Raw genomic sequence first — 71,389 nt, forward strand, 5'->3', positions numbered from 1 at the left:
AAAGAGTTCCCCTTTCCCCACATCCTTGACAACGTCTGTTGTTGCCTGAGTTGTTAATGTTAGCCATTCTGACAGGTTTAAGGTGGTATCTCATTGTGGTTTTGATTTGTGTTTGTATTGATTTGATTTGTATTTCTGTGATGTTGAGCATTTTTTCATGCTCAACTTTGATAAGTTCTTTATAGATTTTGGATACTAACCTTTCATCTGATATGTCATTTGAAAATGTCTTCTCCCATTCCATTAGTTATCTTTTAGTTTTGCTGATTGTTTCCAAGTTTTTATCTTGATGAGGTCCCAATAGTTCATTTTTGGTTTGGTTTCCCTTGCTTCTGGAGACATATTGACTAAGAAATTGCTGTGGTTGAAGTCAAAGAGGTTTTTGCCTCGTTTTCTCCTCAAGGATTTTGATGGCTTCCGGTCTTACATGGAGGTCTTTCATCCATTTTGAGTTCATTTTTGTGTACGGTGTAAGAAAGTGGTCCAGGTTCATTTTACTGCATGTCGCTGCCCAGTTTTCCCAGCACCACTTGCTGAAGAGACTGTCTTTATTCCATTGGATATTCTTTCCTGCTTTGTCAAAGATTAGTTGGCCATACGTTTGTGGGTCCATTTCTGGGGTTTCTCTTATGTTCCATTGATCTGAGTGTCTGTTCTTGTGCCAGTACCATACTGTCGTGATGATTACAGCTTTGTAATATATCCTGAAGTCTGGGATTGTGATGCCTCCAGCTTTGGTTTTCTTTTTCAGGGTTGCTTTGGCTATTTGGGGTCTTTTCTGGTTCCATGCAAAGTTTAGGATTGTTTGTTCTAGCTCTGTGAAGAATGCTGGTGTTATTTTGATAGGGATTGCATTGAATATGTAGATTGCTTTGGGTAGTATCAACATTTTAACAATATTTGTTCTGTCCATGAGCATGGAATATTTTTCCATTTTTTGTGTCTTCTTCAATTTCTTTCATAAGTTTCTAAAGTTTTCAGTGTATAGATTTTTCACCTCTTTGATTAGATTTATTCCTAGGTATTTTATGTGTTTTGGTGCAATTTTAAATTGAGATCAATTCCTTGATTTCTCTTTCTGTTACTTCATCATTGGTGTATAGAAATGCAACTGATTTCTGTGCATTGACTTTATATCCTGCGCCTTTGCCGAATTCATGGATCAGTTCTAGCACTTTTTTGGTGGAATCTTTTGGGTTTTCCATATAGAGAATCATATCATCTGCAAAGAGTGAAAGTATGTCTTCCTCCTGGCCGATTTGGATGACTTTTGTTCCTTTGTGTCGTCTGATTGCTGAGGCTAGGACTTCCAATGCTATATTGAATAACAGTGGTGAGAGTGGACATCCCTGTCGTGTTCCTGACCTTAGGGGGAAAGCTCTCAGTTTTTCCCCATTGAGGATGATATTAGCAGTGGGTCTCTCCTGTATGGCTTTTATGGTCTTGAGGTATGATCCTTCTATCCCTGCTTTCTTGAGGGTTTTTATCAGGAAAGGATGCTGTATTTTGTCAATGCTTTCTCTGCATTTGTTGAGAGGATCATGTAGTTCTTGTCCTTTCTTTTATTAATGTGATGTACCGCATTGATTTGTGGATATTGAACCAGCCCTGCATTCCAGGTATAAATCTCACTTGATCATGGTGAATAATTCTTTTAATGTATTGTTGGATCCATTTGGCTAGTATCTTGTTGAGAATTTTTGCATCCATGTTCATCAGTGAAATTAGTCTGTAGCTCTCCTTTTTAGGGGGTCTTTGTCTGGTTCTGGAATGAAGGTAATGCTGGCCTCATAGAATGAGTTTGGAAGTTTTCCTTCCATTTCTGTTTTTTGGAACAGCTTCAACAGAATAGGTGTTAACTCTTTAAATGTTTAGTAGAGTTCCCCTGAAAAGCCATCTGGCCCAGGACTCTGTTTTTTTGGGAGATTTTTTTTTTTTTTTTTAGTGTTTGTTTATTTTTGAGAGAGACAGAGAGAGAGAGAGAGAGAGAGAGAGAGAGAGAGAGATGAGTGGGGGAGGGGCAGAGAAAGAGAGGGAGACACAGAATCTGAAACAGGTTCCAGGTTCTTAGCTGTCAGCACAGAGCCCAACACAGGGTTTGAACTCGGGAATGGTGAGATCATGACCTAGGCCGAAGTCAGATGCTTAACCAACTGAGCCACCCAGGTGCTCCTAGAGATTTTTGATTATTAATTCAATTTCTTTACTGGTTTTGGGTCTGTTCAAATTTTCTATTTCTTCCTGTTTCAGTTTTGGTAGTTACATGTTTCTAGGAATTTGTCCATTTCTCCCAGATTGCCCATTTTATTGGCATCTAATTGCTCATAATATTCATTTATTACTGTTTGTATTTCTGCAGTGTTGGTTGTGATCTCTCTTTCATTTGTGTTTTTATTTATTTGGGTCTTTCCTTTTTCTTTATGATCAATCTGGCTAGGGGTTTATCAATTTTGTTAATTCTTTCAAAGGACCAGCTCCTGGTTGCCTTGATCTGTTCTACTGTTTGTTTGCTTGCCTGTTTTATTTTAATAGCATTGATTTCCACTATAATATTTATTATGTCGCATCTTCTGCTGGTTTTGAACTTTATTTGCTGTTCTTTTTCCAGCTCTTTAAAGTGTAAGCTTAGGTTGTGTATCTAAGACCTTTATTCCTTCTTTTTTTTATTTTTTATTTTTTTTTTTTAATTTTTTTTCAACGTTTATTTATTTTTGGGACAGAGAGAGACAGAGCATGAATGGGGGAGGGTCAGAGAGAGAGGGAGACACAGAATCGGAAACAGGCTCCAGGCTCTGAGCCATCAGCCCAGAGCCGGACGCGGGGCTCGAACTCACGGACCGCGAGATCGCGACCTGGCTGAAGTCGTACACTTAACCGACTGCGCCACCCAGGCGCCCCAGACCTTTATTCCTTCTTTAGGGATGCCTGAATTGCTATATACTTCCCTTTTATGATCGCCTTTGCTGCATCCCAGAGGTTTGGGGCTGTGGTATTATCATTTCCATTGACTTCCATGTACTTTTTAATTTCCTCTTTAACTTCATGGTTAGCCTATTCATTCTTTAGTAGTATGTTCTTTAGTTTCCAAGTATTTGTTGTCTTTCCATTTTTTTCTTGTAGTTGATTTCAAGTTTCATAGCTCTATGGTCTGAAAATATGCATGGTATGATCTCAATCTTTTTGTACATTTTGAGGGCTGATTTGTGTTCCAGTATGTGATCTGTTCTGGAGAATGTTCCATGTGCACTTGAGAAGAATGTGTATTCTGCTGCTTTAGGATGAAAAGTTCTGAATGTATCTGTTAAGTCCATCTGGTCCAGTGTGTCATTCAAAGCCATTGTTTCCTTGTTGAGTTTCTGCTTAGATGCTCTGTCCATTGTTGTAAATGGGGTGTTAAAGTCCCCTACTATTATGGTATTATCGTCAATGCGTTTCTTTATGTTTGTGGTAAATTGATTTATATATCTGGGTGCATCACGTTAGGGGCATAAATGTTCACAATTGTTAGATCTTGGTGGATGGACCCCCTAATTATGATATAATGCCCTTCTTAATCTCTTGTTACACTTTAATTTTAAAATCTAGATTGTCTGGGGCACCTGCGTGGCTCAGTAGGTTGGGCGTCCAACTTCAGCTCAGGTCATGATCTCACACTTCGTGGGTTCAAGCCCCGTGTCAGGCTCTGTGCTGGCAGCTTGGAGCCTGGAGTCTGCTTCCGATTCTGGCGCTCTCTCTCGCTACCCCTCCCCAACTTGTGCTCTGTCTCTCAAAAGTGAATAAATGTTAATAAATAAATAAATAAAATCCAGATTGTCTGATACAATTGTGGCTACTCCAGCTTTCTTTTGGCAACCTTTAGCATGATAGATGGTTCTCCACCCCCTTACTTTCAATCTGAAGGTGTCTTTAGGTCTAAAATGGGTCTCTTGTAAGCAGCATATAGATGGATCTTGTTTTCTTATCCATTCTGTTTCGCTATGTCTTTTGATTGGAACTTTTAGTCCATTGACATTTAGAGTGAGTACTGAAAGATAGGTATGTATTGCCATTGTATTGCCTGTAGAGTTGGAGTTTCTGATGGTGTTCTCTGGGCCTTTCTAGTCTTTGTTGCTTTTGGTGTTTTTGTTTTGTTTTGTCTTTTCTCCCCTCAGAGAGTCCCTGTTAAAATTTCCTGCAGGGCTGGTTTAGTGGTCAGGAGCTCTTTTAGTTTTTGTTTCTCTGGGAAACTCTTTATGTCTCCTCTATTTTGAATAACAGCCTTGCTGGAGAAAGAATTCTTGACTGCATATTTTTCTGATTCAGCACATTGAATATATCCTGCCACTTCTTTCTGGCCTGCCAGGTTTCTGTGGCTAGGTGTGTTGCGAACCTGATCTGTCTTTCCTTATAGGTTAAGGACTTTTTTCCCTTGCTGCTTTCATAATTCTTTCCCTGTCTGCATATTTTGTTAATTTGACTATGATATGCCTTGTTGATGGTCAGTTTTTGTTGAATCTAATGGGAATTCTCTGTGCTTCCTGGATTTTGATGTCTATCTTCCCCCAGGTTAGGAAAGTTTTCCACTATGATTTGCTCACACAAAACTTTGACCCCTTTTTCTTTCTCTTCTTCTTCTGGGATCTCTATGATTTGGATGTTACTCCTTTTTAATGAGTCACTGAGTTCTCTAATTCTTATATCATGCTCTTTTGCCTTAGTTTCCCTCTTGTTTTTTGCTTCATTCTCCATGTTTGTCTTCTATATTGCTGATTTGCTGCTCTGCTTCATCCGTCCTTGCTGCTTTGGGAACCATTGAGATTGCATCTCAATTATAGCATTTTTAATTTTGTCCTGACTATATTTTACTTCTTTTATCTCTGCAGAAAGGTATTCTATTTTTTTTTCACCCCAAGCTAGTATTATTATCGTGGCTCTAAATTCTAGTTCAGACATCTTACTTATATCTGTGTTAAGTCCTTGGCTGTCATTTCTTCCTGTTCTTTCTTTTGGAGTGAATTCCTTGATTTTGTCATTTTAGAGGAAGAAAAATAATTAATAAAAAATTAAATTAAAAATTAAAAAAAAAACACAAAAAAGTCAAATAAAGGAAGCTAGGTTCTAAGTGTGTTTTGATCTGGTTGTTGAAAGAAGCTTGATAGAATATAGAAAAAAAAGGAAAGAAAAAAAGAAAACTTTAAAAATTTTAAAAGGATGTATACAGTAAAATAAAATAAAATTAAGAAAGTAAAACAGACTAAAAATTTACAAAAAAATTAAAAATAGAAAAATCTTTCTTCATAAAAATGGAAAGTAAAAATAATTTTTTTTCTCTTTCTGTTCAAGAATAAGAAAAGAAAAAAATGAATAGATGGACCAGCAATCAGAATGAAATCCGAATGAAATTACATTGGTTTCCCTAGAAGTCAAACTATGAAGCATTTTATAGTCTGTACACTAAGCAGGCAGAGAGACTTGTGGTGATCCTGTAGGGCTTGGTTGGTGTAGTTGGACCGGGCTTGGTGTAATGGCTCTGTACTCCACTAGGTGGTGCTGCTTAGCTTACTGGGGGTGGATTGGTGTGTCACATGTATGAGTGTATGTGCATGCTCAGAAGAGGTGAAAATGGTGTCACCCAGCTTCCCAGTCTCTAGGATCAGAACTCTGCTCTCGCCGACTAGCAACCAAGCATCCCTCCTTTGTCTCCAGCTTCCATCCACTCACCGCTTCTACACTGTCCGCAACCAAGCCTTCAGCCTGCCAAGCAGCACCTCCCTCCCGAATTTTATCTCAGATGGGGCTGTGTTTCCAAATCCCTCACTTCTGAGGGCCCTGAGGCTTGAACCCGCTCTGAGCCTCTGGGGAGGGTGTCTTTGAGTAATGGCCGGGTGCCAGCCTACCCCCAGGAATGTTCACATGACTGTGCTGCTGCAGATGCTCAGAGACTGTGGCTGGTGCCAGTCCGCCCCAGAAAACTTTAGCATTATCATGTAGCAGCAGTGGTTCGGGGACTATGGTAAATCAAAACATACATCTGACGCCACGTTTCACTGCTCCCTCATGCCCCCTAACGTCCTTGTTCCAATACCAGCAAACATGGCTGAAATATGGGGTCTGCTGAGATCTTTGCCTGTGAGGAAGCTGCATGACCTCTACCATATATCCTCCTGGCAGGGGACCTGCCTTTCCCCATATGGTCCAAGGACCCCCAGGACCTGAGAACAAAGGAGAGGATGCTCTTTTATAGGCAAAGGAGGAGTAGGGAGAGGGGAGGAGCTCTTATACAGAAAAAGTCCATTTGAGCAAACTGCGGTTTCAAGATGGTGGCTTCTCATTGACTGAGCTGTCACCATCTCTCATTGGCGGAGCTGTGACTGTCTCATTGGGGTGTGACAGCCTCTCATTGGCTAGACTGTTGCTGGGCAGGGGAAAGTTTTCTCAATGGGGTAAGGGCAGTAAAGTCTTTTCCTGTTGAGTCTGCAGGTGGCCAGGGGTTGAACAAGGAGCATCTCCGGCTGGCCTCCTGCCTTTATTTTATTTCCCTTTTGTGTTCTCACAAAACTTACACCTTTTGACGTTTTACTTTCTGCTGTGATTTTCTTTAACTCCTTTACAACTACCACTTTTTATTTATAAAAATGACGTTGTCACTCCTAATCTTGAAAACCTCAATATTGCTTATGAAATAAATGGTCTTTGACAAAGAACACCAGGAGTCTTGGCCTTGCAGGTTAAGATTGTGGGATGGGGAGTCAGACACACATCTTCCCTACTTGTCTGTCAACAATTAGAACAGTGTCGTTGGTGAGGTGAGTCTTAGTTGTGGTGGGTATGAGTTCTTACACGGAGCTCCAGGCATAACTGCGTTGAGGACACTATTAATTTCTGGAAACGCTGTTCCCAATGTGTGTTTTCCAAATAGCTCTTTGATGTTTACATGAAAATCAATATCAGAATGGAAACATGTCCTTATTTCCTTACTTGTTCTTACTAGGAATAGTGCTATATGTGTTCAACAGGAGGTTTCTTCCTGTGATGGGTGGGTAATTGGTTGGTAATGTTTCACCCATCGATGTATCCTTGTATTAATTCCAGTGGAGGAAAAATGGGCCATGCCTTTCTCTTTTCCTTCAAACCATTGATACTTCTGTTGATCTGCCTCCAACTGACATAAATCAGTTTCTATTGCTGTGTCACATGGCCTCCAGGGATGCTTCTCTGGCCCCCGGCATGGTCGTAGTCCAGTTGTATTTCAGGTTGGGTTTCATGTCTGAGATGGTGTGTAAGGGGAGCTGCAGTCCCACTGGGATGTGGGGAAGGAAACAGTAAAGGAAATGTACAGGAATGTGGTTGCATAAATGGAAAATAGAGATACCTGTACACTGTGCAGTCTGCAGAGAGGAATGCTTATGTCTTGTCATTCCAACCAGGGTCAGAATGGGCTTTCCTGTCTACTGTCCTCAGTTCACCAAAATGACCTTGTCATGGGATGACAACACACTGACCTAACAACATGGAAAGTGTGGATCACAACAACATTGCAATTTCTGCACTGGTGGGAAAGAGTCCGTATGTGACATTTGATGTGGGATTCTTGCTTGTTCATAGAAAAACCATGAAATCCCTGATTTTAAACATTGTCTAAAAAGAGTTCACAATTGCAAATACTCAGAGGATGTTTTCTTTGTGAATTTATGTTCCTTTTCTTTGCAGTGCCCTTCTGATTCTGAGTCTGCAGTTTTGCAGGACAACCACTGAGTACATGTTTAGAGGCCTTGAAGGTGCACCTGTTCTGTGGCCATTAAAGGTTGGCCAGTCTTGGCAATGACAGGAGGGGGCACAGGAAGGCCCAGGACAACAGACAACCTTATCCTCAGGTCTGAGACGGGCAGTCAGTGCGTAGAGATGGGGTGACTGTGGGAGGCACCAAGGGAACGAGCCTAAATGGGCAGCTGGGAAGCAGTGAGCGTGAGGACATGTGGGCAAGTGTCTGCAGTGCCTGGGTCGACATGGAATATAATTGTGTGCTTTGAGCAAACATTGCTTTGCTTTGAGCCGGCCGTGTGGCACATAAGAGGGGGCTCAACTTTTAGCATCTGATAACCAAGTATAGAGCCTGGGAAAGAAAGGATAAATTTGAATCATAATCCTGAGTTGTTTGTTTTGTTGTTGTTGTTCCTATGCTTGGTGCCCTCTAAAAATTCACCTAGGTTTATAGGCCTCAGTTAACTCATACAAGGAGAGGGGAAAAAAAGTATAGCATTTGAGCAACTAGATTTATATGCGCTGACAGGGTTCCCTTAAGGAGGACATTTAACACACTGCCGGATATGAGTAAGCAGCAGGTCAAGTGTTCACAGTCAGCGACAATGGCAGTCACAGCCTCAGACACGGAAGCCGGCCCGGCGCTCGGTACTGGGCTGTGACATTCACCGAGCAGAAGCCATTTCACCCGCCTGTCCTCGGACGACGCACTCCCTTGTCTGTGATGCGTCAAGGCACATGAAGACCACGATACGGTCATGTGTGTAAAGAGGCTAAAAAATTGAGTCCAGTCCGTACAGCTCCCCACATATTCCCTGCTTCTAGCTGATGTGCCTGCTGCCTCTTTTCTTTTTTTAATTTTTTTTTAAATGTTTATTTTATTTTTGAGAGAGAGAGACAGAGCATGAGCAGGGGAGGGGCAGAGAGACGGGTAGACACAGAATCCGAAGCAGGCTCCAGGCTCTGAGCTGTCAGCACAGATCCCGACACGGGGCTCGAACTCATGAACCAGGAGATCATGACCTGAGCCAAAGTAGGATGCTTAACTGACTGAACCACCCAGGCACCCCACGCTGCCTCTTTATTCATAGTTTGAGCTGCACTGCATCCCGCCTGCTTTCTAGACAAGAAGTGTGAAGATCTCCAATCACAAACTTACCTGTACCTCCTGACGGCATCCAGTCCAGAATAAGGAAGCCCTTCCCACACGCCCCCATCATCTGTCACACGTCTGCATGCGTCATGTCAGAACACGTCCTCACGCGGTACATGTCACAGTGTGTCCCTCACACCGACACCTCCGCCCACCTTCATGAGTTGTGGTCATCCAATGTCCCGATGCAGTGTGATCCTCTCTGCCGACAGGTGTGGTCCTGGTGGTCTTTGAGTGGAGGGCATTGATGAAGTCATCGCCTTAGTCTTAGTAATGTGTTACAATCACGGTAATGACAAAGATCGTAAGTATATAAGAATTTAAAATATCGACCCAAAAGAAAAAAATCCCTAAAATCCTGTGCAGCTGGTACCATGACTAAGAATGCATGAAAATATTAACCAAGAATTGTCCTAAATGAGAAATAGCAAGGCTGACTTGACACTACATAAGTGCAAAGGGATATTTTGATAAAGTCTCTCAGCCAATGAAAAGTTAAAGAGAATTACATTCGTTAGTATACAGGTGGTTTTTAAAAATGATTGACAAGTTTTCTTCCAGGCAACAGGCATACAAACTTGTGTTTGACTAAACAAATGCACGCAGTTTTTAATCACAATATAAAACGTGAACACTTGCTGAATTCTTGGCTTCAACTCCCAAGTAAGAGAAATCTCCCACATCCCACCTGAGATATGCAGAAGGTGCTCGTTTCTCACACGGAAGGATAGAACAGTGCAGACACTCAACAGGGCAGTAGAGGGTCAGAGTCCCATGTGGTTTTTAGCTGCACCATTATATCTGTTGTCCTGGAATCAAGATGCCTGGTCTTCCACAATTACTGAGAGAATGGGTGCTTGCTATACAAATGATAAGTTACACAAATACGGTAAAAAAAAAAGGGGAGTCAAAGCATCAGAGAAATCCAAGAAACATGACTTTAAATCTGTGGCTCGGGGGACACAGTGGGGCTGGGTGGAAAACCCAAAGCTGTGGCTTTCTGACCATGGAATCTGATCCGTATTTGGGGGATCATAGAGACATGAGTGGAAGGCAAGACTGCTAAGAAAATAGGAGGGGAAAAGGTTGGTGTTTGGTTTGGTACATGCTTGATTGACAGGCTGCTAGTTAGAAATTTGGGCTGCAGGCTGTTGGCAAATAAGCCCCTATGCATTTGTCCATCTGTATGGTGACCCCAACACTAGACTAGGGCATCTTCACCTCTACTTTCAATACTCAGGCCATCGGTGAGTTGTCACCTAGAACCACGAATATGGGGATTCTGGGAAAAGTGGCTGTTAGCCTTACCCACAATGAAATAATTCAGCAGAACCATAATTATCTACGTAATTTTATTGACCTTTCACAGTCACATGGAAAAATGGAGTACAGTGAAGGGACAAAAAGAAAAGGTATATGGAGATTATATATTTCTTAAATATACATACAGTCTGAAACATATATGTATATTTTAGAGGGATAGCTCTATATGTGGTTGGAAGGACTAGGAAAACAAAACAGTAAAGTAATGATTTCACCTAACACTGGAAGTTGATACCTAAATTCATGACAAGGTATATGCAGTACAAACACACACATACTCTGGGTTCAGTATTCTACCCCCACATTTCCTGTCTACGTGGAACCTCAAAATACAGCCTTATCTAGAAAGAAGGTGTTTGCACATTTAAGGAAGATGAGCCACACTGGATTAGGGTAGGTCTTGACCCAGTGATGGGTGTCCTTATAAAACTGGGAAATTGGGACACAGAGGCCTGCGCTGAAGACAGGGCTTGACCATGTGAGACAGAAGCAGGGATTGGCATGGTGTGTCTACCCGCCGAGGAATGCAAGTGTTCTTTGGCAACCCCTGGAAGCTGGGAGGGAGGCCTGGGACACATTCTCCTTCAGAACTTTCAGAAGGAACCAATTTTCTGTCCACAAATATCTGTCCTCTCAGCCGCCCAGTGTGTAGCACTGTGTTGCAGCAGCCCCAGGAGAAGAATGCATTCCGAAGGAGGGAAGGGACCTTGGACATCCAAGGGACAGCTGGAAGCCGCTGTGTCTACAGCAGAGTGAGAGGGGAAGAGGCACAGGAGATGTGAGAGGAGAGGATGGGGTGGGTCACATGTGCCACTCAGCCAAGAAGACTGACTTTGGTGGTGGGTGGTGTGGACCCTCAAGATGAACTGATAGGGCAGCCTCACTGGACCCATTACCATGACAACAGACAGCAAGATGGTGATGTCGTCCAAGGTGGTGGATCACACTGCGTGGATCATAGCAGTGGCAATGATGTGGAGGTTGGAGTGCAGACAGAATTAGAGTTGCAGCCATGAGAATTTCGCGGTTTGCAGGTGGGCTGAGAGGGATTCCAGGAAATGTTCCCACGATGTCAATACTTCGCAAATAGTTGGATGGTTTTAGTAGAATTTCATCAATACTATAACCAAGTTTTTCTTGGAACTTCACAAATCCCACTTCAGAATTTTATACATAAGAACAATTGTTCAATCATGGACATGCTTTTCTATATAATGAGGTAGAGGGAATTACCCAAAAACGAGCAATCATCAAGAACTTGTATGTTGGAAGTATAATGCTGAAGGTATGGATGTATAGAAGTATTTTCACATAGGAATCAAAGATCATCACTTAAAACAGAAACACCTTCATGGCCTTGCACATTGGACAAGTGTCCAGGGACATGTGTGTTATCAGAGCACCTCAGTTCCAGGCCTTGGGAACAGCTGTGCTGAGAATCCCCAGCCCTGAAGGGCCTGTCCTGGATAATTCGAGAGTGAAAGAAACTCAGGGAGAAATCTTCATGAACTCGCATTCGGTAAGGTTTCTTAACTGACAGGATAATCCCAGGGAACACAAGAAAAAGCAGGTTAAATAAGGCTTCAGCAAGATGAAAACCTTTTGTGCATCAAAGGTCAATATCAAGAGACTGAAAGGACATAAAATGGGAGGACAACCTTGATCACATCCATGATAAGATTTTATCATTCAGAATACACAAAGAGGTCTTTTTTTTTTTTTTTTTTTTTTCAACGTTTATTTATTTTTGGGACAGAGAGAGACAGAGCATGAACGGGGGAGGGGCAGAGAGAGAGGGAGACACAGAATCGGAAACAGGCTCCAGGCTCTGAGCCATCAGCCCAGAGCCCGACGCGGGGCTCGAACTCACAGACCGCGAGATCGTGACCTGGCTGAAGTCGGACGCTTAACCGACTGCGCCACCCAGGCGCCCCAAAGAGGTCTTAAGTGAATAACAACAACGTGGCCCAGTCAGTGAGCAAAACCTTGAAGAGACGTTTCTCTTAAGATGACGCACAAATGTCTAATAGACACATGAAACGATCCTCCCATCGGGTCGATGCGAATCAGAACCACGATGAGATGCCACTTCCCACTCAGGAGGACGGCTAGGAGCCAGAATCCAGAAAAGAAGCGGCGGCCAGGATGTGGAGAAAGCGGAACCCTGTGCTTGGCTGGTGGGAGTGTCAGGGCAGCTGATGTGGGAAAAAGTTTGGTGGTTCCTCAAAAAGTGAAACGCAGAATGGCAGTGTGACCCAAGTGTTCCAGTCCTACGTAAACGGAAACAGACACTCAGATGTGTGCACACGAGTGCCATGTGCAAAACTGCGTTCCTCGCAAAAGAGGGAAACGTCCCAGGTGTCCCCCAGTGTGTGGATGGATGAACAGAGTGCAGCGTATCCACAGGACGGACGGTGATTCAGCCCAGAGAGGAATGAAGGACAGACACATCATGCACGTGAACGTAGGGTGACAATGTTATACCACGTGGAAGACCCCAGCCACACCAGGCCACATGGTGTGAGTCACTGACATTAAATAGGCAGAGTGGGCAATCCGTAGAGACACGAAGTATTTCAACAGTGCCCAGGAGGCATGATTTCCTGGCTACTGTGGCCTTTAAATTTGCTTAGGAAAATGGAGATATAAGTCGCATACCATGGGACTCACACTTGTAAGAGTAAAACTCAGCGTTCTTTTTATTTTGTGTGTTCCCAGAGCTGTCCCACATCAACCCACCACCTGAAGAAGGATGTGGAGCTTTTACATTCCACATTCACAGGGACGGATTATAAAATGGATCCACGTGACTTTCCTTGCAGAATGTAACGCACACCTGATCACTGCAATGTGTCACGTCTGGGGCTGTGTCTGGCTGGGGCCACGGGGTCCCACATCCCTTGGTGGCTGAGGCCTCGGGGCACTTTTGATTGACCTGAGGCCTGAGACGTGGAGGTTGGTTCAGAGGTCGGGGCCTCACGCTTTCAAAGGGCCAGGTTAAAACTCAAAGAGACCAATCATCCCTTAGGTGAGGCCACAGACCAGTGACCTTTCTTCTCTCTTATTTTTTATTTTTTTAAATGTTCTTTCATTTTTGAGAGACAGAGGCAGAGCACAATGGGGGGGGGGGGGAGGGGCAGAGAGAGAGGGAGTCACCGAATCTGAAGCAAGCTGCAGGCTCTGAGCCACCCAGGCACCCCGTCAGTGAGCTGTTCTTAAACACAGGGGACAAGTGCATCGTCAGCCCGTGTCGACCACGAACACAGGGTCACCAGGCCATTCTGTTCTTTCGCGTACCAATTCGACCCTGGACTAGGGAGTCTCCGCAGAGAAAGTGAGTCGGATTCCCTGAACAGAATAGGAGGAGGCAGGCTGCTCAGCTCCCCCCGAGCTCTTTCAGCTGAGAGCCCACCTCCTGGCGGGCGGATCGGACACGTGTGTACCGCCAGCCTGTCACTCAGGGGGGAACAAGGCGGGACCTGGGGGTATCCCCCCAATTTTCGGCCACCCAGGACTACCCTCCAAACAGAACGGGAAGGGCCGAAGGCTGTCCTATCTACGGTGCGGAAGCGAGGTGGCTTGGTAACGTCTAATTGGGTTCTGGGGGATTATCTTCGGAACCCATCCAATCAGGTCGCAGGGACTGAAGGATCGCCCAATCAGGGCCCGGGACCTGTACACCACCCAATCAGGCCCGAGCGAGAGCCCGGTGGGTGTGGCTCTCCGCCGGGGCGGCTGGCGCAGTCGGATCCTGCGCTGCCAAGGTTGCGCGGCATAGGAGGACGCCCCGAGGGCGCGGAGCGGGGCGCCGAGATGGTGAGTGCGCGGGCCGGGAGGGCGGATGGGACCAGCCGGACCTAGGTGGAAGCGGCCGCGGCGGGGTGTCCCCGTCCCCAGGGGTCCGCACCTGGGTCCTGGGCGGATGGAACTGAGAAGGGAGGCTGGGGGAGGCTGGGGGAGGGCAGGGGGGAGGCCTGGGATTCGGGGAGCGTGTGCGACGACCTGACTAAGCAGGAGTTTGCTCCTCGGTGGGGGACAGGTAGAGACCATCCGGGTGAGTTGTCTCATAAAAGAAACTGTTTGCAGCCGTAAAGAGGCCGCAGGGAATAGCTTCCGAAGCCGCGACTCCCCAGCGGGGAGGAGGGTTTTTCTTTTATGGAGGGTGACGATGAATATTCAGAAAGGGGAGCTCTGTCGGGGGCAGTGTAGGCGGGCGTGAGGTTGCTCGGACCGAGCTGGAAGACGTGCCCAGAAAGCACGCGTGCAGTGTGACGGTCACGGAGCCAGAGCTGCTCCCGGGGGCTGAGACTTGGACGTTAGAATCGAGCGGAGGTAAGTGTGGGACGTGGGGCCGGGGCTGAGCGCGCGCGGAGGGAGCAGGTGCACGCGCATGGGGTCCTGGGCTGCGATCTCGGGTAAGAAACGCAGGGTTTTCTCACTTTGGAAACTGCGCGGAGAGTTTCACGGGTTTGGCTGTTTGCTGGCCTGGTGCAGACTGTCAGTCTTTGCTTCCACGCTGTTCCCTTCAAGTCGTAAATGCCTGAGATTGCTTTTCTGTTTTTCCATTTCTTTGTGATTCTGACCCGGACCAGGAAGTTCTGCAAGGGGTATACTGGGCAATTAGAGCCGGAGAGGCGTAGATCACGGAATGGAGCTGGGGTCCTAAAATGATTGCTTTTCTGGGCACCCCTTAAGCCCGCTGAGCTTACAGGGGGACCCACGGTGGACCTATCACCCAACCAACCTGAGTCCTGTGCTCTGATGTGGGAAACGAAGGCTCGCTGTGGGCACAGTACAAGCTGACAACCCACCCCTCCTCCCCGCAGGTGGAGTATGTGTGACATTCCTCAGGCACCTTTAGCCGCCCAAGAATGAAGGAAAGAGAAAAACAAATGGTTAATGATGAGGTTTTGGGGTGATGGTGGGGTGGTGGGGTCCAGAGCCTACGCACGCAAAGAATTCTCGAAGACATCTTTGGTGCAGAAAGGTGAATCTATTAAAGCTCAAGGACAGGACCCGAGGGCAGGAAGAGCTGCTCCAGGACGTGAGGAGAGTCCGCTTATATACTATGGGGTTGTGGGAGGTCTAGTCCTGGGGAAGTTTCCAATGTGATTTTCATATGCTAAAGAAGACACGGAGGATGGAGAGGGGGTCAGGCTAGCCATTGTCTAGCTAAGGTTGTTTTTCCATCTAGCAAAGCATTAAGACTAAGGGAGTTCCTGTGGAGGGGCTTTTACTCTGCCAACCTCAAATACTTGTCAATGGTCTCCAGATTGTAAGGAAATTGAATTTTATCTGCCATTTCCTTCTGCCTTTGTTTCCCACAGCAATTAAGTGATGGAGAGCACAGTGAAGCAAGACTTGAGTTGCCACCAGCTTACAAAGGTCTTAGGAAATTGCACGGAAAAAGAGAAGTCTCCAGGAACCTAGAGACTCAGTTTCCTGGACCCCAATGTCACCCTCCCCTCCATAGGGTAGAAAGTCTCACGGAATCAGTCACCCCTCAAACCCAGTGCGGCTCTTTCTGCCCACGGGTCCTGGCCCTGTGCTGTAGGAAACCATCTTTTTGCATCTCGAGAATTTTTTCTTGGCGGTCAGTGTCCGAACCCCTCCCCCACTCCAAAACCACACCAGCTCCTTGGTGAGCCAGAAACCGCAGCATATCGACGGTCACAGGAAGAAAACTTTATTAGCAGCAGATACAGAGATCAGTAGATCACAGGAAATAACTTCCACAGCCCTGACTCCCCGGAGGGAGGGTGGATGGGCTCTTCTGGTTTAGGGCTGGGATGGGTATTTCCATGGGGAAGTCTCGTCACCCTGAGTGGGGCAGGCAGGAGGAGTGCTGGGGGTGGGCCTTAGGGCAGCAGGCCTGTCCCCAGTGTGTGTGTCATGTACCGGAGGCTTTGCTCCTTCTTGGGTAGAGACTTTAGTGTGATAATGAGGTAAAGGTAATTGCCGATCATTCCAGATGTCCCCCAGGTCCATCGGCACAGGCGGGAATCAGAGGCTCCTCAAACTGGTCGGGGAGGTTGGGGCCCTGGAGGTCTGGTGAGGGCAGTGGGTCTGCTCCAGGGGCGGGTTCCTGTCCTTTGCCTGAGTTAAAAGGACAGCTGGAAAGGACAGCTTAGGGAAACGTGGGGCAAAGTTCTATGAGTACAAGCTCATCAGCTTGAGGTCTAGCTGGTGACAGACTTGGGAGATGACCTCAAATCTGCGCCTGGCTGAGGACAGTTTATTACAATCGGTTCCAACAGGGACCAGCTCCCATCTCAGGGACCCTCCGGTGAAACAGAACCGGCTTGGCTGCTCTGCGAGAGGGGGGTGGGCAGGAAGGCCCAGTGTCAGGATCCCGCCCCTGCGGTGCAGGAAGGCCTCAGTGGCTCAGGTCCCCAGGGCCTCGTTCCTCAGCTCAGTGGATGCTCGGCGTGTGGGCCTCCCACACTTCAAGGGAGGACAGTGGCCTGGGTAAAGTTTGGGTGGGAAAGGGGCAGTGGTGGACAGTTGGTCAAACCAGTGTCAAATGAAGATTCCCAATTGAGTAAGGAGAGTCCTTATTGAGGAGAATGATTGCAAAGAGGTGGGGGGGGGGGGAGGGGACTGTTGCACTAGGGGCAGGGGCCTTGCAGGGGGGCAGGGGCTACATCAACAGGGAGGACACTGTGAGCAAAAGGCATCTGAGTGTCTCGAGTCGTGTAGAAGGGAGGAGAGGAGGAAAGAGACCAGGCAAGTGCAGGTGTGGTGCTGACGTTGGGGTTCCCTGAGGCCAGCCTGTCCCCCTGTCCCCAGGAGGGGCTGTGTGTGGCTCAGGCTGAGAGCAAGCCCACGTTCAGGGGTCTGGAGGAAGGAGAGAAGCCAAAGCAAAGCGGGACCAGCCAGCATTTTGTGCCCCTTGGTCACGGGGACAAGCCACTGAGCTGATCACAGATGAGGCACAAAGGGTGGGTGTGGGGGGTCTGCGCGTGGCCCTGTCGTGGGTGAGCCAGGGGGACTTCCTGTGAGCCTTCTCCTGGTCTGACGGGGGAGGGGCCCTCGTGCAGCCTGCTGTTTTCCAGACCCCAACAGGGTGGGGGAGGGAGTGCCTTTCCCTTCCACTGAGGTTTTCCTGGGAGCACAGGGCTCAGGTAGGCGTCTCCATGTCACCTGTCACCTGTGAGCAGGACCTGTCACCCTGTCCAGCTCAGCACGGATGGCTCTGTCCTCCGCCAGCCTCGCGTTGAGCAGGTGTAAAATGCCCGAGTTCTTTCTGCCTCCTTTCTTCCCCTTCAGGGCAGAGGGTGGTAAGTGTGTCAGGTCGTTCCTGTCCCTGCTGACTCGGGTTACTCTGGCCTTTATCCAGAGAGCGTCCCCTGGGGAAAAGTGTCTCAGGACAGAACTGTCCTTCTCCATCAGGGATGGGGGGGGGGGTCTGCAGGGGGCTCCACACCTTCATGCCAGGTGGGTGGAGTCATGCATCAGAGGATTCATCCAAATGCTGGTGACGGTTCCACGCAGGGTCCAGAGCTGGAAAACTGTCTTCCTGATCTGTCCCCTGGGAATTGCCGGTGTCAGAGATGCACACAAATTCTGTGAACTGAGCCGGGTTCAATTCTAACGGTACCAGGTCCCTGTTCTCTGAAAGGGATAAACAGCTTCCATTCATGGGAAACCACACAGGGGCCCTGGAGCCGCCCCTCCCACTGTGGCCTTGACCTCAGGGTGGAAGCCGTGATGCTGCACCTGGTTGTCCACACAGCAGCTTGGGGTCCCCGTGTCATTTGGATGACTTGGGTTGCTGGAAGCTGGGGCCTCCTCTGGGCTGGGGACCGGCCACCCCCAAAGCTGGGCCTGGTGGGAGGCGAGGGAAGGTGCGGTGGGGTCTCCCTCGCCTGCAGGTGGCCTCCAGCCCCCGGGATCAGTGGGGACCAGTGGGGAAGGGGCTGGGGCCGCCCTGGGGTGTCTCCCGAGGACCGGTGTTGGCATCGTCCAAGGGGTTGTGGGGTTAAGTGGGATCTGTGGAAACAGGAAGCCTGTGCAGGTCAGACTGGGGGAAGGCTCCTCGGGGTCAAGTGCCGTTGGAAGGGTCATGAACACAGAGCGTGTAGGGTTCAGATCCTAAACTGGGAGGGTTTCCCCTCTGGTGAGAATTGTGGCCCCAGAGGTGGAGGTGCAGGGCGTGTGGAGCTCAGAGTCCAGTCCCCAGGGGTCTCTGGTCCCCTCCTTCCATCCCAGAGGACCGGTGTCAGCAGGGAGAGCTTGGCGCTCATGGGGGGACTGGGTGTCACCCTCTGCACTGGGGTGTCATGCGTGGTGTGGGCGCCGTGGGTGACCAATCCGAGCGGCTCCTGCTCTGGTGCTCGGCCCGTTGTTCCTGGAGAGGCTCTCGCTGCCCTGGGAATCCAGTGTGGGTGACACTTAGGACTTTTGTCCCTTGGCCATACCTCTTTGTGCTGGCAGCTTTCCGTGTCGTCACCCCCAAGCAGGCGTCACTGGACCCGATCTCTGTTGCGGTGCGAGAGGGGAATGTCAGCAGTGCCACCGGTGATGTGTGGCTGCCCAGGGCTCGTCTGTGTCTCTCGGGCGGGTGCTTGCGGCTCAGTGTGTCCGGTGAAGCCCTCCGTCCCGGGATGATGGGGCGTGGGGTCTCCGGTTCCTGTTTTCCTTTTGTGGGCTTTGCTGCTGCCGGCAGTGTGGTCTTGTCTCGTAAGTCCTTTGCGCTGGGGGGACATTGCATGTTGTAGCTGGTAAGTTACACGTTAGCAGGAAACGGGGTGCGGAGTGTGAACCACATGTCGGTTTTGGGGCCCGTCACTTGCGACTTCATGGCGTCCAGCTCGAGTGTGTGACACGGGGTCTCCTGGACGTCACACGTTGGTTTATCTGATTGCTCCAGGGCTGAGCATTTCTCACGTGTGGGTTTCCTCTTCCGTGGAAGCGTTTCCAGCGTGTTGTCTCCTGTATCTCACGTGTCTGCTTCCTGATGATCTGTTTCCTTCACGTCCTGGGGACATTCAGGCTGTTTCATTTCTGCCTGCTGTGTTTTCTCCACGTCAGGGTGTATCCTTTCTCTGGGTTGTCTGTGTGGATGGACCCTTCATGTTGTTAGTAGACTTGAACTTCCCCGTCTCTTCCTGTGTAGACGACCGTCTTTTGTTCTGTGGGAAAACTCCTCCATCGCGCAGGTCTGATCACACGTGCTGGAACTTTCTGTCCGTGTGTTCCTCTTGTTTCCAGTTGAATCCACCAGACTCGGTTATTGTCCGTGAATCTGATGATCCCTTTTACCCTTTAGAAAACCAGTCTTCCCTGGCCCCCTGTGTCCTGGTGTCCCTGTCTCTGCCACCGCCCTGCGGCACTTGCCGTGCGGACATCCACTTGCCTAAATCAGGGGCGACTGATGTCTCCCCTTAACTATATCCTCATTATGGGAATCGATGGCAAATGGGAGATACTTGTCCTGGGAGATAAGAGCATCCCCAAGTGCATCCTCCAGTCCAAGATAAGGAACGTGATCCCATCCGTTATTTCCACAAGTCCGTATTAAGCGTATGGAGTGGGGTACGCTGTGGTTTAAGGAGCGATTTTGAGATCCCAGTCACACAGGATTGGTCAGGGTGATAGTTGAGTCATGCAGTTGTTGGGGAGTCCTTCCCATTTTCCAGCTGATCACAAAATCCTGTGTCCATGGGTTCCTGTCGTTATCCCTCTAGAGACACAAGCATGGAGATTGTGTCTACATGAGCTGTATGGTGGTTTCTCTGAAGCTGACCTCAAGTTGTTCAGGATCGGTTTTCAGGACTTGAGGAAAAAGGGCAGATTGGTTTTTAATGACTTTAACTCAAGAGAATGGGCGATGGGAACCCTAGTTTGGAGAACTGTAGCCAGAAATTTGAGGAAACCAGACGAATTCAGGACCTAGTCTGGTTTCTAAGAAATAGTATCAAAGTCTAATACCTACAAAAATGTGTTACTGAAACATAATTTTTTTTCTTTCTGAATTCACTATTATTTCCAGAGATAGCTAAATCAAGAACAATTCATTTCTAAAACAAGTCCAGTTTTAACACAATGGCCTACTTACTTACAAAATCTCAGCAAACGCAGTGATTGACCATATAAGTTTTCCAAAAACTTGCTTTGCTCAGAATTTTCATAAGGAATCTCTAGATTGAACTTCATTAGCCCCTCAAGGCCAGAAGATAAGCGAAATATCTGTTATCAGACTTGTTTGCAAGACCTATAAATTTCGTGACTTCCTCCTCTTGAGGCCCCCAAACTATCCTGAGGTTTTCTGTGCCTGCCAGGAGTTGACTTGACTCACCTGGTAAGACTGCTGGGAACTCTGTCAGCAAGGCATCAGGCCAGTATTCCCTGGGGGGTTGATTGGTTCCACAAAGTCCACCTTAATTCCTTCAAGCTGTCTGGTTAGTTCTGGGTCTATGCAGGTCTGTCTCAAATCCGACATTCCTGTCAAATCTTTGGTGAAATAACCAACGTGTCCAATGGTGTCTTGTTACAAGGAGAACAGATTCTCATTGTACTTAAGCGAAAAGGAGGGGAGGACTCAGCGCTCAGATGTGTAGGAATGTGTTTGCTTGTAGATCAAGATGGCAGCTGCATACATGGGAACTAAGGAGTTAAGGGGGGAATCTGACAGAAGCAAGGCTGCCGAGACTCAGCCAGCATCAGGAAAGGGTCCCAGCAGAGTCCTTCACATGTGCGGATTCACCACGGCCGAGCTGCCATTGCCATATTTGCCACTCGTTGGGAATAGACCTTGGGAACAGAGTGGAGAGGAGAGAAAAGGGGTCATTTGCCCATTCAGGCCCGAATGGTCTGACCTTGTTCACCCTCAGACCCATAGACCATACCAGGGACCCCTTGCATAGAGAACTTTGGCTGCCTGGTGAGGAGTATGGTTGTACCTGCCAAAGGGTGAAAAGAAAGGAGAAGAGTCAAGGATCCCCCCTGAAGGGCAAGAGGGGAAATCCCTCATCCTGTTGGGCAAGGGGTGCCCCATAGACGCCCCCTGGGACTTGGGATCCTCACCAAGGAGGAACCTCAGGTGGAGGTTGTCAGCTGCCCAGAGAACACTTAGAGTCAGTCCACCAAGGGAAACTCCCAGAAAATTCCTAGAAAATCCCAGGAGAGGCCCAGTACAGCAGAGGGTCCCTGTGAAGGCCATCAAATGTGGGGTGACCCGATCAGGGGGAGGCCCGCAGCTCAGGGGGTGAGAGAATTTCCCCCAAGGCAGAACAGAGGAGATGGGAGTTTACTGAATACCCTGCAAGGGAGCAGCAGGCAGGATGGCAAAGGAGAGACCATCTGCCAGGAGGCAGTGTTGAGGGGCTACAGTTATGGGGTCAGGAGGGAGCATGGGAACCTTTGGAATGCTCCCTGTGTGGGACCTGTGCCTGGTTGTAAGTCGCAGGGGTTAGTTAGGGCCTGTGGCCGTTCCGAGGCAGGTCACTCAGGAGCCCGTGTGCATTCAGCTGTGTGCTCACTGCGCCCTTTGCTGCGTATCTTTCCATCACTCAGGCCTGTTGCTAAAAACGGTCCATACACTGTGATTCTTCCTCCTGTGCTAACGTGAGCGGTGGCTGTGTCCCCATGAATCCCTCAGGGACTCTTCCTTCTGGTACCCTTTTCCTTGAATTCTGGGCCCTGGGTTAAATGTTTGAGCGGCCCTGCTGACTTCCAAGTTTCTTAAGGCCCTGGACTCGTCTTACACATCAGGTGTGCCAGGCGCCCGGGCCCTGGCCTGTGTCCCGTGCCCAGAGCCCAACCAATCTGGGGAAAGGGTCGTGTCTGCCTGTTGGAAGAGAGGGGACTCCACCAGGCTTCTTGACTTGTTCCTTCCAGGGCGAGAGCTGCTCCCATCAAGCAGCCCTGGAATCTGAGTGTCCACAGCATCCTGACATTCTGGTTCCAGTTCTTGGAGCTGATGATGAGGCATAATCGTCTTAGAGCAAGCCAAGCGTGTGTCCTCCGGTCTGTGTGTTGTCCGAGTGAATATTTCAGTTTTTGGTCTGTACAGTACTGGTCTGCTCAGATCTGTCTCGGTGTAAATATCCCAGTAAATTGGGTGTATGTAAGTCTATGTCAGCTGTTGTCCTCACCCTCTGTTGTGACTCAGGGGTCCTAGGAATGGAGTCAGCTCCCTGCCTGTCACCCACACTCTTCATTCTCTAACCCACACCCTCATTCTCCTACACACATGGGTGATGATGGAGCTTTGCAGCAACAGAGTGTATGGTATGTTTCAGGCCTCTGTGGTCTTTGAGGATGTGGCTGTGAACTTCACCCCGGAAGAGTCGTCTTTGCTGGCTTGACGTCAGAGGAAGCTCTACAGAGATGTGATGCTGGAGACCTGCAGGAACCTGTCCTCCGTGGGTAAGGATGGCTCCATACCTTCACTGGTCTCTTCAGGAGGAGGGAGAAAAGGTCAATATTTGCAAATCATATGAGACTGTACCTAGAATATCCTTAAGGCTTCACTAATTAGTATTAGAAGTAATAAATGAATTGGAAAAGTTGCAGAACACAAATTAATATTGTAAAATCTGTGCATTTCTATATTTACTACCCACGTAGCTGAGAAATTAAGAAAACAAACCCATGTTCAATTAGTTCAAAGACAATAGAATACCATGTTAAAAGTAACCAAGGACGTTGAAACATCTTACTCTGGCAGGTATAAAACATTTAATGAAAGACATTGAAGGTAACATTGTCACGGATCGTATGGACTAATTTTTTTGAAAACGCCCATACTATAAAAAGCCCTCTACATATTGAGTGCAATCTCTATCAATATACTAATAGTATTTTTCAAAGATCTAGAGCAAGAAGTTCTAAATTTTGTTTGGAAACAGAAAAGATTCCCAACAAACAAAGCCATTTTGAGAAAGCAAAAAACAGTCCTAGATTTCAGACTATAGTAAACAAAACCATATAGTACCGGCAACAAAAGCAGATACAGAGCTCAAGGCAACAGAATAGAGAGTCCCGAAGTCAACCCGTGTTTATATGGCCAGATTATCTACAAAGAAGGAGCTGAGAATATACAGTGGGGAAAAGACTGTCTCTCCAGTAAGTGGTGTTGGGAAAATGAGACAGCTACCTCCAAGATGAAATTGGAAAGTCTTCGTACCTCTTACCTGAAAGGAAACTCAGTATGGATTAAACACCTCAGGATAGGACTTGAACCCATACTTGTCTTAGGACAAAACAGAGGCGCTGAACTCATGGACATCAGTCTTAGCAATATTTTTGTGGAATTATCCCTTCAGGTAAGGGAAACAAAAGGGAAAGTAAAAAACGGCAACAGGGACATAACAGACATTTTCCCACCGAAAATATAGAGATGGGCACTTAACGCATGAAAAGCTGCTCAGTGTCACTAATCATCAGGGAAATGCACGTCACAACCCCAATGAGCTGTCCCCTCACAGAAGCCAGAATGGCTAGTATCAGAAAGATAAGAAATAAGACGTGATGTTGAAGGTGTGGAGAAAAAAAAAAATCTCGTTGGGATTTAAATTGGTGCAGCCACCTTGGAAAACAGTATGGAGTTTCCACAAAAAACTAAACACAAGTACCGTATGTCCATAATTCTACTTCTGGGTGGGTAAACTTACAAAAACAACTAACATAAAAAGATATGTGCACTGTCACATTCCCTGTGGCATCAGCCACAATACTTAAGCTAGGGAAGCAACCCAGGAGTCCATCAACAGGTGAACGGATAGTGAAGATGTGGTGTCTACATACAAAAGGTGTTACTCAGCCATTTGTGACAACACGATTGGACCTACAGGATGTTATTCCAAGTAAATAAGTCAGAAAGGCAAACGTTGTATTTTACTCATGCGTGGAATCGAAACAGCACGATGCATGAACAAACAAACAACAAGAAACAGAAACAGACTTAAAACCATAGAGATTAAATTGGTGTTTGTGAGATTGGAAGGGGTTGGAGGAACATGTGAGATAGGTAAAGGGGATTGAAAAGTACAGAGTTGGGTTTATTCAGTAAAGAGGTCATGGGAATGCAGAGTCCTGCACAGGGAATATGGGCAGTAATATTGTAGTAGTTTTGTTCAGTGACAGATGGTAATTCCAATTATCGTGGTGAGGATTTTGTAATGACTGTAATTGTCCAAGCACTAGGCTGTACAATATTACAGATCAATAGATTTCCACTAAAAACGCCCCACACTTATCATCATTAATGAACCTGAAGACTAAAATAAGAGCCCATCTTCCAGATTGCTTGTGGTCCCTTCAAATCCTCCCTGGTGAGAGCTCTTCTCAGGGGCAGGACGGCAGCCACACACACACCATCTAATCTCCTAGCGGCAGCTGGGGCAGCGCAGACAGGCTCCACCGAGGGCCTCTGTGCCTTCAGAACAGACCAGTGTTCCTCTGGTTGACCAAGTTCTGGAGAAGGAAAAGCATTTGGACACAGCCATTAGAAAGGTGACTCAGCCTTTGCTTGAGAAGATGACGTCTGTCATTCACGTGGCTTCCCCGTTGGGCTTTTCATCCATCCTCACCCTCGTGGTGAGCCTTTTGTGTTCCTCTTGTAGAGGTAGGTGTGGACGTGTGTGTTTTGCCCAATTCCTTCCTACTTTGCTTGTCTGATACTTACCTCCACTTTATGTCTGTTTTGTTTTTAAGATTGATTATTTACTTTGAGAGAAAGCGTGTGTGGAAGGAGCAGAGAGAGAATCCCAAGCAGGCCCCACACTGTCAGTGCAGAGCCCACACAGGGCTGGAGCCCGTGAACCATGAGATCATGACTAGAGCTGAAGTCGGATGCTTAACCCACAGTTTCCAGTGGTCAGGCGCCCCAGTCTCCATCTGTTTGTGAGTGAATGGGCCGCCATGATGTACCCTTTTCCCATTACTGCCAAAGTCCCAAATCACTAGGGTCTTCCGAATTTTTCTTGGGTCACGTGTCCATTCTTTCTGATGAACTTCATCTACATTTCAGGATCAGCGTATGAATAGAAATCAGCATATGGTCTGTGTTCTTACCTTACACACCAGGTCAATCCCAAAGCAATTAAATTAGGCTCCCAAGGGGCGCCTGGGTGGCGCAGTCGGTTAAGCGTCCGACTTCAGCCAGGTCACAATCTCGCGGTCCGTGAGTTCGAGCCCCGCATCAGGCTCTGGGCTGATGGCTCAGAGCCTGGAGCCTGTTTCCGATTCTGTGTCTCCCTCTCTCTCTGCCCCTCCCCCGTTCATGCTCTGTCTCTCTCTGTCCCAAAAATAAATAAACGTTGAAAAAAAAAAAAAACAAAAATAAAAAAACAACAATGATAATAAAATAAAATCTTTAAAGAAAAAAAAAGGATTTGCAATAGTACACGCAAGTTAATATTTACCACTATGATCTTTTTTTAAAAGACCCATCAGTAAACTATGCAAAGTCTTTACTGTTTAGAGGAGTAGCGTGTAAATTGCCATGGGAGTCAAAAGGGGATGTGTCAGCATTAAGCAGTCATGAGGGGTTTTCTTTGGATCCAAATGAGGTCTGGTTCCATGATCAAGTGCCCTAAGCATTGGTCCTGAGTTTGAGCAAACTGCAGATTTTTGAGGCTTTATGTCCCTTTAAAGCCAAAAGTGGCAACAGGTACATGATGTCTTCCACTGGAGGAAAGCAGACAATGAAACTACCTGCGTACTGTAACTAAGTAGAGATGCGGAAGACTGTCTCCTCCGGATCAGCTTTAGTGGTTTGTGAAACGACAGGAAGACCGTCAGTCCCTGGGGCACGACTGTCCAGTGTATTTCTGTGCCTCCAAGAGAGAGCAAAACCTCGCTACACTGGTAGCTACACTGGTGGGAGTATAAACTAGGACAGCTGATGTGGAAAAAGTTTGGTGGCTCCTCAAAAAGTGAAACACAGAACCGCAGTGTGACCCAAGTGTTCCAGTCCTGCGTAAACTGAAACACTCAGATGTGTGCACACGAGTGCCATGTGCAAAACTGCGTTCCTCGCAAAAGAGGGAAACGTCCCAGGTGTCCCCCAGTGTGTGGATGGATGAACAGGGTGCAGCGTATCCACAGGACGGACGGTGATTCAGCCCCAGAGAGGAATGAAGGACAGACACATCATGCACGTGAACGTAGGGTGACAATGTTATACCACGTGGAAGACCCCAGCCACACAGGCCACATGGTGGGAGTCACTTGCATTAAATAGGCAGAGTGGGCAAATCCGTAGAGACACGAAGTATTTCAACAGTGCCCAGGAGGCATGATTTCCTGGCTATTGTGGCCTTTAAATTTGCTTAGGAAAATGGAGATATAAGTCGCATACCATGGGACTCACACATGTTTTTAAATGTTTATTTATTTTGAGAGAGGGAGCAGGGGTAGGGGCAGGGAGAGATGGGGACAGATCTGAAACGGACAATATACTGACAGCAGTAAGCCCAATATTGGGCTCCCACTCACTAACCAGGAGCTCATGACCTGAGCTGAATGAAGTCCTTGGCTCAAGCGACTGAGTTGCCCAGGTGCTCCTGTGCTCACACTTTTTAAAAAAATTTTTTTTTCAACGTTTATTTATTTTTGAGACAGAGAGAGACAGAGCATGAATGGGGGAGGGGCAGAGAGAGGGAGACACAGAATCGGAAACAGGCTCCAGGCTCTGAGCTGTCAGCACAGAGCCCGATGCGGGGCTTGAACCCACGGACAGTGAGATCGTGACCTGAGCCGAAGTCGGACGCTTAACCGACTGAGCCACCCAGGCGCTCCCTGTGCTCACACTTTTTTTTTTAAAAATTTTCAACGTTTATTTATTTTTGGGACAGAGAGAGACAGAGTATGAACGGGGGAGGGGCAGAGAGAGAGGGAGACACAGAATCGGAAACAGGCTCCAGGCTCTGAGCCATCAGCCCAGAGCCCGACGCGGGGCTCGAACCCACGGACCACGAGATCGTGACCTGACTGAAGTCGGACGCTTAACCGACTGCGCCACCCAGGCGCCCCTGTGCTCACACTTTTTTAAGAGTAAAACCCAGTGTTCTCCCCTCCCCCCCTCCCCTCCCCTCGCGTGTTCCCAGAGCTGTCCCACATCAACCCACCACCTGAAGAAGGATGTGGAGCTTTTACATTCCACGTTCACAGGGACTGATTACAACCTGGATCTGCCGTGACTTTCCTTGCAGAATATAACGCACACCTGAGTACTGTAACGTGTCACATCTGTGGCTGTGCCCGGCTGGGACCTCGGGATCCCACGTCGCGTGGTGGCTGAAGACACAGGGCGCTTTTGATTGGCCTGAGGACTGAGAAGCGGAGGTTGGGTCAGAGGGTGGGGACTCACGGTGTCAAATGTCAGCTCCAAACAAAGGTGGACCTAGCTCCCGTGCATGAGGTCACCGGTCAGTGAGCTGTTCTTAAACGTAGTGACCACGTGTAGACCACGGGCCCTTCTGTTCTGTCACGTCCCGATCCCACGCCGGACAAGGGAGTATCCACAGAGAAACTGAGTGGAATGCGCGACAGAAAAGGAGGAGGCAGGCGGGAGACCCCGCCCAGAGCACGTTGGGCTGAGAGCCCACCTCCCGGCCGGAGGATGAACCACGTGTGTGCCTCCAGCCTGTCACTCAAAGTGGAGAAGGCGGGGCCTGGGCGTTCAGCCCAATCAGTGACCGCAGAGGTGGTGTCAGGATTATCTTCCAATCAGAACGTGAAGGCCCCAGACTGTCCTCTCACGGGGCGGAAGCGCGGTAGGTAATGTCCAATCTGGTTCGGGGTGGTGTCTTCGGGACAGCATCCAATCAGGTCGCAGGGATTGAAGCAACGTCCAATCAGGGCCCGGGCTGTGTAAACTACCCTACCAGGCCCGAGTGAGTCCGGGGGGTGCGGCTCTCAGCCGGAGCCTTTGGCGCCCTTGGATCCGGTGCTGCCTCAGGCGCGGGTGTGGGCTTCGGAGGAGGAAGCTCTGAGGGCGCGGAGCAGGGCCCCAAGATGGTGAGTGCGCGGGCCGGCGGGGCGGATGGGACCAGCCGGACCTAGGTGGAAGCGGCCGCGGCGGGGTGTCCCCGTCCCCAGGGGTCCGCACCTGGGTCCTGGGCGGTTGGAACGGAGAAGGGAGGCTGGGGGAGGGCAGGGGGGAGGCCTGGGATTCGGGGAGCGTGTGCGACGACCTGACTAAGCAGGAGTTTGCGCTCCTCGGTGGAGGACAGGTAGAGACTGTCCGGGTAAGTTGTCACATAAAGGAAACTATTTGTAGCCATAAGGCGGCCTCAGGAAATAGCTTCTGAATCCGCGACTCCCTAGCGGGGACGGGGCGGTGGGGGTGGGGGGGAGCTCTGTCGGGGGCAGTGTAGGCGGGCGTGAGGTTGCTCGGACCGAGCTGGAAGACGTGCCCAGAAAGCACGCGTGCAGTGTGACGGTCACGGAGCCAGAGCTGCTCCCGGGGGCTGAGACTTGGACGTTAGAATCGAGCGGAGGTAAGTGTGGGACGTGGGGCCGGGGCTGAGCGCGCGCGGAGGGAGCAGGTGCACGCGCATGGGGTCCTGGGCTGCGATCTCGGGTAAGAAACGCAGGGTTTTCTCACTTTGGAAGCCGCGCGGAGAGTTTCACGGGTTTGGCTGTTTGCTGGCCTGGTGCAGACTGTCAGTCTTTGCTTCCACGCTGTTCCCTTCAAGTCGTAAATGGCTGAGATTGCTTTTCTGTTTTTCCATTTCTTTGTGATTCTGACGCGGACCAGGAAGTTCTGCAAGGGGTATACTGGGCAATTAGAGCCGGAGAGGCGTAGATCACGGAATGGAGCTGGGGTCCTAAAACGATTGTTTTTCTGGGCACCCCTTAAACCCGCTGAGCTTACAGGGGGACCCACGGTGGACCTGTCACCCAACCAACCTGAGTTCTCTGCTTGGTGAGTCAGAAACTGCTCCACACTGAGGAGTCCCAGGAAGAAAACTTTATTAGCAGCAGATACAGAGATCAGTAGATCACAGGAAATAACTTCCAAAGCCCTGACTCCCCGGAGGGAGGGTGGATGGGCTCTTCTGGTTTAGGGCTGGATGGATATTTCCATGGGGAAGCCTCCTCGTCCTGTGTGGGATGGAAGGAGGGGTGCTGCGGGTGGGCCTTGGGGCAGCAGGCCTGTCCCCAGGAAGTAAGTCATGTACAGGAGGCTGTGCTCCTCCCCCAGTGGAGACTTCAGTGTGATAATGAGGTAAAGGTAATTGGTGGTCATTCCAGAGGTCCCTCCAGGTCCCTCTGCACAGACAGGAATCCCGGGGCTCCTCAAACTGGTCAGGGAGGTTGGGGCCCTGGAGGTCTGGTGAGGGCAGTGGGTCTGCTCCAGGGGCGGGTTCCTGTCATTTGCCTGAGTTGAAAGGACAGCTGGAAAGGACAGCTTAGGGAAACGTGGGGCAAAGTTCTGTGAGTACAAGCTCATCAGCTTGAGGTCTAGCTGGTGACAGACTTGGGAGATGACCTCAAATCTGCGCCTGGCTGAGGACAGTTTATTACAATCGGTTCCAACAGGGACCTGCTCCCATCTCAGGGACCCTCCGGTGAAACAGAACCGGCTTGGCTGCTCTGTGAGAGGGGGATGGGCAGGAAGACCTAGTGTCAGGATCCAGCCCCTGGGGTGGAGGAAGGCCTCAGGTCCCCAGGTGGCTCAGGTCCCCAGGGCCTTGTTCCTCAGCTCAGTGGATGCTCAGAGTGTGGGCCACCTGCAGTCGGGCCTGGGGGGAGGACAGTGGCCTGGGTAAAGTTTGCGTAGGAAAGGGGCGTTGGGGGACAGTTGGTCAAACCAGTGTCAATTCAGTCAAAAATCCGAAGTGAGTAAGGAGAGTCCTGTATTGAGAGGAATGATTGCAAAGTGGGGAGCGGGGGCACCGTTGCACGTCAGGCTGGGGCCATGCCGGGGGCGGGGCACTTTTGCACTGGATGCAGGAGCCATGGGGGGGGGGGTGCAGCTGTTACATTAGAGGCAGGGGCTACAGGGGGGAGGGGGCTGTTGCATTAGGGGCAAGGGCTGTGCACGAGGCGGGGGCCTACATCGACAGGGAGGACACTGAGTATAAGACTTGCGAGTGTCTCAAGTTGTGTAAGTTGTCTGAGAGTCGTGTAACAGGGAGGAGAGGAGGAAAGAAACCAGGCGTGAGCAGGTGTGGTGCTGACGTTGGGGTTCCCTGAGGCCAGCCTGTCCCCCTGTCCCCAGGAGGGGCTGTGTGTGGCTCAGGCTGAGAGCAAGCCCACGTTCAGGGGTCTGGAGAAGGAGAGAAGGCGGGACCAGCCAGCATTTTGTGCCCCTTGGTCACGGGGACAAGCAGCTGAGCTGATCACAGATGAGGCACAAAGGGTGGGTGTGGGGGGGTCTGCGCGTGGCCCTGTCGTGGGTGAGCCAGGGGGACTTCCTGTGAGCCTTCTCCTGGTCTGACGGGGGAGGGGCCCTCGTGCAGCCTGCTGTTTTCCAGACCCCAACAGGGTGGGGGAGGGAGTGCCTTTCCCTTCCACTGAGGTTTTCCTGGGAGCACAGGGCTCAGGTAGGCGTCTCCATGTCACCTGTCACCTGTGAGCAGGACCTGTCACCCTGTCCAGCTCAGCACGGATGGCTCTGTCCTCCGCCAGCCTTGCGTTGAGCAGGTGTAAAATGCCCGAGTTCTTTCTGCCTCCTTTCTTCCCCTTCAGGGCAGAGGGTGGTAAGTGTGTCAGGTCGTTCCTGTCCCTGCTGACTCGGGTTACTGGGGGCTTTATCCAGAGAGCGTCCCCTGGGGAAAAGTGTCTCAGGACAGAACTGTCCTTCTCCATGAGGGTTGGGGGGGGGGGGTCTGCAGGGGGCTCCACACCTTCATGCCAGGTGGGTGGAGTCATGCATCAGAGGATTCATCCAAATGCTGGTGACAGGTCCACGCAGGGTCCAGAGCTGGAAAACTGTCTTCCTGATCTGTCCCCTGGGAATTGCCGGTGTCAGAGACGCACACAAATTCTGTGAACTGAGCCGGGTTCAATTCTAACGATACCAGGTCCCTGTTCTCTGAAAGGGATAAACAGCTTCCATTCATGGGAAACCACACAGGGGCCCTAGAGCCACCCCTCCCACTGTGGCCTTGACCTCAGGGTGGAAGCCATGATGCTGCATCTGGTTGTCCACACAGCAGCTTGGGGTCCCCGTGTCATTCGAATGACCCGGGTTGCTGGAAGCTGGGGCCTCCTCTGGGCTGGGGACCGGCCACCCCCAAAGCTGGGCCTGGTGGGAGGCGAGGGAAGGTGTGGTGGGGTCTCGCTTTCCTGCAGGTGGCCCCCGGGACCAGTGTGGAAGGGGCTGTGGCCGCCCAGAGAGGACGCAGGGCCCCAAGAAGGGGATGCCGGTACAGCTGTGCTGGGAACGATCTGGGGCCGCCCTGGGATGTCTACTGAGGACCGGTGTTGGCATCGTCCAAGGGGTTGTGGGGTTAAGTGGGATCTGTGGAAACAGGAAGATGTGCAGGTCAGACTGAGGGAAGTCTCCTTGGGGTCAAGTGCCATTGGAAGGGTCATGAACACAGTGTGTAGGGGTCAGATGCTAAACTGGGAGGGTTTCCTCCCTGGTTAGAATTGGAGCCCTGGAGTAGGGGGTGCAGGGTATGCAGATCTCCAGGGTTGGGTCCCCTGGGGTCTCCGGGTCCCCTCCTTCCTTCCTGGAGGACTGGTGTCAGCAGGGAGAGCTTAGCTCCCATGTGGGGATTGGGCGTGACCCTGTGCAATGGGGTGTCCTGTGCGGTGTGGGCACCGCGGGTGACCGATGTGAGCGGCTCCTGCTCTGCTCCTTGGCCTGTCGTTCCTGGAGAGGCTCTCGCTGCCCCGGGAGTCCAGTGTGGGTGACACTTAGGACTTTTGTCCTTTGGCCATACCTCTTTCTGCTGGCAGCTTTCTGTGTCGTCACCCCCAAGCAGGTGTCACTTGACCGGATCTCCGTTGCGGTGCGAGAGGGGAATATCAGCAGTGCCACCGGTGATGTGGCTGCCGTGTGGCTGCCCAGGGCTCATCTGTGTCGCTCAGGCGGGTATTTGCGGCTGGGGCCTCCTAGTGAACCCCTCCGTCCCGGGATGGTGGGGCGTGGGGGTCTCCAGTTCATGTTTTCCTTTTGTGGGCTCTGCTGTTGCCGTCAGTGTGGTCCTGTCCTCAGGGTAAATGCCTCGTAAGTCCTTCTGCGCTGGGGGGACATTGCATATTGTAGCTTGTAAGTTACATGTTAGCAGGAAACGGGGTGCAGAGTGTGAACCACTCGACAGTGCTTCTGGCTGGTATCACCTGGGTGGTAAACTAGGTTCCCAGCCTGGCTGGTAAACTTTTAAGCACCTGGCTGGTAAACTGGGTTCCCCGATCCCTGTGAAGTTTGAGAGGTGTTCCCCAGGTAGGGATGTCGTTCTCTCACAGTCTGAAGCCATAGGGAAACACTGGGCTTCTGTCCAGTGAGATAACATATAAACCATGGCTAAACTGTATTCATGTTTACGAGAGAGGGAGCTGTGTGACATCTATTTGTGCGAGCCGGCTTCCCTGGGGTGTCCTTGGACCGGTGGAACCTGTGAGGTTGTCACTTTTGTGACTTTATTAGTATTTCTCCGCTCATAGTCATTATCGAACACTATTAAGTTGTTGGAGGCCACTGCTCTAATGTCCGTCCACTGGTGAGTAGTGCATATTATAGTGTCTCTGGATATTGCTGGACTGGTATTTGTCCAACCAGAGTTCTCTTTTTACTAAAGTCACAATTATTAGATTTCCATTAATGCTTTTACATTTCTGGGGAACAGTTTTGGACACCTCTGTTCAGTTTCTCTATATTATTATTTGGGAGAACATCCCTTTGAACTATGACATGAGTTTGCCTTGGTTTCCTAGAGCTGTGTTTCCTTTTTTGTGTTGAAGAATTATCAGCCAAATGGTTTCTTTTGGTCTCCAAGGAGTCAGATCTGGAGCCAGGACCCTTCGTAATGCCAGAGAGGTCAGTTCAAGTAGGGCATCTAATGAATTTGGGACAAAGGAGCCATTTTTAATTGATCCCCATGTGGGTAAGGACATCTTGTCTCCATAGTAGTCCAAGGTCATGAGCTCCCTTACAGGCATGGCGACTGTCCCTATGAACATGTGTGAACGTGTTTTACCCTTGGTGAAGGTGCAGGGCCAGAGGAAGGGCCGATCATTCAGCGTGTTGAGCTGAAGTAGCCCAAAGGTAAAGTGCTGCTCAGTGACTTCAAGGGACTTGCAGTCGCATCCCCAGCACGATATTTACCGTTTTCAGTTTGTAAATAAGAGTAAACCATAGAACCTGTGAGTCAGAGGCACTTCCTGTTTGCAGGGGGAGTCAGAAGGTGCTGTGTCCGAGCTCAGCAGTCACGAGGGGTTTCGCGTGGGTCCACGTGTCATGCTCATTCCCGGATCAGATGCACTACGTATCGATCATTTTGTCCTTCCAAGGCCAAAAGGTGTAACAGGTGGGTTCGGGCTTCCTGGGAAGAGGTCTGAGAAGGGGAGCAGAGACCGAAACCATCTACACATCATCAGAGAGCAGAGCCGTCAGCAATTTCCCATCATCCAGACCAGCTTTTGAGATTCAAGAAAGGCAAGAAAGCCTGTGCCGCCCTGGGCGTGAGTGCCCTGGTGTGTTTCTGTTCCTTTCAAATGCAAGCAGAGATAACTGCGTTCATCCTCACAAACTGCAATACGAAAAATGCACCGTGCAGTTTCATTTCCTTGAAAATTTGCTCTCAGTGGGAAGGGATGTCAGCGTGTGGGAGTTGGGAACAGCAGGTGCCAGTGATCACCGTGTCCTGGACAGTCCTCCGTCGTCTGGGCACTGGTAAAAGAGGATGGGTGCAGGGTATAATGGGATCATAGCCTCAGGTTCGTAATCTTCTATGGGCTTGGTGCCTTTAAGGGCTTCTTTATTTACAGGAAATTTATTAAATACGACAGCACTTTGAGGGATTTATTTGAATCTTCATAGGAGGTACACTGTGGGTTCTGCCAATATTAGTTGGGGATTTTGCTCAGAAAGAGGGTGGCGGGTGATCCAGCCGAGACAAATGATTAGTGTCCCCAGATGCCACTCTAGTGCGTCAGAGATGAAGTAGATAAAAGATGTCCAAAGGGCATTTCGTCCCCTGGTTAGGTATTTTGAGTACCTTCATCCAGTTCTAGAATTACTTTCCCTTTGTGGGAGAATGAAATTCCAGCGTGATCCCTTCTGAGGATCCGTGCAGTGAATGACTAGAGGTGGAGGAACTAACGTGAAAATGGTGTGTCTGTCACACGGGACTAGACACAAGGGGGCGGGTTCAGAGGCAGGAACCTGTGCAGGTTCGTTAGAGACCCCACTGTTGGAGCCCCGTGAGCTCTCAGCGGCGGGACCTGCTTCACAGTGTAGGTCCCGTGTCAGGCGGCACAGAGAGAGTCCCTCCCCATCTGGAGAGTGGTTTCTCCAAGCTGATCAAGAGGGGATTTGGGGCAGAGCCCCTGTGGTCCTTAGAGCCCAGCCGTTGGGCATGAGGAGGGCTTGGGAGGGGCCGGGAGGAGGGCTCCCACCTGGAGCATTCCGGCTGCTGATAACCTTCCCTCACATGTCCTGGATGTTGGCAATAATAGTGCAAACTAGGAGGTATTTCGTGGGTTTTTTTTTAAAATGTTTGTTTATTTTTAGAGACACAGAGTATGAGTGGGGGAGGGGCAGAGAGAGAGGGAGACACAGAACCCTAAGCAGGCTCCAGGCTCTGAGCTGTCAGCACAGAGCCCACCATGGGGCTCAAACCAGCGAACTGTGAGATCATGACGTGAGCCGAAGTTGGGTGCTCAACCAACGGAGCCACCCAGGCGCTCCTCATAGAAGCCTTCGGTTGTTTGTGGTGCAAATTAAGAATTTTAGGTGTCTTTCCTTCATGTGGGCTGTGAGTGGCCTAGTTTGTCAAAATAATTAAATATGCAGGGGATGAGATTTCCCAGCCCATCCTGGTCCTTTTAACTAAAAAGAAAGATTCCAGTCCAGCCCATTAAGTGCTGCCTGATGGATTCCACATGTGAAGAAAGACCAGAAGTTACATCGAAGATAGGCTGAAGTCCATTGTAATAGCTACGTACAGGCTCATCAGGCTTTTGTGTGGAAATCTAGATTTTGTTTTAATTCACAGTCCTAGGAAAAGCTACTGTAATTGCTTGGTGGGAATTTTCAGACGTTGGGCATCTTTTCAGAAGTTGGGCCTCTCTCTCTCTCTCTCTCTCCCTCTCTTGCGTTAGTTTCATCCCATGTGTGGCCTGGGCCTCAGCAACATGCATGTGGACTAGTTGATCTAAATCTGGGAAACCATGTTGGTAAGTTGAATAGCCATGTCATGTTCTTCAGCGAGCTTATGGGGGGTCCTGGGCACTTTTGGAAACTTCTGCCTTAGTCCAGGGAACATCAGAAACATGGGCTTTTAGATCTTGAGAAGCCTTCCCTTTAAAGAGGCCTGGTTAACAGGCTGGGGTAAGGAGGGATCATGGGCAGGTTCAGAAGAAAAGGGGAAGTTCAGAACTTGTTGAGGAAAGTGGTTGGAGGCAGGTCCCAGGTGTAGAGTAGCCGCCGGATGTCTGCAGACAGGGAAGCCTGGGCGGGAGAAAAAGACACTTCGGAAGCCATTGGTCGTTATTTCAGTTGTTTGCCTTGGTTCATTTGAAATAGTCTTTTGCAAAGAGGTACACTTAGATCCTGAAAATATTTGCAAGTCTTGAGGTACCGAATAAAATATGTATCAAATTCAGTTTGCTGGATTCATGACTTCCTAATTTCTTTTTTTTTTTTCTTTTCTATTCTTTTCTCTCATTCTTTCTTTTCTTCTTTCCTTCCTTCCTTCTTAATTTTTAAATTTTTTTTCTAACAGTATTCAATAAAACATGTTTGGGGAGATTGAAAGTTCCCCATAAAGGCCCTTGTAGTTCTAAATTATATTTGGTTCAGTTGCTCATTTTGTTAGAAATGCACGAGGATGCACCATGGTTTTTAAACATAAGATTGGCCAGTGTTCCATTTGAGGGCCCCCTCCATGCGCTTTGATAACTGGAATCCATTTCTTGGTAGTTTTCTCTGGACCAGAATAAAAATTTATGAACACTAGTCTCTATAGGAGTAGCCTTGTTCCAGAAGAAATCAGACCAAGGGCCAACGCACTTCCAACAGGCATGATTCCAAGAGGAACAGTCCAGTTTTGGAAAGTAGTCGGAACAAAAATGAGTTCTCTGAGAAAGGACAAGCCCCTAACACAGGTTCTGAATAAACCCTGGAGAGTGCACACACAGGAGAGCGCAGACCCAGGGAGCGGGGCTCTGATCTCAGCACAAAACAACCTCCACTTCAGGGTCCCCAAGAAAGCAGAGAGAGCAGTGGCTCCGTGGGTACCTGCACCTGTTTGCTCGCCAGCCTGGAGTGGTTGGGGTCTCCTCTGGGTCCCCTGGTGATCACCAAGTAACGTTATCTTAAAAATGAAACCGGCAGTTATTTTTCCAGGAAAAAAATGAGAATAGCAGAGAATTGGGATTTGGGACAGGTAAGCCCCAGTAATACCACAGGCAAGTCTGGAGAAGAAAGGGAGGAACAAAGGGAGGAACGCTTTTTCCTAGAGGAGAGGGGACATTGGGAGGGGCTGTGCCAAACCAGAAAGCCATTGGAGCAAACTGGGTGTTCCACGTGTAGTGGCTTCTCATTGGCTGAACTGTGGCTCTCTTTCATTGGCCGAGGCATGACTGTCTCTCATTGGCTGGGCTGCGACCATCCCTCATTGGCTGGGCTGTGGCTCTCACTGGCTGAGCTCTGGCTCTCTCGCATTGGCTGGTCTGTGACTGGCTCTCATTGGCTGGCCTATGATTGTCTCTCATTGGCTGAGCTGTTGCCACCGGAGGAAATAATCCTTCCTCCTGCATGAACAGCGATGCATTATGGGTGTGCAGGTGCGTCTCTCCGTGTTGTGTCTGCCCTTGGCCCTGAGCGGCAGGTTGGGGGGCTTCCCCTGTGGACTCCTGACTCCACTTCAGTCGTGTCGCCTTTACTCAGCCTGGAAGAGGTGCCGGGCTTCTGGGTGGTTTTCATCGCGGGCGATGGGGAGTCGTGCGGCGGAGAGCAGAGCGCGTGCGCACGCGTGTGTGTGATGGCGCTCGTCCTCCCGGGTCTGGGGCAGGTGGCTACGAGGAGCGGACCTGCCGTGTTGGGTGGGAACTCCACGTTGCTCATGTTGGGGGTCCAACAGACTCTTCCAAAGCGGCCTCCCCCGCTTACATCCGCAGCAGGATAAATGAAGGAGAATGCGCCCTGCTCACGTCCTCGCCGGCGCTTCCTGGGGCGTCTTTATAGCCAGTGTGGTGGGTGCGAAGGGGCCTCTGCTAGTAGTTCGAGGTGCGTGTCCCTCGTGACGAATGTCCAGCATCTTTTCATCGACCCACTGGCCATTTGCATATGTTCTTTGGAGAAGTGTCTGGGTGCGCAAATATTAGGTGTGGACTTCTCCCCGCTGCCCCTTTTCCGGGATGAGGAAGTTCCTTTCTGTTCCTAGTTGGCTGAGTATTTTTGTCAAGAGAGGGTGGTGGGTTCAAGGAGATACCTTTTCTGTGTGTAAGTGATCATGGGGTTTTGTTTCTCTTCTGTTCATGAAGTTTATGACTGTTATTTTGCTTGCTGAGCCAACCATTTTATTCCCAGATAAATCCCGCTTGGTCACGTTGTAGAATCCATTTTATTACTATTTTTAAATTTTTTTTAAACATTCATTTTTTGAGAGTGTGAGAGACAGAGCATGATCGGGGGAGGCAGAGAGAGAGGGAGACACAGAATCAGAAGCAGGCTCCAGGCTCGGAGCTGTCAGCACGGGGCCTGACGCAGGGCTGGAACTCACAGACTTGAGAGATCATGACCTGAGCCGAAGTCAGACATTGAACCAACTGAGCCACCCAGGCGCCCCTGTAGAATCCATTTCACATAGGATTAATTTTGGTGTCAGGATAAACTGGCCACATGGGGTAGATTGGAAGTGTCTGTGCATGGTTGCATTTTGCATATGGATCCCTGATGTGTGGTGACCTTGAGCTCATTTCATGTGCTTTTTGGCCACTTCTGTATCTTCCTAGGGAAATGTGCATTCACATTTTTTTGTCCATTATTTAGTTGTATTATTTGTCTTTATAACGTAACCTATAATATAATCTTTTTTATTGTTGTTATACAAGTTTTGAAAAACCTGTGTAGGTTACAAGCCTCGTATCAGATGTGACTAGCAAACCCACGCTGCAGCCCCAGATGAAATGGTGTTGCCTTCATTGTAGCTGATGTAGCTGGGATTCTGTGTGCTTAGGTTGTGGAAACATGTCTTTTATTTAAGTAATTCCTGATTATTTTCTCATAATCGTTTGCTTTTTCCTTCAGTGATGTGGTGTCCTCATATTGCTCCAAAGATACTATGGGTAGGGTGTTCAGATTGGTTGGGGAGGGAGGGTGGGCAGCATAGGCTGTGAAAGAATTCACCCACAGCAGAATTTACCCAACAAAGGAGTTAGAAGTCGATTGAATGCACTGTAGGGGAGCTGCAGGCCACCAGGTGGTGGTGACGAGCTATGGTCATAGGGCAGAGTGAAGGAGTGTAGGGACACATGGAAATTCGCCCTTTTTATGGTAACTGTGCCCGGTTGTAAGTAGACCATTGGAGAGTTGGGGCCTGTGGCTATCTAGAGGCGGGTCACTTCATGAGCCTGTTTTTTATCCATCCGTGTGGTCACTGTGGGCCCTTTTGCCTAACTCAGGTTTTCATTGGTGAAGCCTGTTGTCTAAATGTGGCCCTGACATCCCCCTGACAGGTGGAAAATGACAAATCTTTGGCGTTAGGACAGGGGTGTCACCTTCAGTAGCTTATTCCTGCTGAATGAGGGCATAGAGATGTCCCTGGTATGTCAACATTCAGCAGGAAAATAAGCCTGAAGAAAAGACCTTTGATAGTTGACCATGATCTTCCTCCAGTCCAGGAGTTTCGCCAGTCATTAAAGGAGAGGGAGGGATCCTTTCAAGCACCGACATGAGGATTTGTATCTGTCAGCGCTCCTGTTACGTTATTGGGGTAATCTGGAGCGCATACATGGCACTCTGTTTTAATGAAAGCATAGGTTCCTTTTTGAGCTGCTTCAGGATGTCAGGCCATTGGGTATTGGAGGGTCACCTTCTCCGTTTGTGGGTGACTGTGTGTTGGGCTTGGTTAAAGATGGCTGTTGTATGCCTGGCTAAAACCTCTATTTGTAATTTTATTTAAAAAAAATTTTTTTTCAACGTTTATTTTATTTTTGGGACAGAGAGAGACAGAGCATGAACGGGGGAGGGGCAGAGAGAGAGGGAGACACAGAATCGGAAACAGGCTCCAGGCTCTGAGCCATCAGCCCAGAGCCTGACGCGGGGCTCGAACTCACGGACCGTGAGATCGTGACCTGGCTGAAGTCGGACGCTTAACCGACTGCGCCACCCAGGTGCCCCTCTATTTGTAATTTTAAATCCATAGAGGTTTTCCAGGAGAAATATGGTTACAGGAGAGGACCATTAATAAGCCTTCAATGCCTGATGTCTAATCTTAACAATATCCTAATTATGAGGAATTGCTGGCAAATGGGAGCTACCTCTCCCCGGAGATAAGGACGTCCCAACCTGCACCATGCAATCCAATATAAGGAAAATGAGGGCATCCCTTATTTCTGTAAGTCCATAGTTAATCACATGGAGTGGGATATGCTCAAGCGTTTAAGGAGTGAATTTCTTATCACAGCCATGCAGAATTGGTCAAGGTGACAGTTGAGTCATGCAGTTGTTGGGGAGTCCTTCCCATTTTCCAGCTGTTCAAATAATGCTGTGTCCCTGGGGTTCTGTTCTTATCCAAACAGAGTAACAAGCATGATGATTCTCTGTACATGAGTTATTGTGGCAGTCTCTCTGAAGTTCACGTCAAGTTGTCTAGCGTTGGTATTCAGAATTTTAATAAAAACAGCAGTTTTAACTTTTAATGATTTTAAGTCATGAGAAAGGAAGATATGAAACCTTAGTTTGGAGAGCTCTAGCCAGATATTTGAGGAAACCAGAAGAATTCAAAACCTAGTCTGGTTTATAAGAAATAGTACCAAAAACCCAGTATCTACAGAGATGTTGTTTTGAAAACATAATTATTTCTCTCTTATTTCTAGAGATAGCCAAATCAAGACTGATTTGTTTGTAAAACAGGTCCAGTTTTAGCAAAATGGCCTAGTTATTTACAAACACTCAGCAAGAACAGTGATTGGCCATATAAGTTTTTTGAAAAGCTTGCTTTGCTCAAAATTTTCATAAGGAATCTCTAGATCGAACTTTTTAAAAAAACTTTATTTATTTAAATGTTTATTTTTGAGACAAAGAGAGACAGAGCATGAACAAGGGAGGATCAGAGAGAGAGGGGGAGACTTAGAATCCGAAGCAGGCTCCAGGCTCTGAGCTGTCAGCACAGACACTGACATGGGCTTGAACTCACGGACCGTGAGATCATGACCTGAGCCGAAGTTGGACGCTTAACCGACTGAGCCACCCAGGCGCCCCTCTAGACTGAACTTTTAATAGCCCCTCGAGGCCAGAAGACAAGCCAAATATTTGTCATCAGACTTGTCTGCAAGACCTGTAGATTTATGTGATTTCTTCTTCTCAAGGTCCCCAAACTATCCTGAGGTTTCTGGCACCGGCCAGGACTTGACTTGACTCACCTGGTAAGGCTGCTGGGAACTCTGTCAGCAAGGCATCAGGCCAGTATTCCCAGGGGGGTTGACTGGTTCCACAAAGTCCACCTTAATTCCTTCAAGCTGTCTGGTTACTTCTGGGTCTATGCAGGTCTGTCTCAAATCCGACATTCCTGTCAAATCTTTGGTGAAATAACCAACGTGTCCAATGGTGTCTTGTTACAAGGAGAACAGATTCTCATTGTAGTTAAGCAAAAAGGAGGGGAGGTCTCAGCACTCAGATGTGTAGGAATGTGTTTGCTTGTAGATCAAGATGGCAGCTGCATACATGGGAACTAAGGAGTTAAGGGGGGAATCTGACAGAAGCAAGGCTGCCGAGACTCAGCCAGCATCAGGAAAGGGTCCCAGCAGAGTCCTTCACATGTGCGGATTCACCACGGCCGAGCTGCCATTGCCATATTTGCCACTCGTTGGGAATCGACCTTGGGAACAGAGTGGAGAGGAGAGGAAAGGGGTCATTCGCCCATACAGGCCTGAATGGTCTGATCTTGTTCACCCTCAGACCCATAGACCATACCAGGGACCCCTTGCATAGAGAACTTTGGCTGCCTGGTGAGGAGTACGGTTACACCTGCCAAAGGGCAAAAAGAAAGGAGAAGGAGTCAAGGATCCCCCCTGAAGGGCAAGAGGGGAAATCCCTCATCCTGTTGGGCAAGGGGTGCCCCATAGACGCCCCTGGGACTTGGGATCCTCACCAAGGAGGAACCTCTCAGGTGGAGGTTGTCAGGTGCCCAGAGAACACTAGAGTCAGGCCACCAAGGGAAACTCCCAAGAAATTCCTAGGAAATCCCAGGAGAGGCCGAGTATAGCAGAGGGTCCCTGTGAAGGCCAACAAATGTGGGGTGACCCGATCAGGGGGAGGCCCGCAGCTCAGCGGGTGAGAGAATTCCCCCCAAGGCAGAACAGAGGAGATGGGAGTTTGCTGAATACCCTGCGAGGGAGCAGCGGGCAGGATGGCAAAGGAGAGACCGTCTGCCGGGAGGCAGTGCTGGGGGGCTACAGTTATGGGGTCATGAGGGAGCATGGGAACCTTTGGAATGCTCCCTGTGTGGGACCTGTGCCCGGTTTTAAGTATGCAGGGGTTAGTTAGGGCCTGTGGCCGTTTTGAGGCAGGTCACTCAGGAGCCTGTGTGCATTCAGCTGTGTGCTCACTGCGCCCTTTGCTGCGTATCTTTCCATCACTCAGGCCTGTTGCTAAAAACGGTCCATACACTGTGATTCTTCCCCCTGTGTTAACGTGAGCGGTGGCTGTGTCCCCATCAGTCCCTCAGGGACTCTTCCTTCTGGTGCCCTTTTCCTTGAATTCTGGGCCCTGGGTTAAATGTTGGAGCGGCCCTGCTGACTTCCACGTTTCTTAAGGCCCCGGACTCGTCTTACACATCAGGTGTGCCAGGCGCCCGGGCCCTGGCCTGTGTCCGTGCCCAGAGCCCACCTAATCCGGGAAAAGGGTCGTGTCTGCCTCTGTCGGAAGAGAGGGGACTCCAGCAGGCTTCTTGCCCTTGTTCCTTCCAGGGCGAGAGCTGCTCACATTAAGCAGCCCTGGAATCCGAGTGTCCACACCATCCTGACATTCTGGTTCCAGTTCTTGGAGCTGATGATGAGGCATAATCGTCTTAGAGCAAGCCAAGCGTGTGTCCTCCAGTCTGTGTGTTGTCCGAGTGAATATTTCAGTTTTTGGTCTGTACAGTACTGGTCTGCTCAGATCTGTCTCAGTGTAAATATCCCAGTAAATTGGGTGTGTGTAAGTCTATGTCAGCTGTTGTCCTCACCCTCTGTTGTGACTCAGGGGTCCTAGGAATGGAGTCAGCTCCCTGCCTGTCACCACACTCTTCATTCTCTAACCCACACCCTTCATTCTCCTACACACATGGGTGATGATGGCGCTTTGCAGCAATAGAGTGTGTGGTATGTTTCAGGCCTCTGTGGTCTTTGAGGATGTGGCTGTGAACTTCACCCCAGAAGAGTGGGCTTTGCTGAATTGTGGTCAGAGGAAGCTCTACAGAGATGTGATGCTGGAGACCTGCAGGAACCTGTCTGCTGTGGGTAAGGATGGCTCCATACCTTCACTAGTCATTTAGGGAAGAAATGTTTCTTACAATTGGCTATTCTTACTGGGCCGGAGGAATGGGAATACATTGGAAGAAGGACAGAGTTGGTCCAAGCATTCATGAAACCTATCTGGAGTCATATAGCTTTTCCACAAAAGCATAGTTTTATGTGTTAAATTGGTTGTTTATTACCCTGTTTTTTAAGTTTATTTATTTTGAGAGGGAGAGAGAGTGTGTGTAGACACTACTCACGAGAGTGGGGGACGGGGAGAGAGAGAATCCCAAGGAGGCTCCGCACCATCAGCACAGAGTGCAATGTGGACCTGATCTCACGAACCGTGAGATCATGACCTGAGCTAAAACCCAGAGTTGGGTGCTTAACCAACTGAGCAAGCCACCAGGCACTCCAAGGCCACTAGTTTTAAGACCAAGAAATGTTGCCGACTTGCTACATGCCAGCACAGGGAGGAGACAAATAAATACGTTGTAAAGGAAACAACAGGACAAAACCACTGAAAATGAGCTACATGATATGGAGATAAGAGACCTACCAGAGACAGAGTTCAAAGTCATGGTCCTGCAGATCCTCACCAGTCTTGAGAGAAGAGTGTAGAAACACAGACCTTCAACAAGAAGATAGAAACTATGAACAAAAACCAGTCACAGCTCAGAGTTTCCATAACTGGCCTGAAAAACGCCAGATGGAATCTGCAGGAGGTAAGAGGATGTTAAACACAGATCAGTCATCTGGAAGATGCACTAGTGAGAAGCCACCAGGATGAACAGCAAAAGAACAATACTGACAAATAAGTGAGGACAGGTTCCGGGACCTCTGTCACTACTGGGCTGCTTGGTTCTTGTCCTGGAGGCACCAAAGAATCGGAGACCTGTACCAGAATGGGGAGCTGGGGTGGCTTGAGTAGATATGCGTAGTCATTGCGCTTTCCATTAGAGAAAAGGGGCCACTGCTGGAGTAAGAGGGGCAGTGGCCCCAGGATGCTCTCCTTTGAAGCCTGCTTCGTGTACGTGTAAATTTGCCTTTGGTTGACATTTTGACTGGCAAAATGGTGGTTGTAGAATATTTGGGCTTCTGTGCCTGTGCCTGCTCATGATTCATTCTGTTAGAATTGTACAGATTTATATATTGTCTATTTATGAGTTTTTGCTATTTATGAGTTTTATGAGCTTTTGCTGTAACCTTAAGAGTAAGTTGCACTCTTTCTGCACATGGCTCAGCTCTTGAAAGTCCCAATGTGGCTTTTTGGTTTTGAATTTTTTTTTTTAGAGAGAGAGAGTATGCAAGCAGAGGATGGGGCAAAGGGAGAGGGGGAGAGAGAGAGGGAGAGAGAGAGAGAGAGAATGAATTCTCAGGCTACATGCTAAGCACGGAGTCCAAAGCAGGGCCTGATCCCATGGCCCTGGTATCATGACTTGAGCCAAAATCAAGAGTCAGATGCTAAACAGACTGAGCCACTGAGGCTCCCTCATTCACACCCCTCACACACACCTCCCTCATACACACCTTTGTGGCTTTTGAGCCAGCTCCGTGGCTAGGCCTTTCCTGTTTTGTTAGCCCTTAGAGGTGGCTCTGTAGGTGTGGCTGTTAGCCCCACCCCCCGCCACGCCCCACGTAGGGGTGGCTCTGAGGTTGTGGCCAGATCTGTTTTATCCCTCCTCACTCATGTCTAACTAACTGCCCCACACTATACCATGTCAGGGGGAATAACATTTTATTAGAGAAGTCTAAGGAGGGGAAGAGAGAGAAAGGGGCAGAAACTTACTAGAAGAAACAAAAGCTGAGAATTTCCCTAATCAGGAGATGGGAACAGATATCCAGATCCAGGAAGGACAGCAAGCCTAAACAGGATGAACCAAAGGACGTTCACGCCAAGACTTATAATAAAACGGGAAAAAACTTAAAACTAAGGAGATAAGGTCTAAGAAGAAAGAGAAAAGCAAACTGTAAACTCTAAGGGAAATTTCATAAGGCTGTCAGCTGATTTTTTTAGCAGAAACATGGCAAGTCAGTGGGGAGTGCCATAATACTTTCGAAGGGCCAAAAGGAAATAACTATGACCAAGGATATTCTACCAGGCAAAGTTAATCATTCAGAATTGAAAGAGACAGAGCTTCCCAGAGAAAAATAATTGAAGATGTTCATCACCATTAACCCAGCTTTACAAGAAATCACAAAGGACTTCTTTTAAGTGGAAAAGAAAAGGCCATAAGTAGAAGCATGAAAAGTATGAAAGGAAAAACAAAATTGCTGGCAGAGGGGCACCTGGGCAGCTTAGTCAGTTAAGGATCCAATTTCAGCTCAGGTCATATTCTCACAGTTCCTGGGTCCGAGCCCCATGTCAGGCTTTGTGCTGACCGCTCAGAGCCTGGAGGCTGCTTTGGGTTCTGTGTCTCCCTCTCTCTCTGCCCCTCCTCTGCTCACACTCTGTCTCTCTCTCAAAATAAATAAACATTAAAAAAAAATATTTTTAATTCCTGGTAGAAGCAAATGTGTGGTAAAGATAGTAAATCAATCACTTACAGAATTAGTATGAAGGTAAAACTCAAAAGTAGTAAACTCAAAAGTTGTATCTTGAGGTTACTCAAGGGATACACAAGAAAAGATGTGAAATATGTGGTTCCTGGCTGGCTCAGTCAGTAGAGTGTGTGACTCTTCATCTCAGAGTCATAAGTTCAAGCCCCATATTCATTGGTGTGAACCCTTGGGGAAAAAAAGACATGAAGAATGACATCATACCCATAAAATGTGGGGGAGTATAAATGTGTTTTAGAATGTGTTCAAATAAGCAATTATTAATGTAATACATACTGCTGTATGCATAAGATATTACATATGAACCTCATGGTGACCATAAACCAAAACCCTATAATCCATGCACAGAAAATAGTGAAAGGTACACAAGCAAAACATTAGGGAAAGTTGTCAGATCACACAAGGAGAGAGCATGAGTAGAAAGGAACAGAGAAGAACTATGAAAGCACTTAGAAAACATTGAACGAAATAGCAAGAAGTACATGCCTCTCAATAGTTACTTTCAGTGTAGGTGGGCTGAAGGCTCCAATCAAAAGATCTACAGTGACTGAATGGATAAGAAGAAAAGACCCATGTATATTCTGCCTGCAAGGGAGTCACTGTCACCCAGTGGACACAGACTGAAAGTCAAGCAGATGGAAATAGATTTTCCATGCAAATGGAAGTGGGGGAAAAAGCAGAGGTAGAAATACTTCTATGAGATAAAGCAAACTTCAAAACAAAGACTGTAATAGACGAAGGCCATGACACGATGACAAACAGATCAATCCAACAGGGGGCGTATAACAATTGCATATATCTATGCATCTGACAGGGACACCTCAATATAGAAAGCAAACATTACTAAATACAAAGGCAGAAAATGACAGTAGTACAGTAATTGTAAGAGAATTTAACACTCCACTAATGTGAATGCATAGAACGTCTAGACTAATAATCAGTAAGGAAAGAATGGATTTCAATGACACATCAGACCAGATGGACTTAATAGATGTATACAGGACAGTCCATCCCAAACAGTGGAATACACATTCTTTTCAAGTCTGCATGGAACATTCTGCAGGATAGACCATAGGTTAGACCCAAAATTTTACAAGTTGCAGTAAATTTAAGAAGACTGAAACCATACCAAGCATGTTTTCCATGCATAGCAGTATGAAAGTACAAGTCAAGTACAAGAAAACAGAAGGAAGCTCCAACGCATGGAGCCTAAACAGAATGTTACTAAACAACAAAGAAATTAAAGTGAAGTTGTTAAACACCTCCAGGTATTCACTGAATGAATGCAGTGATGGAAGATTTTTGGCATGTGTAGCATAAGCAGTTTGAAGAGGGAAGTGTATAGTGACACAAGCCTACGTCAGGAAACAAGAAAAATCTCAAACATTCTACCATTGCACCTAGAGTAACTAGAAAAAGAACAAGCAAAGCCCAAATCATAGCGAACAGAGCAGAAATAAATGAAATGGAGATTTAAAAATAGATCAATTGCAAGAAGAGCTGGTTCTTTGAAAAGATAAAATTGACAATATCTGGTGAAAGTAATCAAGAAAACGAGAGAAGGCTCAAAATTAGAAATGAAACTAGAAAGAAAACTTGCAATCAACACCACAGAAATACAATGGATTAAAATAGATTAGCATGAGAAATTGTTTGCCAACAAACTGCACAAGCTAGAAGAAATAGACAAGTTTTTAGAAACTAATCTGCCAAGGCTAGATCAAGACGTAATAGAAAATGTAAATACATCCATTACAAGAAACAAAATTGAATTACTAGTGAAACAACTCCTAGGAAAAATCCGGAACCATCCAGATGGCCTCACAGGTACATTCTACCAAACATATAAAGAAGAGTTATACCTATCCTACTCAAACTATTCTCAAAAATAGAGGCGGAAAGAATACTTGCAAGTTCATTCCATAAGGCCAGCATTACCCTGATACCAAAACCAGACAAAGTCACTACAAAGAGAAAAAAAGTTACACAGGAATATCCCTGTTGAACATAGATGTCAAATATAAGACAAAATGTTAGCAAACTGAATTCAAAATATATTCAAAGGAGCATTCACCACAATCAAGTGGGATTTATTCCATGGATGCAAGGATTTAACATAAGCATATCCATCAACATATGATACACCACACTAATGAGATAAATTATTAAAAATCATGTGATCATCTCCATAGATGTAGAAAATCTTTGGACAAAATTGAACCTCCATTCCTCATAAAAACTCTCAAAAAGTGTGTATACAGGGAATATACCTCAACAGAATATAGGCCACATATGACAAACCCATAGCTACCATACTCAGTGGTCAAGAGCCAAAAGTTTTTCCTCTATGATCAGGAACAAAAAACGATGTCCACTCTCACCACTTTGATTTAACATAGTACTGGAAGTCCTAACCAAACAAGTCAGACAAGATTAAGAAATACGCAAACTGTTAAGGAAGATGAAAATATGGTCAATATTTGCAGATGATTTGAAACTATTTATAGAAAATCCTTGAAACTTCACCAAGTACTATTAGAACTAGAATCATTGAAAGATACAAAAGTAATAATACCTAAGTCTGTTGTTTTTCTATAATAACAAAATGGCAGAAAGAGGAATTAAGAAAGCAATCTCATGTTCAGTTCCTTCCAAAACAAGAAAATATAGTGAATAAATGTACTCAATGAAGTTGAAAGGCCTGTACTCTGAAAGTATAAGACATTTAATGAATGAATTGAAAATGACACAATAAGTGGAAAGATATACCATTGTCATGGATTGTAAGGGGTAATATTGTTAAAAATGCCCGTACTATGAAAAGCACTCTACATATTCAATGCAATCCCTATTGACATACTAATAATATTTTTCAAAGAACTAGAGCAAAAATTCTAAAAATTTTATTGAAACAGTAAAGATTCCAAATAACTAAAGCAATGCTGAGAAAGAAAGCATACCAAAGCTGAAGATACAACAGTCCCAGATTTCAAACTATACTACAAAACTATACAAAACAAAACAGTATCGTACTGGCACAAAAAGAGACCTATAGATCAAGAGAACAGAAGAGAGTCCAGAAATAAACCCATGCTTATATGGTCAAATCATCCACAAAAAAAGGAGCTGATTATATACAACGGGAAAAAGACTGTCTCTTCAATAAATGGTGTTAGAAAAATGAGACAGCTACCTGCAAAAGTAAGGCTCGACCACCTTCTTACATCATCTCACACAAAAGTAAACTCAATATGGATTAGATACTTATGTGTAAGACTTGAACCCACATACCTCTTAAGACAAAACAGAGGAGATAAACTCATGGACGTCATCAGCCTTGGCAATATTTTTGTGGAATTCTCCCTTCAGGTAAGGGAAACAAAAGGAAAAATAAAAAATGGGATGAGGAACATAACAGACATTTTCCTAAAGGAGATATAGAGTTGGCCACTTAGCACATGGAAAGCTGCTCAATAGCACTTATCCCCAGAGAAATGCAAATCAAAACCACAATGAGCTGTCACTTTAAAGCAGCCAGAATGGCTACCTTCAAAAAACACAGGATATAACAAGTATTGGTGAGGATGTGGAGAAAAGGAAACTCATCTTGTTGGTGGGATTTAAATTGGTGCAGCCACGTTGGAAAACAGTATGGAGCTTCCACAAAAAGCTAAACATAATTGCATTTCTGGGTAGTTAGTTCACCAAAGAAAAAACCAGGACAGTAAGATACATGCACCCCCACATTCTTTGTGGCATTAGTCACTATTCTCAAGATATGGAAACAATGCAGGTGTCCATCAACAGATGAATGGATAGTGAAGATGTGGTATCTACATACAAGGGACTATCACTCAGCAATATGAAATGGATGAAGTCTTGCAATTTGTGACAACTTGGATGGATCTAGAGGGTATTATTCCAAGTAAATAAGACTGTCTTTTATATGTGAAATCTAAAGAACATAATGAACGAACAAACAGCAGAAAATAAGGATAGACTTAGAACTATAGAGAATAAAATGGTGTTTGTGAGATTGGAAGGGGATGGAGAGACAGGTGAAATCATGGAGGGGATTGAGAAGAACAGATTTGCACTTATTGAATAAATAAGGAGGGAAGGAAAAGTAGAGCACAGAGAATATGGTCAATAATTATATAGTAGTTTTGTATAGTGACAGTAATTACACTTATTATGGTGAGCACTTTTTAATGTATATAATTGTCCAACCACTATGTTATACAACTGACAATAGTGTAGCTCAATATGCTTCCACTAAAAACAAAACGAAACACAGGTATCCATTAGCAATGATCTTGAAGACTATGAATCCATCTTCCAAATTGCTTGATGCCCTTCAAATACTCCCCCCTGCTGAGCTGTTCTCCAGGGGCAGGGCAGTAGCCACACACACCACCCGACCTCCCGTTGGCAACTGGGACAGTGCAGAAGGCTTCACCAAGGGCCTCTGTGCCTTCAGGACAGACCAGCAACCCTCGGGTGCACCAGGTGCCAGAGAAGGAAAAAGCATTTGGACACATCCATTAGAAAGGTGACTCAGTCTTTCTTTGAGAAGATGATGTTTGTCATTCACTTGGCTTCCCTGCCAGACTTTTCATCCATTCTCACCCTCAAAGTGAGCCTTTTGTGTTCCTCTTGTAGGGGTAGGGGTGGATGTGTGTATCTTGCCTAGTTAGTATCTGATAATAATCTGATAATACTTATCTCCATGTTGGTCTCCATATATTTTGAAGTATTGCTGAGTAAAGAGGCTGCCATTTCATACACTCTTCTTCTTAATGGCAAAGTCCCAAACCACTAGGGTCCCCAGAATTTTTCTGTGGTCATGTGTCCATTCTTCCTGATGAACTTCCTTTACATTTTGGGATTGGTATCTGACTGGAAGTCGATGTAAGGTCTGTTTCTTATCTTGAAACCTCAGACCATTCCCAAGAAATTAAATTATGCTACTAATTCTTGCAGGTTGTCAAAGTCAAGGTGACACAAGTGCATCAAGGCCTCAGTGGAGCATTTTGCTGAATGAGCCGCCGGGGGAAGACAAAACAGGAATATTTACAAGAAAAGATTCGTGTTCTGTTTTTGGAGAAAAGCAGACATTTTGTAGCAGAGGAGATCACCTGCAAACCCAGGAAGGGCATTCAAGGTGACTGACACTTGCATGGGAGGAACGGGGATGTTGGCGATTATGAGACTAGAAATTAAAGAACAGCTGTAAACCTAGCACAACAATTGTGTAGTTGGAATTTTCACAAGACAGAGTTTTTTTTTTTTTTTTTTTTTTTTTTGTAATGTTTATTTTTGAGAGAGAGAGAGACAAAGCATGAGTGGGGGAGGAACAGAGAGAGAGGGAGACACGGAATCCAAAGCAGGCTCCAGGCTCTGAGCTGTCAGCACAGCCCGACACGAGGCTCAAACCCACAAACTGTGGGATCGTGACCTGAGCTGAAGTCGGATGCTTAACCGACTGAGCCACCCAGGCACCCCACAAGACAAAGTTTTTATAAATGCATTGTAGATATTGATCATCTGTAAAACAATTCAGTTGGGAAGAATGACCAGGGAAAACTATATGTAAGAAGCCCAGAAAGTTATGACTTTGTTTGAGTCCTTAGCCAGAGCAGTAAGCTTGTACCACTTTGTAAGCATGGAGACAGTGCCACAAACATACCCATTCATTGACAATGGCCATTAGGTGGTCCAATAATGATTAACAAACATCAATAGATCATTAATTAATAAAGAGATCGCTTATAAGCATTATTCCCTAACCATGTGCCTTCCTATTTTGAACAGAAGTCCTTTGGTGGAGAGTGTCTGTGAACGTATTGAAGGAGATCCATGTGGAGAAACCCTGAACCCGATTACAAGTCTTACTGTGCATGAGGGTTGTCCTACTGGAGGCAAATCCTGTCAACATGCTAAGCGTAGAGAAGCCTTCGCAGATGGTTCCTTCCTTGGGAAGCCAAGAGGATCTCACCCAGGACTCAAACCTAGTCCCGGTGAGGAGTGCGGGCTAGCCTGCAGCTGCGTCGTGAGCCTCAGTGCTCACACGGACACAGACCTTATAGAGGAACCCTATGAAAGTCAGGACACTGGGAGAGTATCTAAGACATCGAAGAGGCTCAGTAGTAAAAAATCTCTAGAGTGCAAGAAATGTGGAAAAGCTTTCACTCGCACGTCTTCCTTTCAGGGTCATGTGCGAGGTGACTGTGGAAAGAGAGTCCATGAGTGTGACATGTGTGGGAAAGTCTTCAGGTATAACTCAAGCCTGCGGACACATAAGAAAACACACACTGGGGAGAAGTCCTATGAATGTCAGCACTGTGGGAAGGCCCTCTCTGGTCGCAGTGCCCTTGTAAGACATGTGAGAACACACACAGGGGACAGACCCTATGAATGTAAGGAATGTGGGAAATCTTTTTGGAATTGTGGGCATTTTAATCGGCACATGACCATGCACAGTATGGTGAAACCCTGTGAATGTAAGCAGTGTGGCAGAGCCTTCCGGGATCAGACAGATCTGCGAATCCATATGAGGACACACACGGGGGAAAGGCCCTTTGAATGTCAGCAATGTGGGAAAGCCTTCAGATATCTTGGAAATCTGCGAGAACATATGCGGACACACACGGGGGAGAGACCCTATGAATGTCAGGAGTGTGGGAAAACCTTCAGGTACAACTCAAGTCTGCAAGCTCATGTGAGGACACACACTGGGGAGAGACCCTATAAATGTCAGCACTGTGGAAAAGCCTTCATTCGACACCACACCCTCGTACTACATACTGCGAGAAGACACTCAAGGGATGGACACTTGGAATGTAAGGAGTGTGGGGAAACTTTCAGGAAGCATCGACCTTTTGAACGTCACATGACCACACACAATGTAGTGAAACCCTATGAATGCGAGGAGTGTGGCAAAGCCTTCAGGTATCACAGAGACCTACAAATACATGCGCGGACACACACTGGGGAGAGACCCTATAAATGTCAGCACTGCGAGAAAGCCTTCACCTCCTCTGAGAACCTGCGAGTACACGTTAGGACACACACTAGAAAGTGACCCTATGAATGTCAGCAGTGTGGGAGGGCCCTCAAGTGTCCATCACACCTGGAAACACACACGTGGACACACACTGGGGAGAGACACCATGATTTTAAGGAGCGTGGACAAACTTTCCAGAAGCGTGAACATTTCAAACGTCACTCGAACACGCACAGTGCAATGAAACTCTGAATAAGCAGCGTGGCCTCCTGGGATCACACACATCTGCAGGTACATATGAGAACACACACTGGGGAAACTTCGTAAATGTCTGCTCTGTGGGAAAGCCTTCGTTTGTCTCTCTTCCCTTCAAGGACACACGGGCAAGCACAGTGACGTGAAACCCTATGAACTTCAGCACCGTGGAAAAGCCTTCAGGTATCCCAGGAATCTGTGAGCACAGACACACTGTGGGAAAGCATTTATTCTCCCTTAAAATTTTATTGGGAATGTGAGCCAACACACTGGAGATGATCCTGAACAAACAAGATTTTGGGAAAACCATCAGGTATAGAACTTGATGTATTTTGTTCACAAAAATTCCGGCAGGACAGAAATCTTCTCGTTGTTATGAATAGGACTTTGTCTTTCAAAGTGCCTCTTCCTTAATGGGGATCCCAAATGTATGAATTCCTAGTTCATGTCACTGATATGAATGCTAATGGTTTTAAGTGGCCTTCTTTCTCCTCTGCATCTGTACAACATAGATGTTGTTGTCTCAGATTTCAAGTAATCACACTGTTATGCACAACATGTCTCCTTTCCATTAGTATATATCTTGGACCCAGGAGTGAGAAGAGAGAGAGTGTGTGTGTGGCAGTGTGTGTACAACTTTATATAATTATAGAAAAAGATGTCTTTAATTTCACCTTGCAGAATGTTTCTAGTATATGATCACAACATGTAGACTTCTATTGTTGAAAGTTCTGTTCTCTGTTGCAGATACTGGAATTTCCTGAGTCAGTACCTACTCTTCTATTCAATCCTTATTATTAAACGATATATTTTCACATCAGTTCTCTCTTTTTTTTTTTTTTTTTTGTTATTTATTTGTTTTGAGAGAGTGGGGGAGGGGCAGAGAGAATTCCAAGCAGGCTCCACACTGTCCACATGCAACCCAATGCAGGGCTTGATCCCCCAAATTGCAAGATCATGACCTGAGTGGAAGTCAAGAGTCAGATGTTTAACTGCCTGAGTCACCCAGGTGCCCCGAGTTCTCTCTTTTTATTGAATGGACAATTGGTAAGCTTCCAATATTGTTTCTTTTTTGGGACTAATTTTTGGTGTCAGTCAATTTTGTGCCAAGTTGTGACTTCAAAGGACATCCCTTTGCACCATGACTCAGGTTTGCCCGTTTGTTTCCATGAGCAGTGATTGTGGTGGAAATCCTTATGAGGTGCTTTCCTCTGGCCCCCAGGACATAATACCTGGGGTGCCTAGTACCCCTAATATCAGCCAGATCAGCTGGCCAAAATATAGCATCTGATGAATTTTGGACATAGGAACCTCTTCAGTTTTATCCCCATTGGAGATAAAAACACCTCATTGTTTCCATAATATTCCAGAGTCCTGAGGTACCCCAAGTGTATGTCAACTATCGGGCTAAATGTTTTTGGTTTTGCCCGTGGCTAAGGCATATGGCCGAGTAGCAGTTTGTAACTCATACTACTGGGCTGGATGTGAAAGGGAAAGCATTGCTGCCGTGGTACCTTTTAAAAAAGGTCTTGCATGGGACGCCTGGGTGGCGCAGTCGGTTAAGCGTCCGACTTCAGCCAGGTCACGATCTCGCGGTCTGTGAGTTCGAGCCCCGCGTCAGGCTCTGGGCTGATGGCTCAGAGCCTGGAGCCTGTTTCCGATTCTGTGTCTCCCTCTCTCTCTGCCCCTCCCCCGTTCATGCTCTGTCTCTCTCTGTCCCAAAAATAAATAAACGTTGAAAATTTTTAAAAAAATAATAAAAATAAAAATAAAAAAGGTCTTGCAGGCTGGCTGGCTCAGTCAGTGGAGTGGGCAACTCTTGCACTTCGAGTTGTGGGTTCGATCCCCATACTGGCTGTCAAGATAGTTTTAAAAAATGATACCATGTTATTTAAAAAACAAAAAAGATTTCCGATAGCACACCCAAGCTAATATTTACCACTTTCATCCTATTTAAAAGACCTGTCAGTAAACTATGAAAAGTCTCCATTGTTCAGAGGAGTGACGTGTAAAATGCCACCAATCAAAAGGAGACGTGTCGGCGATCCGCAGTCCTGAGGAGGTTTGTCTGGATCTGAATGTAGTCTCTTTCCTCAAGGCATTCGATGACTGGTATCTCCTAAAACCCCTAAAAACCACAGTTTCCTGCAAACTGGCTGGTTTCAAAAGGCCATGATCCAAAGGCCTGCACAGGTCCAGGTAGGAAGAGTCTGAGTCCGCACAGGAGCAGGACTGAAAGCACACTTCTAACGGGTGTGGTTTCTGACCCCAAAGTGAGGTTAATTTTAAGTGTCTATTATTTTACAAGCAAAAACGAGTTTATTGGGAATAGCAAGGATTGCAAATCAGGACAGGCAAGAAATGGCCAATCCATGGGCAAGTTCAGAGAAGAAAGGGGAGGATGCTCTTTTACAGGAAATGGGGAGAGTTGGGAGGGGTTGTGGTAAAGAAAAAGCCCATTGGGACAAACTGGGGGTTTGAAGATGGTGCCTTCTGATTGGCTGGTCTATGACCACCTCTCAGTGGTGGAGCTGCGATGGTCTGTCATCAGCTGGGCTGTGAGTGTCCTGCTCAAAAGTATGGGAGGAGGAGCCAGACACACGCATCTTCCCTACTTGTCTGTGAACGACCAGAAGAAACAGTGTTGTTGATGAGGTGAGTCTAGTGGTGGTGGGAATGAGTTCTTATATGGAGCTCCAGGCATAACTGCTAATATCTGGAAATGCATCTTTCCAATGTTTGTTGTCCAAAATAGCTCTTAGATGTCTACTTGAAAATCGATACCAGAATGGAAACCTGTACTTCCTCCCTGCTAGAAATTGTGCTGAAAAGGATGTTTCTTCCCATGAAGGATGGGTAATTGGTAATGCTTCACTCAGAGGTGTTTCCTTATTTCCAGTGGAGGAAAAATGGGCCAGGCCTTTCCCTTTCCCTTCAGACCACTCATGCTTCTGTTGGTCCACCCCCATTTGACACAGATCAGTTTCTATCTCTGTGTCACATGGCCTCCAGGGATGATGCCCTGGTCCTGGGCGTGGTGGGAGTCTGGTTGTATTTCGGGTGGAGTTGGGCTTCATGTCTGAGATGATGTGTGAGGTGAGCAGTCCCACTGGGGCTTGGGGAAGGAAATGGTAAAGGGAATGTTCAGGAATGTGGTAGTTTAAATGGAAAATCAAGATATCTGTACAGTGTTTGCAGAGAGGAATGCTTATGTCTAGTCATTCCAACCACTGTCACAATGGGCCTTCCTCTCTGCTGTCCTCAGTTCACCAATTGATACAACCACTGGTCACGTGGATACCACACACTAATAAGGCTCAGATATAGCTGCGCTGAACTAGAACAGCATGGAAGCTGTGGATCAGAACCACGCTTCTGTTTCATCACCGGTGGAAAAGAGTTCAAGCTGGACATATTCCCTGGAACTCTCTTTTTCCTAGCAGACCCATGACATACATTGTCAAACTGGCTTATAAGTTGTTAGCCCTTCTGCATACCCAGTGGCAGTTTTCCTTCTGAAGCTGGCGTTCTATTCTTTGTAGTGCCTTCAGATTCTAAGTTTTGCTGGGATGCCCACTGATGTCTGTAGGCTGTGACTCTGCACGTGTTCTGTGTGCCTTTAGCGGCTAGCCAGTTCGTGTGACCAACCCAGGTGCACAGAAAGGCCCAGGATAATCGTGTATTATGATCACATCCTAGGACAGTCAGTGCATGTAAAGAGGGGGTGACACTGGGGAGCACCACGGGGGCGAGCGAGCAGAGCAAGAGGGTGGACGGCCATGAGCACGAGGCCATGTGGGCAAGTGTCTGCAGTGCCTGGGTCGGCATGGAACATCACTGCGTGCTCTGAGCCGTCGGTGTGGGACATGAGGGAGGCTCATTATTTATTACCTGACAGTATAGAATCTGGGAAAGAAGGCTCAGTTTCAGTGACCATCCTGAGTGCTTCCTTTCTCCTTGTGTCCTCTGGAAAATCACCTGCATTTGTAGGCCTCAGGCAACTCAGACAAGGAGATAAAAAATATCTATCTTACAGATTTTGCTCAGGGGAAACTGGATTTATATACGTTGGTGGAGTTCCTTTCTGGAAGGAACACACCGCCGGATATGAGTAAGCAGGAGGTCAAGTGTTCACACAGTCAGCGACAATGGCAGTCATAGCCTCAGACATGGAAGCCGGCCCGGCGCTCGGTACTGGGCTGTGACATTCTCTCACTGAGCAGAAACCATTCACCCACCTGTCCTCGGATGAGGCACTTCCTTGTGTGTGATGTGTCGAGACACATGAAGACCATGTTATGGTCATGTCTGTAAAAGGCTTGAAAATAGAGTCCAGTCCATAAAACTCACCGAATATTCCCTGCTTCTTGCTGATGTGCTGGCTGCCTCTTTATTCATAGTTGGAGCTGTACTGCATTCTTTTTTCTAGATAAGAACTGTGTGGGCACCCGGGTGGTTCAGTCAGTTCAGCACCTGGGTCTTGATTTTGGCTGATGACGTGATTTCATGGTTCATGAGATCGAGCCCCACGGTGGGCTCTCTGCTGATAGCGTGGAGCCTGCTTGGGATTCTCTCTCTTCCTCTCTCTCTGTCCCTCCCCTGCTCTCTCTTTTTCTCTCTCAAAATATTGTTTTTTAATTTATTAATTATTTTTGAGAGAGGGCAAGCAAGGGAGTGGCAGAGAGAGAGAGGGTGACAGAGAATTGGAAGCAGGCTCCATGCTGACAACAGAGAGCCAGCCCCATGTGGGGCTCAAACTCAAGACCCATGAGATCATAACCTGAGCCAAAGTGGGATGCTTAACCAACTGAGCCACCCAGGTGCACCAATAAATAAACATTTTCCAAAAAAAACCCATAAGAACTATGACAATTTTTCAATGATAAATTTACACGTACCTCCTGATGGTATCTGGATTAGACAGCACCCAGTCCAGAGTAAAGGAGAATATCCCACACACTGACATCATCCATCACATGTCTGAATGTGACATGTCAGAACACGTCCTCACGCGGCTCATGTCACAGTGTGTCCCTCACACTGACACCTCTACCCTCCTTCATGAGTTGTGGTCATTTGATGCAGTAATCCAGGATGATCCTCTCTGACTACAGGTGTGGTCCTGGTGGTCTTTGGCTCAGGGCATCGACAAAGTCATTATCTTAGTCTTATTAATGTACTACAATCATGTTAATCACAAAAGTCTTAATAGATAAGAATTTAAAAAATTGATTCATAAGGAAAAAAATCCATGAGGTCATATGTAGCTGGTACTATGCCTAAGCATGTATGAGAATATGGACAAGAATTGTCTTAAATGAAAAACTGCAAGGCTGATTTGACAACCCATAAATGTAAATAGATAAAATATCATTTTTTATATATAAGTCTCACCAGTGAAAAGTAAACAGGGTGTCATTTTGTTGCTACACAAGTTCTATTTAATTAAAATCTCAGGGATATATATTTAGGAGGTTGGTGGGAATAGGAAAGTGGAAGAGTAAAATAGTGATTTCAGGTAACACTGCAAGTTGATACCTAAATTCATGACAAGGTATATGCAGTACAAACACACACACACTCTGGGTTCAGTATTGTACACCCTAAATTTCATGTTCACGTGGAACCTCAGAATACAACCTTCTCTAGAAATAAGTAGTTCAGGGGCACCTGGGTGGCTCAGTTGGTTCGGCGTCCGACTTTGGCTCATGGTTCGTGGGTTCAAGCCCCACATCGGGCTCTGTGCTGACAGCTCAGAGCCTGGGGCCTGCTTCAGATTCTGTGTTCCACCCCCCCTCTCTGCCCCACCCCTGCTTGTGCTCTGTCTTTCAAAAATGAATAAAAACATGAAAAGATTTTTAAAAAAAAAAAGAAAAATAAGGTGTTTGCACATGTAAGGAAGATGAGGCCACACTGGGTCAGGGTAGGTCTTGACCCAGTGATGGGTGTCCTTATAAAACTGGGAGATTTGGACACAGAGGCCTGCGCTGAAGACAGGGCTTGACCACGTGAGACAGCAGCAGGGATTGGCATGATGTGTCTACCCGCCAAGGAATGCAAAGGGTTGTGGGCAACCCCCAGAAGCTGGGAGGGAGGCCTGGGACAGTTTGTCCTTCAGAGCCTCCAGAAGGAACCAACCTTGCAAGACATCTTGATCTCAGGCTTCCATCAGCCTCAGTTGTGACACCACAAATGTCTGTCTCATGCTGTGTTATGGCAGCCCCAGGAGACGAATGCATTCTGAAGGAGGGAGGGGACCTCGGATATCTGAAGGACACCGGAGGCCACTGTGCCCCCAGCAGAGTGAGGGGGGAGGAGGAACAGCAGATGTGAGAGGAGAGGATGGGGTGGGTTGCATGTGCTGGTCAGTCAAGAAGACGGACTTTGGTGGTGGGTGAGTTGATCAGGCACCCGCAGAGGATCCTTCTGTTACCATGACAACAGACAGTAGGATGGTGATTTCTCTTCTTTTTTTTTTAATATATGAAATTTATCGTCAAATTGGTTTCCATACAACACCCAGTGCTCATCCCAAAAGATGCCCTCTTCAATGCCCATCACCTACCCTTCCCTCCCTCCCAACCCCCCCGTCAACCCTCAGTTTGTTCTCAGTTTTTAAGAGTCTCTTATGCTTTGGCTCTCTCCCACTCTAACCTCATTTTTTTTCCCTTCCCCTCCCCCATGGGTTTCTGTTAAGTTTCTCAGGATCCACATAAGAGTGAAAACATATGGTATCTGTCTTTCTCTGTATGGCTTATTTCACTTAGCATCACACTCTCCAGTTCCATCCACGTTGCTACAAAGGGCCCTATTTCGTTCTTTCTCATTGCCACGTAGTACTCCATTGTGTATATAAACCACAATTTCTTTATCCATTCATCAGTTGATGGGCATTTAGGCTTTTTCCACAATTTGGCTATTGTTGAGAGTGCTGCTATAAACATTGGGGTACAAGTGCCCCTATGCATCAGTACTCCTGTATCCCTTGGGTAAATTCCTAGTAGTGCTACTGCTGGGTCATAGGGTAGGTCTATTTTTAATTTTTTGAGGAACCTCCACACTGTTTTCCAGAGTGGCTGCACCAGTTTGCATTCCCACCAACAGTGCAAGAGGGTTCCCATTTCTTCACATCCTCGCCAGCATCTATAGTCTCCTGATTTGTTCATTTTGGCCACTCTAACTGGCGTGAGGTGATATCTGAGTGTGGTTTTGATTTGTATTTCCCTGATGAGGAGTGACATTGAGCATCTTTTCATGTGCCTGTTGGCCATCTGGATGTCTTCTTTAGAGAAGTGTCTATTCATGTTTTCTGCCCATTTCTTCACTGGATTATTTGTTCTTTGGGTGTGGAGTTTTGTGAGCTCTTTATAGATTTTGGATACTAGCCCTTTGTCCGATATGTCATTTGCAAATATCTTTTCCCATTCCGTTGGTTGCCTTTTAGTTTTGTTGATTGTTTCCTTTGCTGTGCAGAAGCTTTTTATCTTCACGAGGTCCCAATAGTTCATTTTTGCTTTTAATTCCCTTGCCTTTGGGGATGTGTCAAGTAAGAAATTGCTGCGACTGAGGTCAGAGAGGTCTTTTCCTGCTTTCTCCTCTAGTGTTTTGATGGTTTCCTGTCTCACATTCAGGTCCCTTAGGATGGTGATTTCTCAAGATGAGTTGATCAGGCACCCGCAGAGTATCCTTCTGTTACCATGACAACAGACAGTAGGATGGTGATTTCAGCCAAGGTGGTGGATCACACTGGGTTGGTAGAATGGCTATCATGTGGAGGTTGAAGCCCAGATAGTATTTGAAGTTAGAGCCGTCAGAATTTCCTGGCTTGTAGGTGGGCTGAGAAAGAGGTTCAAGGAAATCTTCCCACGTGTCAATACTTAACAAATAGTTGAATCATTTTCATAGAATTCCATCAGCATTATACCAAGTTTTTCTTGGAACTTCACAAATCCCACTTCAAAATTTTATACATAGGAACAATTGTTCAGAGACATGAATTTTTATAAAATGAGGTACAGGGACTTACCCCAAATTGAGCAGTCATCAAGAACTCGTATGTTGGAAGCATAATGATGAAGGTATGGATGTACAGATGTATATTCGCATAAGAATCAAAGATCATCACTTAAACCAGAAACTCCTTCGTGGCCTATCGAGTTAAACGATATCTAGGGATGTGTGTTATCAGGACCCCCAGCTGGGCACAGCCACAGGTGTGATGTGTTGCAATACTCAGGTGTGCATTGTGTTCTGCAAGGAAAGTCACAGCAGATCCTGTTTGTAATCAGTCCCTGTGAATGTGGAAGGTAAAAGGCTCCATTTCCTTCTTCAGATGGTGCACTGAGAACACACCAAATAAAACAACCCCTGAATTTTCCTCTTAAAGGTGTGAGCACGAGGGTATGCGACTTCTATCTCAATTTTCAAAACAAATTTAAAGGCCACAAGAGCCAGGAAATCATGCTTCCTGGGCACTGTTGAAATACTTAATGTCGCAGTGGATTTGCCCACTCTGCCTATTTAATGTAAGCGGACTCACACCATGTGGCCTGGTGTGGCTGCTGTCTTCCACGTGGTATAACATTCTCACGATTGGTTCACGTGCATGATGTGTCCGTGCCTCATTCCTTTCTGGGGCTGAGTCACCGTCCGTCCTGTGTATACGCTGCACCCTGTTCATCCATCCACGCACTGGGGGACACTTGGGACGTTTCCCTCTTGTGGGTCCTGAATAGTTTGGCACCTGGCATTCGTGTGCACACATCCGAGAATCTGTTTCGGTTTGGGTAGGACTCAATACATGGGTCACGTTATAATTCCGTGGTTAACTTCTTGAGAAACAATCAAGATTTTATCCACATCAGGTGCCCTACTTTACATTCCCCTAGCCACGCACACCTGTGACTGTGTCCTGCTGGGATCGCGGGATCCCACGTCTCGTGGGGGCTGAGGACACAGGGCATGTTTGGTTGACCTGAGGCCAGAGAAGTGGGGCGGGGATGGAGAGTGGGGCCTCGCGGTGTCAAAGGGTCAGGTCAAAACCCAGGAAGACCTTCTCGTCTGTTTAGTGACATCACCGGTCATTGAGCTGTTCTTAAATACAGGGGATCCGTGCACCGCCACCCCGTGTCCACCGCGGACTCAAGGGTCACCGGGCCCTTCTGTTCTGTCTCTTCCTGATCTGGCGCCGGACAAGGGAGGCTCCGCGGAGAAAGTGAGTCAGATTCTCGGGACAGAAGGAGGGTGCAGACGGGTCAACGGGCCAAGAGCCCACCTGGGGGCTCACAGATCCGGCACAGGTGTATCGCGAGCGGGACCCTCAGGGGGCAGGAGGCGGGGCCTGGGGGAGCTGTCCAATCTGAGGCCACAGGGGCCGTGTCAGGATTACTCTCCAATCAGACCGTGAAGGGCCGCAAGCTGTCCTATCACGGCGCGGGGGCCGCAATTATATCCCGGGAACCGTCCAATCAGGCCCGGGGGCGGGCGCGATCCCACCTCGTGGACGTGAACCCGCGTTCCCCGCGGGCTCGGGCTCCTCTGCGCGGGGCTGGCACCCGCCTGGGGCCGCAGTGCCGAGTGGAGGACGCGTGGAGAGCCCGGAGCGGAGCCGCCAGAGGGTGAGTCCGGCGGGATTGAGACGGGGTGGGGGGCGCTCGTTCCAACTGGCCGGAACCGTCTGGAAGCGGCCGCGGGCCCACGTCTCCCGGACCGCGGTGACCGGACCCGAGTTTCAGCCCTCGTCCGCGGAGTGGGGTTCTGGCGTCCTGTCCCCTCCCCGCGGGTTGGTTCTGGGGTCCCCTCCCGATTTTCTGCGGCGGGCCGCGAGGTGGAGTCCCGGCGTCCTGTCCCCTTCTCACGTGCTGGTTTCCGTGTTACCAGCTGAGTCCCTGGCTGCTGGAAGAAGGCCGGGACCACCACCCGTGGGGCGGTAAATCCTGGGAACTCATGATGGACCTAGGAGAGAAATTCAAATCCCAGCTTGTCTGAGGACACTTTAATACAAAAAGCTCCAACAGGGACAATGTCCAGTCTCAGAGATCCTCCAGTGTCTCCAGTGAAACGGAACCGGGGCGTGGCTGTTCTTTAAGAGGGGGATGGGCAGGAAAGCCCAGTGTCAGGATCCGGCCACTGCGGTGGAGGAAGGCTTCATTGGCTCATGTCCCCAGGGCCTTGTTCCTCAGCTGAGTGGATGCTCAGAGTGTGGGCCACCCGCAGTTCAGGGGCCTGTGGGGAGGACAGTGGCCTGGGTAAAGTTTGGGTAGGAAACGGGCGGTGGTGGACAGTTGGTTAAACCAGTGTCAAATGAAGATTGCCAACTGAGTAAGGAGAGTCCTGTATTGAGGAGAATGATTGCAAAGTGGGGGGAGGGGACTGTTGCACTAGAGGCAGGGGCCTTGCAGGGGGACGGGGAGGGGGGGGGGCTTTTGCATTGGGGACAATGGCTGTGCAGGGGGGCAGGGGCCTGCAGGGGATCGGGGGGCAGTTGCATTTGGGGCAGGGGCTACATCGACAGGGAGGACACTGAGTATAAGACCTGCGAGTGTCTCAAGAGTCGTGTAAAAGGAGAGGAGGAAAGAGACCAGGCGTGAGCAGGTGTGGTGCTGACGTTGGGGTTCCCTGAGGCCAGCCTGTCCCCCTGTCCCCAGGAGGGGCTGTGTGTGGCTCAGCCTGAGAGCAAGCCCACATTCAGGGGTCTGGAGGAGGGAGAGAAGCCAAAGCACTTTGCTTCCCAGCACTTTGCTGGGACCAGCCAGCATTTTGTGCCCCTTGGTCACGGGGACAAGCAGCTGAGCTGATCGTAGATGAGGCACAAAGTGTGGATGTGGGGGCTTTGTGCATGGCCCTGTCGTGGGTGAGCCAGGGGGACTTCCTGTGAGTCTTCTCTCTCTCTCTTTTTATATTTATTTTATTTATTTTGAGGCAGAGGGTGTGAGCAGGGGGAGGGGCAGAGAGACAGGGACAGAGAATCCCAAGCAGGCTCTGAACCCTCAGCTCAGAGCCCCATGTGGGGCTCGAACCCACAAACCATGACATCACCACCTTAACCAAAATCAAGACTCACTTGATTTAACACTTAACCAACTGAACCACCCAGGAGCACAGGGCTCAGGTAGGCGTCTCCATGTCACCTGTCACCTGTGAGCAGGACCTGTCACCCTGTCCAGCTCAGCACGGACGGCTCTGTCCTCCGCCAGCCTCGCGTTGAGCAGGTGTAAAATGCCCGAGTTCTTTCTGCCTCCTTTCTTCCCCTTCAGGGCAGAGGGTGGTAAGTGTGTCAGGTCGTTCCTGTCCCTGCTGACCCGGGTTACTGGGGGCTTTATCCAGAGAGCGTCCCCTGGGGAAAAGTGTCTCAGGACAGAACTGTCCTTCTCCATCAGGGTTGGGGGCTCCACGCCTTCATGCTATGGTGACTCCAGTGTTCACAAGCACTTAAGACCTTTGTGCCGTATTTGCAGGTGTATGATTTTTCTATTGTAGTGTGTGAGCATCTACCAGTGTGCTGTCCCTGGGGACTGCTGTTGTTTTCCTTTCTTTGCAGCTCTACCTCTGTTCTCATCACCAAGCAGTGCACGGCTTGATTTTGCCTCTGTTGCACTTGCAATAAGGGAGTAATCCTAGTATAGTGTTTGATGTCACGGGAGCGTGCGGTTTCACAGCCCTGCTCTGTCTCACTTGGGCAGGTTTCCTGGAGAAGGGAGGTTCCTGGAGAAACTTAGTTACCTGGAGGAAGGAGGATGCCAGTGCATCCCCTGGCCAGGAGCCATCCTGCTGGGAGCTGACCTCTGGGTAGGCGGGTCAAACACGTGTGTACCGCCAGCCTATCAGGGAGCAGGAGGTGGGACCTAGCAGATCTGCCCAATTCTGGGACACAGGGGTGGTGCCAGGATCACCTTCCAATCAGAACGTGAAGGGGCTGCAGGCCGTCCTATCACGGGGTGGGAGCGGGTTTCTCAGAGCAGTGTCCAATCAGGTGTCAGGACCTGAAGCAATGCCCAATCAGGTCACAGGGGTGCATAACGCGGTGCAATTATATCATTGTGCTCAGAAACCATCCAATCAGGCTCGGGGGCAGGCGGGATCCTGTGCTTTCCAAGGTGGCCCTTCCAGTGCAGCTGGGTCATAACCGCATGCCTCCCTCTGCTCTAGGTGTGGTGTCCACATTCTTACCTGCCACAGTCCCAGAACCACCAGGAAGATGCTCTGAGAGCCTGGAGTGGGACTGAGAAAGGCTGAGTCACGGGCCCAGGTCTCCCAGATCCCGGGGGTGTGGCCCCGAGTTATAGCCCTCTTCCCGAGTGGGGTTCCGGTGTCCCATACTGGTTTTGGGGTCACCGTCGGTCCTCACCTGACTCTCCGTCCTTGTCCACGTGGTGGGGTGCAGAGGTGGTGGTCCCAGGACCCCCAACCCCAGTTGTTGGCAATGTAGGGGGGCAGAGGGCGGAGGGGCCCACCGCTGCTTTGGGGTTCGGGTCTGGGAGGACCCCCCAGGGATCTGTCTTGTAACGACAGTTGTGTCCTGCACGGGCTGATAGTACTGCCTTCACACAGGCCTGAGGTTTGGGTAAACGGCCTTGTCTGCTGTTCTCTGGCGAAGAGTACGTTTCTGTCCTTGAGGAAGTACCTCCAAGTGCTGTCCCATGTTGTTCTGGGGCTCATTGTGGGAGTGCCACCAGAGCAGGGTCTCAGGAAGGTCCTGGAAGAGCCGACACACACAGTTCCGCACCCTAAGGGGAAGTGGGTGCGGCAGTGATTAAAAATTCACAAAATTCTTAGGACTCTGAAAATTCAGTGAAGGAAGATGTGCTCAATTCTCATTAAGACTTGTTAGCATGAGGCTACAGTTAAAGGTTAACTGCTTTGTGAAGGTGTGAACAGTTTCCGCTTCCATAAAACCACCCAGGTGCCCTAGCGCTGCCCCTCCCACCGTAGCCTTGACCGCAGAGTGGAAGCCATGAGGCTGCACCTGTGTCCACACTTTTAGGCATATATTTGCCCTGTAATATGTTGGGTCAGCATGACGTTGAAATAATTAAACGTTTCTTAGGTTTAAGTGGCAAGAAAGACATCTTTTTTTTTTTTTTTTAATTTTTTTTTTTTTTTGAACGTTTATTTATTTTTGGGACAGAGAGAGACAGAGCATGAACGGGGGAGGGGCAGAGAGAGAGGGAGACACAGAATCGGAAACAGGCTCCAGGCTCCGAGCCATCAGCCCAGAGCCCGACGCGGGGCTCGAACTCACGGACCGCGAGATCGTGACCTGGCTGAAGTCGGACGCTTAACCGACTGCGCCACCCAGGCGCCCCAAGAAAGACATCTTGTAGAGACCTCAACTTGAGCTGGAATCAGGTCTCTTCAGCCTGAAAGACAGGCCTGTGGAGCCTGTCTACCTGGACGGATTCCTTCCTCTTTCATCTGTCTGACCCAGTCTCTAGCTTCCTCTTCATTTTGAGGGATGTTTTCGCTGAGTATAGACATTTAGTTTGACAGATAATTTTGCCTTTAGCCTTCAAAATTATTTTTTATTTTTTTGTTTATTTTTGAGAGACAGAGACAGAGTGAGAGTGGGGGTGGGGTGGGGTCAGAGAGTGGGAGACACAGAATTTGCAACAGCTCCAGGCTCTGAGCTGCCAGCACAGAGCCAGACATGGGGCTCCAACCCACGGATGGTGAGATCGTGACCTGAGCCGAAGTCGGTGGCTCCACCAACTGAGCCACCCAGGCGCACCTGCTCATGCTGCCATTAGTTCAAGTGAGAAATCAACGTCAACCTTGTTAACCTTCAAAATGAAACTCTTAGTTATTTTACCAGCAAATAAATAAGTAAATAAATTTGGTAAATTGGCTTATTTACAGACAGTAGATAATTACAGTCTGGAACAAGCGATGGCAGAACCACACAAGTCCAGGGAACAAAGGAGACAAACAGTCTTCTAGTGGAATGTGAAGGTTGGGAGGGTTGCTGTGAACCAAGGGTGCATTGTAGGAAACTAGCAGTTGGACGCGTTGTGGCTGCTCACTGGCTGGGCTGGCAGAGGGTGAAAGCCTTTCTTCCTGCTCCTGGGGGAGTAAAGTATTAGCTAAGGTCCTACTGACTTGCAAGGCTTTTCTCTTTCTGTGGGATCTGCAATTAAGCACGAGTGGTAGTGGACAAGGGCTGCCTTGCTTTTCTCCTGAGTCCATTCTAAAGCACATTTCCATTTATTAATTTTCACACTTGCCCCTTTCAATCAAGCTCCTTCCTCAAAAGCATTGCTCATCAAGAGTCAGTTTTTCCATATTTAGTGTTTTTGTCTTTTGCCAAGAAGAACCTTTCCTACTCGTGTCTTATGTTTGGGGGAACGTACAGAGCAGTGGGAACCAGTTAAGGCCACATTTGAGACACAAGGAAGGTTGGGAGGGAGAAACTCTCAGGCACTTGCCAATTAAATATTCTATCTTCTGGAGGTGATAAGCTTTGGAGATTATCTCAAAGCATTGAGCCAACATCACATTATTGGGTATATCGTTTATTTTTTTAGTGTTTATTTTTGAGAGAGAGAGTGCATGAGGAGGGGAGGGGCAGAGGGAGAGGGAGACACAGAATATGAAGCAGGCTCCAGGCTCTGAGCTGTCAGCACAGAGCCCACTGTGGGGCTCGAACTCGTGAACCACGAGATCATGACCTGAGCTGAAGTTGGACACTTAACCAACTGAATCACCCAGGTGCCCTCAGGTATATCATTTTCTTAAAATGTTTTGAGAGGCAATAAATAAATAAATAAATAATAAACAAATAAATAAAATTAAAATATTATACAGTAAAGAAGTAACGTGACAAATCCAAATTGTAAGATGAATCTAATCCAGGACCCCGAGTCTGAAGGCAGCTCACTGAAATGTTTATTGGCACTTACTCCAACCTCAGGGGGAAAGTTCTCCCTGTGGAGGCAGACCCAGAGTCCTGTATGCCTCCTGGAAGTTCCCACCTGGGAGACCGTGAGGGCAGATAGTGGGCCCTGCAGAAGCACAGGGCGAGAACGAACCCAGGGCATGTGGGAGGAGACAGTGTGGGGGAGAACACAAAGCTTAGTGGTGAAGTTTTTGAAAAAAAAAAAAATAGCAAAACTTGAAAGGTATTTTGAAATAGTATTTTTTATCTCAAACTACTTGGAACCAAATGTGTTCTCAATAATACAGCCTGTAAGGTTGCAAATGAAGAGACCATGAACTTGGGTACGAATCCTAAGTCAGTTAATAGGTCAAATGAAGGAAAGACTTGATTTTCTGAACTTTCTATCCCTTCCGAAAACTCATGGGATGCTCATGAGCCTGTTCCTGAAAGGCCAGAAGACCAAGAAAAGGGTTCCCCGTCCCTCAAGTGTTTTATAAATGCAGACAAGGGCAGGGCATCTCCCGGTGACGAGAGAAGAAAACAACAGTGAGCTAAAGGACCCCAGACCAGGGCCAAACATCACAGGAAGGCTGTGGCACAGATGTGGTCTGCTGCTGTTCCAGGAAACCTTTACTGTCACATCACCACGTGGTGTGCAAGGCAGTCAGGGTTTGCTGTGTGTCTAGACATGTCGCGTGCATCCAAGAGTCTGTGCCCTGGAGTGTGGTGACACAAGGGCTGGCGGGCAGATGCTGAGAGGGGCCTTTCCAGGGAGACTGGAGAGAACCAGGAGGTGTCTTGTCAGTAGATGAAATCTTGGGGTTGCAAGGTGGGAGGATCTAGGTCTTCCTCTCTCTCCAGAAGGGTACCATGAAGACTGCTCTTCCAAAGCATGGTTATTTCAAATAGAAGCGACCAATCTTTTCCAATACTGAAGCATACCTCCCTTTCTCATTGAGGGTCAAAGTCAACAGGGACCAGTGCAATGGACGTGCTGTGATATCTCAGGGTGGGAGTCTAGGAGTTCTGGAGGGTGGATATGAGATTTAGAAGGACTAACCACAGTGCTTTCGGACATGGTGTAGGGGGTGGGGGGATGTCTCTCCAGTTTGTCAGTTGAGCATCGATAGTGCCATTAGTGTGTTCAACTAAGCCTGAGGATCGTGGATGGTATGTGCAGGGAATGTTTTGTAAAACCAGCTTAACAGAACTGGTTCACGGAAGCACCTGACTGGCAAAATGGGTTCACCAATCACTATGAAGTTTGAGAGGTGTTCCCCAGGTAAGGATAATGTTTTCTCACAGTACTGCAGCCACAGGACAAGCACTGGCTTGTCTGCAAGCGAAAGTTTCAGTCCAGTGAGAAAACATGTAAACCATGACTAAACTGTATTCATGTCCAGGAGAGAGGGAGCTGTGTGAAATCCATTCATGCAAACGTGTTTCCCTGGGTTGTACTTGGACAGGTGGGACCAGGGAGGGAGGCACTTTCTGTGGTTTGATTAATGTTTCCTTGCCAATATTAGTTCATGAACATTATCACTGTGTCATTAGGCCAGGGTTTAATGCACATACAGTGCTGAGTAGTGGGAATTGTTGAATCTCCAGTAGGGCCAGAGTGTTATTTGGTCCAAACCAATGTTCTCTCTTTTTACTGAATCAATAATTATTAGATTTTCAGTATTGTTTTTCCCTCTCTGAGGCCAATTATTGGGTATCCAATAATTTTTCCAAATTATCATTTGGGAGAACATCCCTTTGGACCAAGACAGATATTTGGCTTTTGGTTTCCTGGAGAGTAGTGCTTTTCATGGAAATATCAGTGAGGTGATTTCCTTTGGGCCACCATGGGGTTTAGCCTGGAGTGCCCGGGAACCTTAGTAGGGCCCAAGCAGCTAGCAAAAGTATAGCATCTAATACATTTTGGACATAGGAGTCATTTTAATTTTATCCCAATTGGAGGTAAGGAAGCCACACAATTTGTACAATATTCCAAAAGTATGAACAACGCCAAAGGCATACTGACAATTGGTATAGTCTGTGGTTTTACCCTTAGTTAAAGTGCAAGCTCAAATAAGGGAATATAACTCACCTATTAGGCTGAAGTAGCCACAAGTAAGGGTCCTCCCTCAGTGATTTGAAAAATAAGTTGCAATAGCACACTCAACCCATTCAACATTATCATCCTTTAGGTAAAACCTGCAGTAAACCATAAAAACTACGCCTTAGTTAGTTTCCCATACACAGCAATGGGGAGTCAAAAGGTGATCTGTCAGCATTGCCAAATTAACTCAGTCTGGAGAGGATATGTCTTTCCTTTCCATCCTGGTCCTGTTAACCAGAAGAGCATGTTCCTGGTTCAGACGATTAGCAAACATGGAGTTAGTTAAAGGCTACTTGGGCGGATTCCCCGTCTTAAAGGAAGAGCAGCATTTTCTTTGAGGACAACTTGGAGTTGAGTGTAATTGTCATCAACAGGTTCATTCATCAGGTGCTGTTTGCAATCCTAAACCCTGTTCCAGTCAGCAGGCTTAGGAAAAGCTACCACATTTGCCCGGTGGAGACTTTCATTGTGTGTTCTAGCATCTTGCCAGAAGTGAGAGGTCTGTTTCTCTAAATACCTTTCAAGGATTTCCTGGCAGACTGGCTTCATCCTGTGTGTGGCCTGACCCTCACCAACACGTATAGGGACTAGTTGATATCAATCTGAGAAATCAGTTTGGGAAGTTTGAGTAAGTATGTTAAATTCGTCATCAAACCTATGGGGGTCTTCAGTCACTTTGGGAAACTCATTCACTCTGGCTCACAGTTCAGCTTTCATCCAGGGAAGAAATTGGGGTTTGTTTGGATCATCAGATTTAGTTTTAAAGGGGCAGGTTTTAACAGGTGCAGGAGAGGAAGGATTGGGGCAAGACTCAGAGGAACAGGGACTTTCGGCGGGAAGAGAGGAAGAGGGTGATGGAGGCAAATTTGCCTATTTTTTCTTTTGTTACTTGTGACTTCGATGTTACAGCTAAGAAGTCACTGCCACATCCAATGTCATGAAGGTTTTTTCCTATATTTCCTTCTAAGAGTTTTGTTGTTTTAGGGCTTACATGTAGGTTCTTGATCCATCTTGAGTTAATGTTTGGGTATGGTGTTAGGTAAAGGTTCCACTTTGGTTTTTTTTGCATGTAGATGTCCAGTTCCTTAGCACCATTTATTGAAATCACCGTCCTTTCCTCATTGAATGGTCTTAGCACACTTGTCAAAATCAGTTGACCATGTATGCAAGGATTTACTTCTGGGTTTTCTATTCTATCTGCTTGGTCTATATGTCTATCTTTATGCCCTTCCCACACTGTTTTGATTATAGTAGCTTTGTAGTTAACTCGTAAGCCAGGAATAGGGAGACTTACAAATTTTGTTCCTTTTTGTCTTAGACTGTAAGTCTAAAGTTCTTTTTTGGCCAGCAAAAGAGTGGGATGCAGGATGAAAAGTGAGAGATGGCTAATATCCAGGAAAAGACAAGAGCCCAGAATAAGGGTCCTTGCCCAGTTTTTATTAGAATCAGAAGACTTACAAACATGGCTATGGATATGCACAAAGAGACAATGAATCTGTGAACATTAACTTGTGGACATGAGGGAAAGGGGGTCTTGAGCATATTTGGGGTTAGGGGTTTGGGTTAATACAAAGCAAAATATTG

General features: G+C 47.7%; 1 protein-coding gene across 1 annotated transcript; it reads left to right on the forward strand.

The window, feature by feature from the left end:
* The first annotated feature begins 13,970 nt into the window (after positions 1–13,970).
* On the forward strand, positions 13,971–53,649 carry LOC123605073 (zinc finger protein 77-like). Its single transcript, XM_045491399.1, has 4 exons — positions 13,971–14,032; positions 42,886–43,012; positions 50,552–50,732; positions 51,383–53,649. The coding sequence occupies exons 1-4, from the start codon at positions 14,030–14,032 to the stop codon at positions 52,650–52,652; spliced, it is 1,581 nt and encodes a 526-aa protein (XP_045347355.1). The 5' UTR covers positions 13,971–14,029; the 3' UTR covers positions 52,653–53,649.
* The last annotated feature ends 17,740 nt before the right edge of the window (positions 53,650–71,389 follow it).

Source organism: Leopardus geoffroyi, chromosome A2 (genome assembly GCF_018350155.1).
Source record: "Leopardus geoffroyi isolate Oge1 chromosome A2, O.geoffroyi_Oge1_pat1.0, whole genome shotgun sequence".
Classification (NCBI taxonomy): domain Eukaryota; kingdom Metazoa; phylum Chordata; class Mammalia; order Carnivora; family Felidae; genus Leopardus; species Leopardus geoffroyi.

Excerpts from the sequence above, each read along its gene's own strand:
- LOC123605073 (XM_045491399.1), top strand. Across the intron at positions 43,013-50,551 it reads CAGGAACCTGTCTGCTGTGG|GTTGTCAAAGTCAAGGTGAC; the intron begins GTAAGGATGGCT and ends TAATTCTTGCAG. Across the intron at positions 50,733-51,382 it reads ACCCAGGAAGGGCATTCAAG|AAGTCCTTTGGTGGAGAGTG; the intron begins GTGACTGACACT and ends TATTTTGAACAG.